General features: G+C 39.0%; 1 protein-coding gene across 3 annotated transcripts; it reads right to left on the reverse strand.

The window, feature by feature from the left end:
* Positions 1–12,535: 12,535 nt before the first annotated feature.
* LOC149795970 (uncharacterized) lies at positions 12,536–42,725 on the reverse strand. Of its 3 annotated transcripts, XM_089965891.1 has the most exons (6): positions 42,568–42,725; positions 40,227–40,418; positions 35,740–35,812; positions 29,208–29,510; positions 15,272–15,517; positions 12,536–13,292 (listed from the first exon to the last, which is right to left on the reverse strand). In XM_089965891.1, the coding sequence occupies exons 3-6, from the start codon at positions 35,795–35,797 to the stop codon at positions 13,120–13,122; spliced, it is 780 nt and encodes a 259-aa protein (XP_089822017.1). In that variant the 5' UTR covers positions 35,798–35,812; positions 40,227–40,418; positions 42,568–42,725; the 3' UTR covers positions 12,536–13,119. The 3 variants fall into 3 exon arrangements, with proteins under 3 accessions (XP_089822017.1, XP_089822015.1, XP_089822016.1); XM_089965889.1 differs by lacking the exon at positions 40,227–40,418 and having other exon boundaries at positions 42,568–42,724; XM_089965890.1 differs by lacking the exons at positions 40,227–40,418; positions 42,568–42,725 and adding an exon at positions 41,443–41,590.
* Between the last annotated feature and the right edge of the window lie 29,364 nt (positions 42,726–72,089).

Below are 72,089 nucleotides of genomic sequence, written 5' to 3' on the forward strand. Positions count from 1 at the left end.
AAAAGTTCAACGAAGCCCCAAGAAGAAAAAGACAAAGACCAGGTCCCCAAGAAGAATAACTTCTCCAGTGGCAGGACCCTCCTCTGACCAGACACCACCACCCCGGAAAAAAAAAGAAGCCCCCAGAAAAAGAAACAGAGAAAAAGTCCCCAGAAAAAGAAAAGTCCACAGAAGAAAACTAGTCGCAAGAGAGGCACTTCGGCCAGGACGCAACCTTACACTCGCAAACCACGACCTGCCACAGCGTCTCCGGCAGCCTCACGTTTGTCCACTTCTCCGTTGATGTCACCAGGAACTGAAGAGTACTTGGAGACGTTGATCACACCAAGAACATCTCCGTTGATAACCCCCAAAAGAACTTCCCCAGTGGCAGGACCCTCCAATTTAGCGGCAGTGGCTGCTGCTCACAAAGTACCTTCTCCCAAAATCAAAGTCCATGAAAGATCGGGCATGTTACAAAGTTTACTGGATTTGTCCAAGCAAGAACTGGCTCGATTTAGTCCGTTACGTACCCCTGCACGACGTGTCATGCCTGTCCTCAAACTGATAAAACGTAAAGACAATCAGTGGCGACGCGTTCCAGTATAAAAAAGGCCTGTGACCGAGTAGAGTATCAGTGTTTTTAGGTGCTCCTAAAGACTCAAAGATGTCACCCTCCAGAAAACCCCAAGGAAAGAAAAGGAAAGGACTACCACCACGTTTAGCCAAACATGGGGACCTGTTATCTGTCCTGTCCAAAGCTTCTCCACCCCTACGAAAAAAACTCATTCAAACGGCCTCCAAAGAGGTCATCGATACCGTGTGCGAATGTTGTTTGAACGTTTTGAAAGGCACGGTCCCTTTGTCCAAACACCAGAAACAATGCTTAGGCAAACATCGTCACGTTCTTCGGAAAATGGTTCAAAAGAAAGTTCCCATTCGTCAGAAAAAGAAGATGTTGGTCCAACGTGGAGGCATTTTGCCTCTCTTGTTAGGCCCCATACTGAAAGGAGTCTTGGGAACCATGTTGGGAGGACTGGTGGGAGCAAGATAAAAAGGCCTTCGGAAGTCCCAAGATCTCAGAATCGACCCCTGACAACCCCATGGAAGGACGAAAACTAGCTTTAGTGCCTTACAAACGATGGATGGAATACCATCGGTGGCAAGAACAACGCACCCCGCATTTACCTCCCAATCCCAATTTGAGCGAAATGTCCCAGTTACAACACGAATTGCAGTCCTTGATGGATCGCCAAGATTTGTCCGAAACAGAAAAATCGCAAAAGTACGGTCAACTCTTGCAACGATTGCAACTCTTTCACCAGAAAGCTTTAGACGAAACAGCTCTACCCACTTTGAAAGATTTTAAGACCTTGATGAAAAGTCCAGCACCATCACCAGTACCAGTACCAGTTCCACCACTACCCGTGACCAAGACAGAAAAAGGAAAAGAAGAAGAAGAAGAAGAAGGGTTTCAAACTCCACCCGAAAAAGTACGCAAGTTAACAACACCACCTACCTCCAGAATTGGATGGATTAAAAAGATGATGGCCACCCCTTCTTCCTCACAAGAGAAAAAGAAAGTGAAGACAGAAGTGAAGACAGAAGTGAAACAAGAACCGATATCCCCTGCTCAGACATCCTCCTCTTCGACACCTATTGCCGGTCGCACACGCAAAGCCTTGCAATCCAAGAAAATACCCCAAGAGAAAAAGAGTAGCCTCTTCCAAGAGTGGGTGCCTTATTAACACACAAACACAAAAAAATGGAAAAAGTCTTAGCTAGCATTTACTACGATCCATCGCATCCTGCAGGTTACGCAGGAGTTCAAAAATTGTATCGTGCTGCCAAAACGTGACTGAAAAGTCTCCGTTTACCTCAAGTGCAACGATGGTTACAAGAACAAGCTACCTACACTTTGCACAAACCCATTCGACGCAAGTTTTCCAGAAGTCGCACCCGAGTGGAAGGCATCGATCATCAATGGCAAGCCGATTTAGCCGATGTCTCTCATTTGGCCAGCTACAATCGTGGCTACAAATATTTGTTCTGTGTCATCGACGTCTTTTCCAAATTTGCCTGGGTCGTGCCCTTGACTTCCAAATCCAGCAGCGAGTTAGTGCGAGCCCTGCAACGAGTGTTGAAACAAAGTGGCCGTCACCCTCTTCGATGGCAAACGGACAAAGGCACCGAATTTCTGAACCAAGCTTTCCAAAAAGAATTAAAGAAACGTGACATTCATTTTTTTACCACCGAGAATCCCGAAACCAAAGCCAGCATCGTGGAGCGTTTTCAACGCACTTTGAAAGAACGCATGTGGAAATATTTTACGCATCACCACACTCTGAAGTACATCGACATCTTACCGCATCTGGTGCAAGCGTACAACCAATCTTACCATCGAAGCATCGGACGTGCCCCGCAAGACGTGACTCCCGACAACGAAGTGCTGGTGTTTGAGCGCCTGTTTGGTACGTCCCCGACGAGGGCTGTCCCCAAGAAAAGTGGAGAGTTGGCCGTAGGAGATTGGGTGCGCATTGGCAAAACCAAACGCACTTTCGACAAAGGTTACTTACCTAACTGGACGACCGAATTGTTTCGTGTCACTGGACGAGTGCATGGCCGTCATCCTGCCGTCTATAAATTGGAAGACATGAACGGAGAAGTACTCAAAGGAACGTTTTATTTGCCCGAGTTACAACGTGTCACCAAAAAAGAAGACGACGTGTACGACATCGAAAGCATTCTCGAACGCAGAACCCGTAAAGTGGGCAAACGACGTGTCAAAGAAGTCAAAGTACGTTGGAAAGGATATCCACCCAGTTTCGATTCTTGGATCGACGCTTCGCAAGTCATCGACTATAAAAAGAAGTGACCATCATGCCCTTTCACACATCAGACGCAGCTACGTCGACCACTCCTTCTTCACTCAGTTCTTCTGTGCAAGATTTACAAAAACAACCCTTGTGGGTGTGGTGTGGAGAACGTGTGCCTAAAACGCAAATCGTCTTTTTCTGCCAAATCTTCGTGGTGTATTGTGTCATCGGGGCAGCCATCGCCAATTTGAGTTTGCAACAAGGAGACAAACAATTGTGGACCATTTTATTGAGCAGTTGCATCGGTTACCTGCTTCCCAATCCCTCCCTGAAATTCTCCTCGAACGGGAACGTTGTGTCTAGTGCCAGTGCCAGTCACCACTCCAACAACAACCACAACCAGAACCCCATTTTGGGCGGAGACACGCCTCTGACGTCCAGTAATATCCCCTCGGACAGCCACAGAACTCTGGAATTATGAGTCACGAAAACCAATTTTACTTAACCTTACCCAGTGACAGTTCCATGGAGGTGTTTCCCCACAACACGTTGTGCTGTTACACGGCTAAATTACCTCAAGCCATCCCCTTAGATCACGAAGCCCATTGGGAAGTGGCTTTAGTAGAAATGATTCACCCTACACAGATCCAAAACATCACCGAAAAGCAAAACACTTTTGAGGTCGAAATCCTGAACCAACAATTACAAGAAGCCATGAATGACAACGGGTTTTCAGGGATCACAAGACCATCCACCAGCAATCCAGCCTTCAAAATCTACACCTTCAAAATTCCAGCAGGGTTTTATTTTAGTGGCCAACATTTGGTGGACACTATTGCGGACAGGTTCGAGTTCACCTTTGGCAAAGCCCTGAACAGAATCAAAAAAAGTGTCACCCTGGAGTACCATAAAGTGGCTCGTCGCATACTGATGAAATTTCAAGATACCCAAATATTGTCCATCAGTTTTAATCGTGACTTGTTTGATATTTTAGGTGGAGACACAAACATAGCTCCAAATTTTAATCCGAAGATCAACAGCAATACGGAATTTTACAAGTTTTTTCGATTCCCTGTAGAACTGAACCAAGGACTGAATTTAATGTTCGTGTACTCCGATGTGGTGGAGTATAACGTGGTGGGACACACCTCTGTGCCGTTACTGCGTGTCATTCCTTTCAAAGTGGATAGTACCACGACCAGTGACCAGGAAGGTGGAAACACCTATCACGTCCACCGGGAATTTGTGCATCCTCATTATTTGCCGGTCAGCAAGTCTTATTTGGACACGGTCAACATTGCTATGAAAGGAGATTTGGGACAAAATATTCCATTCACCAAAGGAAAAGTCACGGTGAAACTCCATTTTCGAAAACGGTTCTCTCACGATTCGTAAGTAAGTCATGTATCCAGTGTACCAAGGGGTTGCACGACAGCGAGGACACGGTTTAGGAGATATGTTAAAATCGGCCTTTCGTTCGGTGGCCCCAGTGTTGAAACCGATGGTGACACGCGGATTGCACGCCTTGAAAGATGCGGCACTGACGCAAGGCAAAGAATTTCTCCAAAATGTCATCATCGACAAACAAAACCCTAAAGAAGCCTTCATGAGGGCAGGCAAAAATGTCTTGCTGCAAACGGGTAAAGACATTTTGGGCCGACGAGACACACCTATAAATGCCCTGCACGCTACCGAGTCAGGCATTCAGCAAGGACAAGGCAGAAAGAGACGACGAAGAAAACACCCTTTCACCAGACTTCAAGCGAGAAAGGCTAAGAAAAGAAGAACCGTTCGAGACTTAGACGTTTTCGATTATTGAGACACAGCAACAACAAAAAATGATGCACCGAGAGTCTTGCGCTTGTTCCAAGACGGAACTGGATCTGTTTGCCATGCCCCCCACCATGATGACGATGCAAGAATCCCAATGGGTGGAATTTCATCCCGTCTCCTCATTGGCCGATTCCGCTCCCATCGAGTTTGAAATCAAGGGACAGCCAGAAGATTACATCGATCTGAACAGCAGTTACTTGTATTTGAAAGTCAAAGTTCTAGATAAGGATAATGGTGAAGTAACAGACACTGAGCCAATAGCTCCCGTCAACAATTTCATGCATTCCTTGTTCAGCTCAGTGGACTTGTACTTGAACAACAAACTGGTTAGCAGCAGCATGGATACTTACCCTTACCGTGCCTACCTGGAAAATCTCTTGACGTACGGAATAGATGCCAAGAATACTCATCTCAATGCCTGTGTGCTGTGGGAACCTGATGAAGCGAAGGCATTTGAGGAAACAGATAAAGACAATGACGGCTTTGTGGAAAGACGAAGCAAAATCCTAGGTGGAAAGAGTTTAGAACTGATGGATCGTTTGCATTTGGACATGTGGTTGCAAGAGAAATATTTGCTGAACGGGGTCAATGTCCGCTTGAGACTGAATCGTAGCAGTGCCGCTTTCCATTTGTTGGCTGATGCTGCTGCTGGCAATCCTAAAAGCCAAATTTTAGAGGCCAAACTCTACGTACGACGAGTGGAAGTGTTACCCAAAGTAGGTAACGACATCAGTCAAACGTTGAGCAGAACGACCGCCAAGTATCCCATACGACGTGTGGAAGTGAAAACGTTCACCATTCCCAAGGGACAACATTCTATGATCGAAGATCATCTGTTTCAAGGACAGTTACCCAAGCGTTTAATCCTTGGTATGGTCTCGAATTCAACCTTCAACGGAGCCTTCGCTGAAAATCCTTTCAACTTTAAACACTTCGACGTGAAGAAAATCGAAGTGAGTCGCGATGGCAAGACCTTGTGTACCCGACCTTTCGAACCTGACTTTGATCCCACAAAGATGAATTACTTGAGATCGTACTTGTCCCTGTACGAAGCCACCGGCCAGTTAGGAACCAACACCAGTCACGGCATTACGTACGACGATTACGCAGGAGGCTATGCTTTGTGGGCTTTCGATTTCACTCCAGACCAAGGCAGCGACGAGGGACATTTCCACCCTATAAAATCTGGCCAGATTCGTGTGGAACTTCAGTTTGCAAAAGAACTACCAGCAACAGTGAACGTCATCCTGTATGCAGAATTCGATAATACCATAGAAATCAACAGTTTGAGAGAAGTCATTCTAGATTATTAGAAACCATGGAAGACTGTTATCCCTCTTTACCTAGTGGAGAGACTTTGGAGATGAAATGTGAGGAGACCGTGGAAGGAGAAGAATCTCAAGACAAAGACGAAGAAGTTGTCATGATGAAATCGAGATGGCCAGAACAAGAAGCCCATTTAGTCTCCTGTTTTGCCAAACACTTGGTGGAAAAAATGACGGAATTGATCAAGAAAAATTGTTATGGATGTCAAAACGATCATCCCAGTCAAATTCAACACGATAAATGCCTGATGTTGAGCCAAGAAGAAAAATTGGACGAGTATCTGGACGAAGCTTGGAGTCTCATCTCGAACAAAGACGTGTTGCACCAGTGGTATAAAGACTTGCGTGAACATTCTTGTCCACCATTAACCACTCAAGAGATCCATCGTATCGAAGCTCTCCTGAATCAGAGTGAGGAAACAGAACGAATAACCGTTTATTCGTCAGACATTTTCAAGCAAAAAGTCAGGATCGAATTGACGACTTATTATTATTACCTGTGAAGAAGAAAACACAAAACAATGGATACCTGGGAACTTTATTACCTTTTGAACCACAGTTCGTATACGGCTTCTTGGAATCCTGTCGTCTGTGCTAAAGATGAACTCCCTCATCGCAAACCTAAAGACCATCAAGCTTACGTGATCAACACGGACGACAGTCATCTCCCAGGAACCCACTGGGTAGCCGTCTACTTTCCTCAAGAAGGATGTGTGGAATATTTCGATTCGTACGGATTGCCCCCTTTGGAAGACGATATCATCGACTTTATGAGAAGAAATGCTCAAACCACCCGATTCAATAACGTGAAATTACAAGGCACAGATTCCTTGGTGTGTGGACAGTACTGTGTGCATTTTCTGCATCATCGCAGCCTGGGCTATTCCTTAGAACATTTAGTGACTCATTTCGATCCTCGTTCTTCTGCTAGAAACGATGTGAAAGTAGATCGATGGTTTTGTGACCATTATGCTTATATTTTGTCTCAAGCTAGGAAACGTAGTGTCCATCAATGGCCTAATGATTTCCAACAGTGGAAATCACAATTTCATTCACAACGTTGTCAGCCCTGTTCAAAGTAGTTAGTAATTGAAGAAAAAAATGTTTGTCATTTGAAAAAAATTGTTTGATGTTATAATGTTGGATTATTGTTAAAAAATGTTAGAAATGTTGTTGTTTAGTGTTAAGTGATTTTTGAATAAAAAATGTTGTGTTTAGAAAAAAATGCCTTTGTCTTTTGTTTAGCTATAAGAATGTTGGATTGATGCTCTTTCATTTCTTACTATCCCTCTCATGAACGTTGCGGCTCGAAAACCGTGTGGGGGATGTTTTCCTTCACGTCCGCGCTTTAACTTTAAGAACCGGGTTGTTCCCAGTCTAGCCATCCATTGTCGACTCATCCTCCTAAGAAGATGTGCTCCAAACTAGCTAAGCTCAACGAAGCCTACGTGAATCTGCATAGGGTCAGACACAGTCTGATACCGAAACCAGAAGAAATAGAGAATGTGAGAATGTTAAAAATCACTGAAGACCTGATAGAAGAGCTCTTCAGAGAAGAAATGAACAGGGAGAAAGAAGAATGGACAGAGAAGTACAGACTTCAGAGACAGCAGCAACAGCAGCAACAACAGCAGCAGCAGCAACAACCTGAAGCTGACAGAGGCTTTGTCGATTGTCGTATCGACACCAAAGAATTCTTCTTCTCTTTCCGAAGAAGCAGACCTATCGCCAGAAAGTCTATCCTCAGAGGACATCGCATTCTTAGAAACTAAAAAAAAGAATGCCATAGCAAACAAAAAAACAGCCCTTTTCAGGGCTACCCAATACTCTAGAAAAGAAATAACTATTAATTTGCCAATTTGTGAAGGTAGAGTAGTGTGAAAATAAACACTAACTCTTTCTTAAAAATTTTGAGGGTATGTGTTTGTGTGATTGTGTTTGTAAGTGATAAAGTAGGTTGGTGTGGATAGTAGATTAAAATGATGTTTGTTTTTTGGGCTGTTTGAGGTGTATATTTTGGGTTAGATTGGATTGCTTTGCGTATGTGGATAGTCTATTGAAGTGATGGGTAGCATAAAAAAGTGAGCGAGTGTTTCTTTTAGGTCCGCGCGTTGTTGTTTTTTTGGTCATGATCTAGGTAAGATGAATTTTATGTTTTTAGGGGGATGTTTTCCTTCACGTCCGCTCTTTCAGTATAAATTGAAACTCGTTCGGCAGTCCAGCTACCCTTGTTGATTGATCAACACAGCCAGAAGAATGACTAGCAGAATAGTGAAACTGTTAGAACTCCAGATGCACCTGGAATATGCCAGGCGGATAGTAAACGAACTATCAGCGGAGGCTATAGTAGAAGAAGCAAGAATAAAGAAGGAAGAAGAGGAGAGAAGACAGAGGGAAGAGGAGGAAAAGAAAAGAGAAGAGATGATGTCGTTTAATATTCCTGAAACAGAGGATTGGGGTGCTGAAGCGAATCATCCTCCCTCTGCGCTCCCCAGAAGAAAGGTGAAAGAAGACTGGGGAAGAAGATGCGTGTGCGGCGCCAGGCCAGGAAGGTGCAACCATTAGATAGGTGCATCTGGAGTTTAAAAAAACAGCCCTTTTCAGGGCTACCCAATAGTCTAGAAAAGAAATAACGATTAATTTGCCAATGTGTGTGGGTAGAGTAGTGTGAAAATAAACACTAACTCTTTATGAATAGTGGAAGTGTATGTGTTTGTGTGTTTGTGTGTTTGTAAGAGCTCAGGTATGTTAGTGCGAATAGTAGATTATGGGTTTATTAGCAAAATGTGGAGAGTATAGTTAGGGTTATATTATATGAAATGAGAAAGTAGGGGGATGTTTTCCTTCACGTCCGCGCGATGTTTGGTCATCATCTAGGTAAGATCCATTTTATGTTTTAGGGGGATGTTTTCCTTCACGTACGCGCTTTCAGTATAAAACTAACAGTGTTGGCCATTGGAACCCATTCTACGGAATAAGCAAACAAGAAGATGCTAGCAGCTTCAGCTTTATATAACGATCTTATGGGAAGTTGGTATTGGATGGTAGATGGATTGAGTGTAGTAGAAAGGGTTGAACAGGAATGGAGGTATGCAGTGACAAAAGACTTCGTCTCAAGACAAGTAACCAGCCTCCACTTATCGGTAAATATTGTAAAAGAAATGATAGAGGATGAGGAGAAGAGAATCAGAGGTTTAATTAGCCCACCGTATGTGAAAGTGGGTAAGTTAAAAGAAGCGATAGATCATGTGACGAGTGCAAGGTGCTTTCTAGAAGACATTGTAGAATGGACAGATTGGTGTTTCGCGAAGTGGGGGTTAGAAAAACTTAAGAAAGCTGAAGAACTAATGAGGAATGTGCTGACCGAAGAGGTCAAGAAGATCAAAGAAAAGTGGTCAAAGGAAAGAAAAGAAGAAGAAAATAGGAAAAAAAGGGATGAATTCGAAAAACTGAACACAAACTGGATGAAAATCCAAGAGAAGTTCAGGGCCATGGGCCACCCGGACTGGTTGCCGGAAACAGAAAAGAAAAAGAAGAAAGGAATGATGGACAAAATAAGAGGATGGTGGAAGAAGTTAAGAAGTTAAAAGAAGAAGAAAAAACCCAAAGGCCCTTTTCAGGGCCCCCATATATCTCGAAAAGAGATAGCCTTTGAATTGCCTACCCCTTTTTTAAAAAAAAATTTTTTTTTAAATTTAAAAAAAAATCCCATGTTAAATTCCCTTTGTCCGTAGAGTGACCCACGATTTATTGCCATGTTAAATTCCCCTTGTCCGTAGATTGACCCACGATTTATTCCCATGTTAAATTCCCCTTGTCCGTAGATTGACCCACGATTTTTCGCCATGTTAAATTTCCATTGTCCGTAGATTGACCCAAGGGGTTCTGTAATGCTAATTCCCATTGTCCGTAGAGTGCCCCCCTTCACTACTCACGTTGATAAGAGAATTTTCCCATTGTGCTACTTTTTATTCTTGATTCTTTTAGTCCGTTTCCGCGTTTTGAGTTTAAAAAATGTTCTCAGACACGTTGAACCATGCAATTTAGCAATCCTGTTTTAATCGGAGCAAGAGCAGCTATTTTTGGTTCAATTAAACGATAAATTGCGTAAACAACAGCTGTAGCAGGTTAAGCTTTCTTGTAGTATGGTTTGTCGATTCCGGCGAAAATACCTGGTTTAGAATTTTTATCTATTATGACGACGTTGATATGTCACCGTGGTTCCTTTACATGGTCGAGTTTATCACAAATAATTCAAATCTTACCATCTTGGTAGTGGTCACATGATACATATCAGACTTGGCAGTACTGGCCAAAACCAATGCTTGATATGCGTAGTGGGGGTGAACGAAAGACAGTTTTGTATCGCTTGTGGGAGCCAAGAATATCGCGCGTTAAAAAAATATTTTGAGATAATGAATGCTGACGATTACGTAAAAATCAAAAACACAGGAGACTATATAGAGAAATACATTAAAAAATAATAATGTCGTATTAGAGAAAGCAGACTAATAAAATCAACAAAGCTGAAAAAAAAATATTGATCTCGATGAATATATGTCATCCAATATTCGTTAATTAAGAAGCAAGCAGAGTCAGTGTTATTTGACACTGCAAGAACGGAAAACCTATTGGCGTTGTCGAAAACACGGGCTACATGGGTTTCACTGTCGGGAAAGAAGTTATGTTTCTCTCAGATTTGTCTTTGAGTGTTTCAACAGCGTTAGCAATGGTTGGTTAGTTGTTGACCATGTGAACTCGAATAGAATAGATAGCCATTTGGAAAATTTACATGCCATCACACAAAGCAAAAACACAATATGAAGAAAGACAGGAAACAATAAAATGAGGCCAGTTACTTCAGTAAATTTAGAGACTGGAGAAAAAAAGAATTTTCATTGGTGGACACTGCTGGAAAATATTTCGATATTGAACCATACTCAGTACAGCTTGTTGCAAATTGTGGAACTTACTCAAGAGCATCAAAATTGTTTACTCAAATAATACAATTTTAGTAAATTCAGTAATGTAACTTATTTTTTTCCAACTACAGCGAATTGCCTGATCTCAAATATGCTCAGTTTCAACACTGCACTGGTCACGTGACTGCACTAAAAATACCTATGCCTTTTAACAATATGCAGGGTTTCCAAGTTATTTATACTTTGTCCCAGTCACGTAACTGACTTTGATAGTCAGTTTACTGGTAAAATTGATTATTAAACACTCTGTGGAGAAATATACCTGTTACATTAAATAAAAATAAATGTAGAATAAGTTATGGTCTATACTTGCGTGCTAATGTACACTACTGTATCATCCATAAATGTGTGTTAATGTACACTAATGTATGATCTATACATGTGTGTTAATGTACACTAATTTATGGTTCATAAATGTGTGCTAATGTACACTAATTTATGGTCCATAAATGTGTGCTAATCTACACTAATGTATGGTCTATAAATGAGTGTCATGTACACTAATTTATGGTCTATAAATGTGTGCTAATGTACACTAATTTATGGTCTATAAATGTGTGCTAATGTACACTAATTTATGGTCTATAAATGTGTGCTAATGTACACTAATTTATGTTTCAAAAATGTGTGCTAATGTACACTAATTTATGGTCTATACATTTGTGGTAATGTACACTAATTTATGGTCCATAAATGTGTGCTAATCTACACTAATGTATGGTTCATAAATGTGTGCTAATGTACACTAATTTATGGTTCATAAATGTGTGCTAATGTACACTAATTTATGGTTCATAAATGTGTACTAATGTACACTAATTTATGGTTCATAAATGTGTCCTAATGTACACTAATTGATGGTCCATAAATGTGAGCTAATGTACACTAATTTATGGTCTATACATTTGTGCTAATGTACACTAATTTATGGTCTATAAATGTGTGCTAATGTAAACTAATTTATGGTTCATAAATGTGTGCTAATCTACACTAATGTATGGTCTATAAATGTGAGCTAATGTACACTAATTTATGGTCCATACATCTGTGCTAACATGCACTAATTTATGGATTATTGGTGTGTGCTAATGTACACTAATATATGGTCTATACCTGTGTGCTAATGTACACTAATTTATGGTCTATAAATGAGTGCTAATGTACACTAATATATGGTCTATACCTGTGTGCTAATGTACACTAATTTATGGTCTATAAATGTGTGCTAATGTACACTAATATATGGTCTATACCTGTGTGCTAATGTACACTAATTTATGGTCTATACATGAATGCTAATGTACACTAATTTATGGTCTATAAATGAGTGCTAATGTACACTAATTGATGGTCTATAAATGTGTGCTAATGTACACTAATTGAAGGTCTATAAATGTGTGCTAATGTACGCTAATTTATGGTCTATAAAGGAGTGCTAATGTACGCTAATTTATGGTCTATAAATGTGTGCTAATGTGCTAAGGAATGGTCTAGAGATGCAAGGCTATAACATCAGTCTACGTCCAGCAGAGTTATAAAAAAATGAACAAGTTTTGATATAAAAAATAGATTTTATTCAATCATTGATCTAATTAAAACATGTAAAGTTGTATAAATGGCAGTTTTAAATTGCTTTCATTACATGCCATGTTTTGCTTAACATGAGATAGATTATCACTATGACAACAACACTGAAATAGAAAATAAAGTATTAAATGTATAGGAGTATTCTGTATAAAATAAAAAATTATCACAGTCATTAATACAAAAAGAGTAAATGCTCATATGACAAATCACAGACTAATATAACTCAAACAAACATTGCATGGAATAAATTAATATAAGATGCTTTTATCTATATAAATAACTTGTAATAAGACTGCAAGTGGCAGTAACAAGTGGCAATATATATACAAATAAATGTATATATACAAATAAGTTACTGATGTCAATACTGATTCAAAGCAAGGGCACATGATTGACTTAGTGCATTTCAGGTTACATTCTTCTGTTGAAAGTGACCCTCCTTTCTCTTTAGACCTCAATCATATTGTTTCAGGATGTGCTTGTTTGACTTGCAGCATAGGCACTGGATTCAATTGGTCAATTAGACAGTTGGATTTAGGGTTCTATATTGTATCTTTCTCTTTTTCTTCATTGCATCCTGGTTATCATTAACTGCCTCTACGTCCCAGACTTGTTCCGGCATTGGTATAAATAGCAGCATTGGCAATAGCAACAGATTATGATGCTTCCAAGAAAAATAAGCACAGAAATAGGAACAGTGATACCAATTATGAGAGGAAGCTGAGGTTGAGGCAATGTAGTTCCTGGTATTGGCATCACTGTTGTGAATGCTGAAAAGAAATATAAGGTCTGTGTACTATTTTAAAGATGCCCAAAAATGAATGGACTATAATTGCCTGTTTGGACATCAATGTTTTTGATGCTGAAAGAAACTGAAGATCAGATTTTAAAGATGTCCAGAGACAGGTGCATTTTAGTTACTAGTAATACCATCACTATGCTGAAAGAAACTGAAGGTCATCTTATTATTTTTAATATGCCCAGAGATGCAAACCTTGCATTTACAACATTTGTAAACCTGTAATCTTATGTATTTTGATAGGAATACCCCTCACTGTTATCAAAGAATAAATCCAATTCAGCCTACTGGAATGTCTCTACAAGAATCAATCTTAATAGTTTTTCTGCATATAAAATTAAGATGGTGAATACAGTACTACCTCACTATAAGAACCTTCATTGTAACACTGTTCCTTCTGTAAGTCAGAATGGTCATGGATCACTATTCACTAAGTAGTAGTATTATATACTTCATTTTAAGGCAGTCTCACCATAAGGCAGTACATTACTTGGCATCCATGAACTGTGTGATAATGTGGGATTACTGTTACAGTATTATATACTTCATTTTAAGGCAGTCTCACCATAAGGCAGTACATTACTTGGCATCCATGAACTGTGTGATAATGTGGGATTACTGTATTATATACTTCATTTTAAGGCAGTCTCACCATAAGGCAGTACATTACTTGGCATCCATGAACTATGTGATAATGTGGGATTACTGTATTATGTACTTCATTATAAGGCAGTGTCACCATAAGGCAGTACATTACTTGGCATCCATGAACTGTGTGATAATGTGGGATTACTGTATTATGCACTTCATTTTAAGGCAGTGTCACCATGAACAGTATACTACTTGGCATCCATGAACTGTGTGATAATGTGGGATTACTGTATTATATACTTCAATTTAAGGCAGTCTCACCATAAGGCAGTATTACTTGGCATCCATTAACTGTGTGATAATGTGGGATTACTGTATTATGTGCTTCAGTATAAGGCAGTCTCACCATAAGGCTGTCATCCTGACATGATCATATTTCCTGTTCCTGCACAATTTTGGTATAGGAAACAATTTATTGCCCTTATGATGGGGAGACATGAACATTTGTCCACCCAAAACAAGTCATGATCCACACGGGCATCATCTTTGTTAAACATGACTTGCCCTGGGTGAACAGATCTTGCCCTGGGTGAACATGACTTGCCCTGGGTGAACAGATCTTGCCCTGGGTGAACATGACTTGCCCTGGGTGAACATGACTTGCCCTGGGTGAACATGACTTGCCCTGGGTGAACAGATCTTGCCCTGGGTGAACAGATCTTGCCCTGGGTGAACATGACTTGCCCTGGGTGAACAGATCTTCCACGTATTGAAGACTATAAATGTATAATGCTCTGGTTTATGACAGGCAAACAGAAAAACAGGACAAGTCCAAAACTTTCAAAACTAAATCAATTTAAATATGCACACCAAATTTCAATTATCTACTTCACCTGACTGTACCTCAAATTCTGTTTACATCAAACAATATTCAAAAGCATGCTGACAAATTGAAAGATGTTTGAAAGGTCTAAAAATTTAATTAAATCATTTATATATTAAAGGCCTACATCATGTGATTTATAACTGAATTTATAAAGCAATTATCAAAATTAAGTCCAAAAATATCACAAATGTGTACACAATTGAAAATTAGGTCATTGGATCCACTCAGTGTATCAAACTAACACAATTTTGTCTCGTTTGTCTTTATAATTTTCCAATATCATGCTTACAAGTATGCATAATGGAGTGACAGATCAGTGAAAAACCCAAAATCAACGTCACCCATCCTTGGGGAGGTGGACAGACACACAAACTGGACAGAGATACAGACTGGACTGAACATAATGTCATTAGGTACTGACTAATCTTCTGAGAGAAGAAATAGAGAATATACATGTAGTAAAAATCACTTACCAGTTGAATTTGGAGTTGTTGTGACAGTTGTATTTGGAGTTGTGGTGACAGCTGAATTTTGAGTTGTGGTGACAGCTGTATTTGGAGTTGTGGTGACAGCTGTATTTGAAGTTGGGGTTATACCAGTATTTGGAGTTTGGGTGATAGCAGTATTTGGTGTTGTGGTTACAAATGTGCCTGGAGCTGTTGTAACAGTTGTGTTTGGAGTTGGGGTGATGTTTTCAGTCGGAGTTGTGTTGATCATAGCTGAAAATAAAGCGATAGAAATCATTAGACTTTTCCGAAAATTACAAGCAACCCACAAAAGAGTGTAACATGTATGTCCACTTGCATCAAACCATACTTAGGTCAATAAAGCAACTAAATGATGGTCACTGTGACCTACCTGACATAGATCTATGATTATGATGGTCACTGTGACCTACCTAACATGGATATATGATTATGATTGTCACTGTGACCTACCTGACATGGATATATGATTATATTCCTTTTTAAATAAATGAAACCCACAAAATTTATCACTGCAAAGTACTTTAAATTGGAGCTGAGTGCATACAGTTTGGATGTAAACTAGAAGAAAAAAAAGCAAAATCTCTAATATGAAGTAGTATTCTCATTGTGAAAAGCATTTAACTGATACCTTACTGTTGATAGATGTCATGGAGTACAGTGTACAAGTGATGTCTTACTGTTGATAGATGTTATGGAGTACAGTGTACAAGTGATACCTTACTGTTGATAGATGTCAAGAAGTACAGTGTACAACTGATACCTTACCGTTGATAGATGTCATGGAGTACAGTGTACAACTGATGCTTTACTGTTGATAGATGTCATTGTGTACAGTGTACAACTGATACCTTACTGTTGACAGATGTTTTGATGTACAGTGTATACAACTGATACCTTTCTGTTGACAGATGTTTTGATGTACAGTGTACAACTGATGCCTTACTGTTGACAGATGTCATGGTGTAGAGTGTACAAGTGATACCTTACTGTTGATAGATGTCATGGAGTACAGTGTACAACTGATACCTTACTGATGATAGATGTGATGGTGTACATTCTATTACCTTCCTGTTGATAGATGTCATGGTGTATAGTGTACAACTGATACCTTACTGTTGATAGATGACATGGTTTACAGTGTACAACTAATACCTAACTGTTGATAGCTGTCATGGTGTACTGTGTACAACTAATACCTAACTGTTGATAGATGTCATGGTGTATAGCATACAACTAATACCTAACTGTTGATAGATTGGTATACAGTATGCAACTAATACCTAACTGTTGATAGATGTCATGGTGTACTGTGTACAACTAATACCTTACTGTTGATAGATGACATGGTTTACAGTGTCCAGCTAATACCTTACTGTTGATAGATGTCATGGTGTACAGTGTACAACTGATACCTTGCTGTTGATAGATGCCATGGTGTACAGTGGGCAACTAATACCTAACTGTTGAAAGATGTTATGGTATACAGTGTACAACTGATACCTTGCTGTTGATAGATGTCATGGTGTACAGTGGGCAACTAATACCTAACTGTTGAAAGATGTCATGGTGTACAGTGTACAACTGATACCTTGCTGTTGATAGATGTCATGGTGTGCAGTGTACAACTGATACCTTGCTGTTGATAGATGCCATGGTGTACAGTGGGCAACTAATACCTAACTGTTGAAAGAGGTCATGGTGTACAGTGTACAACTGATAACTTGCTGTTGATAGATGTCATGGTGTACTGTGTACAACTAATACCTAACTGCTGAGAGCTGGCATGGTGTACAGTGTAAACTTGATACCTAACTGCTGAGAGCTGGCAGGGTGAACAGTGTACAAGTGATACCAAACTGTTGATAGATGTAATGGTGTACTGTGTACAATACCTTACTGTTGATAGGTGGCATGGTGTACAGACTACAACTAATACCTTGCTGTTAATAGATGGCATGGTGTACAGTGAACAACTAATACCTAACTGTTGATAGATGTCATGGTGTATAGCATACAACTAATACCTAACTGTTGATAGATGTAATGGTGTACAGTGTACAACTAATACCTGTTGATAGATGTCATGGTATACTGTGTACAACTAATACCTAACTGCTGAGAACTGGCATGGTATACAGTGTACAACTAATACCTAACTGCTGATAGGTGTCATGGTATGCAGCAGACAACTAGTACCTTACTGTTGATAGACATAATGGTGTACAGTGTACAACTGATACCTAACTGTTGATAGATGTCATGGTGTAAAGTGTGCAACTATTACCTAACTGTTGGTAGGCATCATGGTGTACTGTGTGCAAATAAAACCTAACTGTTGATAGATGTCATGGTGTACAGTGTACAACTAATACCTGTTAATAGATGTCATGGTGTACTGTGTACAACTGATACCTAACTGTTGAGAGCTGGCATGGTGTACAGTGTACAACTGATACCTGACTGCTGAGAGCTGGCATGGCATATTGTACAATTGATATCGAACTGTTGATATATGTAATGGTGCACTGTGTACAATACCTTACTGTTGATAGGTGGCATGGTGTACAGTGTACAACTAATACCTTACTGTTGATAGATGTCATGGTGTACAGTGTGCAACTAATACCTAACTGTTGATAGATGACATGGTGTACAGTGTACAACTAATACCTAACAGGAGATAGATGTCATGGCGTACAGTGTGCAACTAATACCTAACTGTTGATAGGTATCATGGTGTACAGTGTACAACTAATACCTAACTGCTGAAAGCCGCCATGGTGTACAGTGTACACTTGATAACTAACTGCTGAGAGCTGGCATGGTGAACAGTGTACAAGTGATACCAAACTGTTGACAGATGTAATGGTGTACAGTGTACAACTAATACCTAACTGTTGATAGATGTTATGGTGTACTGTGTACAACTAATACCTAACTGCTGAGAGCTGCCAAGGTGTACAGTGTACACTTGATAACTAACTGCTGAGAGCTGGCATGGTGAACAGTGTACAAGTGATACCAAACTGTTGATAGATGTAATGGTGTACTGTGTACAACTAATACCTGTGTATAGATGTCATGGTATATAGCGTACAATACCTAACTGTTGATAGATGTAATGGTATACAGTGTACAACTAATACCTAACTGTTGATAGATGTCATGGTGTACTGTGTACAACTAATATCTAACTGCTGAGAACTGGCATGATATACAGTGTACAACTAATACCTAACTGTTCATAGATGGCATGGTGTATAGCGTACAACAAATGCCTAACTGCTGACAGATGTCATGGTGTACAGCGTACAACTAATACCTAACTGTTGATAGATGTCATGGTGTACTGTGTACAACTAATATCTAACTGTTGATAGATGTCATCGTGTACTGTGTACAACTAATACCTAACTGTTCATAGATGGCATGGTGTATAGCGTACAACAAATACCTAACTGTTGATAGATGTCATGGTGTACAGTGTACAACTAATACCTAACTGTTGATAGATGGCATGGTGTACAGTGTACAACTAATAACTAACTGTTGATAGATGTCATGGTGTATAGCGTACAACTAATACCTAACTGTTGATAGATGTAATGGTATACAGTGTACAACTAATACCTAACTGTTGATAGATGTCATGGTGTACTGTGTACAACTAATATCTAACTGCTGAGAACTGGCATATTGTACAGTGTACAACTAATACCTAACTGTTGATAGGTGTCATGGTGTACAGCAGACAACTAACACCATACTGTTGATAGACGTAATGGTGTACAGTGTACAACAGATACCTAACTGTTGATAGATGCCATGGTGTACAGTGTACAACTAATACGTAACTGTTGAGAGCTGCCATGATGTATAGTGACAGCTGTCATGGACTATATTGGCCTGGTGGGTTTAAGAAAGAAGTTTAAAATAACATTCTTAATATTCACATGACAAAGATTAATGTCCAACCCTAAGGTCACAGTATGCTCCCTAATAGAACCGTAAGTGATGTATCAATAATTACCTCAATTAGTTCCTACCTCTAAGGTACCATATGAGATGCATACAGTCTGCTCATCTACCGGTAAGTCATAGATCAGTGCATGTCTAACGTACTTAACCTGTACAGGTTTACCTTTTCAAAATATAAAATGTATACAAATGGGATATGGAAATTTGACATTATTTTTCCGCAAGTTTTATATAACACCTTATTTCCTTATTCCTCAAACTGAAAGACATTTAACATTCTTTACTAAACTTATTGATTCTGAATATTTTTTGTTGAGTGCACACAAGCTACATGATATTTTTCTTCATTTCTTCTTTTCATTTACTGATAGTAATTACCATTTGTATATACAGTGAGGCTAGTATCCATAGTGCAGTAATGCCAGGTGTTCACTCGCATTAAGTTTCTTTGGTGGGAATGTATATGCTACAGCATTTACAGTGATCATTCTTGGGATTGGAACTAATTGCTGACAATTTTATTATTGTGGTTTATTTTTTGGTTTTAGTATTGTAGGGTTATAAAACATTCATAAACTGACATGAATAATGCTTAAACTTAAAGTTCTATTTACTGAAGAAAAACATTATTTTTAGAGTGATAACAATTATTTCATTACAATAATATTTACAGGTGATACAACAGAACATGGACTCCGTGGACTGAAAAAGATTTAGCTATTTATGCGGATTTTTTTGTGGGAGAAATGAAGATTGACCAACATAATGTCATAATTGGGTGTTCTCTGCAAAATAATCAGGAGATATTATGAAAATGGGAGAAAGGCATAGAACTACCCCAAAATTTGAGACTTTTTTTCCCTTGGCATAAGAGTTGAGATGTACGTGCTGCTACATAATGTTTTGTAATAAATAATAATAGCTATCCAATTTGTAATAAATAATAATAGCTATCCAATTTGTAATGAATAATAATAGCTATCCAATTTGTAATAAAAATAACCAATGGTGGTTTTGGGGGGATGTGTACATAATCAGACATACCTTCATCCCAATATGTGCTCATTAAGTCATCATTTGTAACCTTTAATGGCACTTAAATTTTACATATAGAGGGCATGTGTTTCATTTCTAAACAAATGAGTCTAGTTCATTCACATTTTTTGCCTGCAGTTGTGGTTATCCCACCCAGAGCTCTGCACATGCTTAGTAATGATATCAGAGGTGGATTATCTCATTATCCCTATATTTAGCTGGGGGTACCTTTGTCAAGGAATAAGGCAAGAAAATAATTTGGGATTCCTTATGAACTAATTGGCTAATTAAATTTGAAGAAGCATCCAGTGTTACCTAGGTTGGTTCATTTGTTTTTGTTTTGTGTGACTGAACCATAGATGCATCTCATTGCAGGTCACTTGTGGTGAGATCCTCGTATAACACGGTATGCATGGATACTTTACCCCTGGTCATTGCAATTTTTTTCCTCTGCATTAATAGGAGGCTTGCTGTTCTATGCAATATAGTGATCACTTGGATCTTGTCAATGAGTGTCAACACTCTTACTTCAAACTACAGCCATAGGGGTAAGTATTCAATTTTATACAGGTCCAGTTTGTAAGTGTAATTTTATAGTTTAAATGCTTTTCTTCAATTTACTGCCTTTATTTGTCATTCTGCAGGTTTAATACACTAGAAGAAAAGTTGGTATGTTACATTATTTTGCTAAGATCTTTATTTGACATAAAACAATTCAGTAAAATATATTAATGGATTTTTCCTCTGTATTTTGTTTATTCCGTGTTATGACCAGCTAGATTTAGTTATAGCTGTCTGTATATGTGGATGAATAGATGGACATATCAGCTAGAAGAACCAAGATGGTGTCGAGGCTAGTATCCATAGTGCAGAAATGAAAAAATTTCAACCGACAGTGTATATGTTTCATGGTGGAAACTATTGAATATGGATGCATAATTATAGAGAAGGATGAGGAATTGTGATGTAAATTACCAACTCATGGATAAGGACCGGAGTGACCGAGTTGTCTAAAGCGCTCTCCATTATGGATCACTGCCATCTCACCCCTGTCTGCGTGGATTCAAGTCTAGGATTCGGCCAATGTGGGTACGTGAGAAAGCTTGCCAGTAGCTTCTTGTGGGTCGGTGGTTCTTCCTGGGGTTTTCCCGGGTTCTTCCTCCACCATTAACACCAGCCACCATGCATAGCCTATTGTGTGTAAAAAAAATTTTTTGTTTGTTTCATAAACTTTCATACCCTCACTTATTATTGTGTTGCATTATCATGCAATCCTTAGCATCCATTCAGTTTCAATCTTGTTACAATGGTGTCAGAAGTGGGATGCTTCGGATTAAGTGAGTTACCGACAAATTGTGTGTGAATGTATGCGCTGTTAGCATGCTGTAGATTGTGGCATTTTTGATAAGTCAATGTTCATTACGTGTGCGGGTCCCTACATGTTTACATTTGTTTTGCTTATGTTGACCTGACAGCAAAGATAATGTTGATAACTGTTGTTTGACGTACGTTAATACTTATATTCAAATTTATATAGATTAGTTGACCTTATCAACTAACAATCCTTTCATACTTAAGGACTTAGTTGATTTGGGCAAACAATTCAGATATGAGGGAGAAAGTCTGAGAAAATTTATTCATGAAGAATAAGCCCAGGAAAGGGAATGATCGGGGAAAGCAAACGGAATTAGAGAAGGAAAGATTGGCATTAGACAGGGATGATCGGGGAAAGCAAAGGGAAGTAGAGAAGGAAAGATTGGCATTAGACAGGAAACCTGAAGAAAATAAATTAGAAATGGCAAAACAACTCAAAAGGGAAAGAAAGGAAAGATTTGCATTAGACAGGGATGATTGGGGAAAGCAAAGGGAATTAGAGATGGAAAGATTGGCATTAGACAGGGATGATCGGGGAAAGAAAAGGGAATTAGAGATGGAAAGATTGGCATTAGACAGGGATGATTGGGGAAAGCAAACGGAATTAGAGAAGGGAAGATTGGCATTAGACAGGGATGATCGGGGAAAGCAAAGGGAATTAGAGAAGGAAAGATTGGCATTAGTCAGGAAACCTGAAGAAAATAAATTAGAAATGGCAAAACAACTCAAAAGGGAAAGAAAGGAATTAGAGAAGGAAAGATTTGCATTAGACAGGGATGATCGGGGAAAGCAAAGGGAATTAGAGAAGGGAAGATTAGCATTAGACAGGGATGATCAGGGAAAGCAAAGGGAATTAGAGAAGGAAAAATTGGCATTAGACAGGAAACCTGAAGAAAATAAATTAGAAATGGCAAAACAACTCGAAAGGGAAAGAAAGGAATGATTTGCATTAGAAAGGGAAGCCAAAGAAAGAAAATCAGAAATGGCAAAACTCGAAAGGGAAAAAAGGGAATCAGATAAGGAAAGATTTGCATTAGAAAAACAGGCAAGATTAGAGATTATAGAGCTAAAGTGTGAGCGAGATGATTGGTCTGTACATTTCAGTGCTTTATTAAAAAGCAGAGTGCTTGATGTATACTCGCGACTCCCCTGAAGCAATATCTTGAATTATGATTCTCTGAAGGAAGCACTTCTGAAAAGGTATGAGATGACTGAACAGGGTTTTTGTAAAAGTTAAGGTACAGTAAACCTGAGAGTTGGAGAAACCTTTGGTCAGTTTATCATTACAATATCTAATTACTTCCAACAATGGACTGAGTGTGGTAAAGTGCTGGAAAAGACTGATGGTTTAACTGACTTCTTGCTCAGAGATCAGTTAATGAGAATAGTAGAGAGGGAATTAAAACAATTTCTGAAAGATAAAGCATTTACAAATGTTCAATACATGGCTAGGTAGGCAGATTAATTTGCTGAAGCTCATGGGGGTACTCAGAATTATGGTTTCAACGATAAGTCTGGAAATCAGTCTAGGGATCACTGTCTGGAGAGCCCATGAAATCGACTGAGATAAGTAGGTCTGGTAAGAATACAGGTCATCAGGGTATACAGTGGTATGCAGGTAACAAATGGGATGATGTACATGCAAAATGTCCTAAAAGGAAGAGTCCTATAAACAAGGTTAAGCTGTTACAATTGAGAGCCAAAACTGCTCCACTAGGCCTATTCAGGTCAAGTACGGTATCCCATCATTTGGTATGTGTCTTTTTCTGGAATCGCGGGTACCAACAGTGTGAGGTACCATTACCGGTCAAGAGGTTGCAGTTTTACATGACACTGGTTGCACATGTGTGGTTCTCATGCATAGTCTCATGGATGATAGCACATGTGTGGTTCTCAAGCATAGTCTCATGGATGATATCACATGTGTGGTTCTCAAGCATAGTCTCATGGATGATAGCACATGTGTGGTTCTCAAGCATAGTCTCATGGATGATAGCACATGTGTGGTTCTCAAGCATAGTCTCATGGATGATAGCACATGTGTGGTTCTCAAGCATAGTCTCATGGATGATAGAACATGTGTGGTTCTCAAGCATAGTCTCATGGATGATAGCACATGTGTGGTTCTCAAGCATAGCCTCATGGATGATAGCACATGTGTGGTTCTCAAGCATAACCTCATGGATGATAGCACATATGTGGTTCTCAAGCATAGTCTCATGGATGATAGCACATGTGTGGTTCTCAAGCATAGTCTCATGGATGATAGCCAATGCCAGACCCATTACAAGAATTAAGATTGAAACTTCATTCTTAACCAGAGCAGTTGATTACAATCTGGTGATCGGCAATGTTGAGGGATCACATCTTCCAACTATAGAAGATTTTAGAATGTCTTTAGCACAGGCAGTTAAAATGGAAATGTAAGTCTGGCAAGAGAAAAATGTGTTACAGAAATTAGGAGTTCCTGAATCTATCGATGAAATTTTGCATGATGAATTCATACAAGAGCAAAAGTGCGACAAATACATGAAATCGATTGCAAGAAAAATTGTGTCAGACACCATTAAATGTTGTATGGGTGGGGGTAGCTCAAAGTTTGTACGGAAGAGTGGGTTAATCCACAGGGATTTTTACCACACAAGATGGTAGGAAATATTGGCAGTTAGTTGTGCACCAGAAATACAGATCCTGTGTACTGAGGGTTGCGCATGAGTTTAGCATGGTGGGCCATCTCAGTAAGGGGGAGACAACCATCAGAGTGCAGGCTGAATTCTACTGGCCTGGTGTTAACAGTGATGTCAGTTGGTTTTGTCAGTCTTGTGACATATGCCAGAAAACTGTAGCTAATGGAAGGGTTTCACAAGTAGCCCTGGGACATGCCTTTAATAGACAACCCTTTCAAAAGAGTGGCAGTGGATTTTGTTGGGCCAATACACCCTGTGATCGATAGGAAAAACAGGTATATCCTTATGGAAGTGGATCATGCAACCTGGTATCCTGAAGCCATAGTGTTGTCTATGGTTGAAATGGAGTGGGTGGTCAAAGCACTGGTTGATATATTTAGAAGGGATGGGGTGTCAGAAAAAATCCTCATGGATTGTGAAGCCCAATTAACATCCCGAACTCACAAGTGAAATTAGATGGTTGTTGTTGTTGTTGTGGGGTTTAACGCCATTTTTCAGCACATGATAGGCTATACATGGTGGCTAGTATTAATGGTGAAGGAAGAACCCGGAAAGAACCACCGAGCCACGAGAAGCTACTGGTAAGCTTTCTCACATACCCATGTGGCTGAATTCGAGACTCGAAACTACACAGATACAGGTGAGATGACAGTGATCCATAACGGAGAGCACTTTAGACCACTCGGCCACTTGGGGCACCAAATTAATAGGTTGTTGTCCATCAAACAACTGAACATGACACTGTACCATCCCATGTGTAACAATCTGGTGGAAAAATTTAATGGCACCGTGTATGTTATGAAGAATGTGCACAGAGTGTCAACAAGAGCGGGATCATTACTTGAATGCTGTTTTGTTCATGTATCATAAGTTTCCGCAAGAAAGTTTGGCATTCTCACCCTCTGAATTGCTATATGGGAGAATGATTCAAGGCCCTTTGCAAATCCTGCATTAACTTTGGACAGGTGATGTTACCAACGTTGAAGTAAAATCTACTTACCAGTACGTGCTTGACTTGTGCAAAAAGCTTGAAAAAACTTGTCAAATAGCACATGAAGAGCTTACATGATTGAGTTGTAAGTATTCCAAGTACTACTATCATAAGGTGAGTTACTGCAAATTTGTTATATGTCTAGAGATGCAAAGACATGTTGGAAATGGGAATATTAAACATAGTTTGTTCAGAAGTTGTTGAAGATGACACGGTGGGAGAACTCGAGATAGAAACTCCACCGGAATACCATTTGAGTAGCAAAATAGAAGGGATAGACCAGGTAAATGTGAGCACAGAGCTGTCCAGAGGCCAGCATCAACAGATGAGCGAGCTCATGGGAAAGTACTAAGATGTTTTCACCGACAGACCAGGATGTATAACTTAAATAGAAGCAGTTAGAAACTCACCTAAACCAATAAACAAATCTCAGGTTCATTCACTTTTTGGGTTTAGTGGAGTTTTATAGAAAATTCATTCCAAATTTTGCTGCAATTTCTAGCCCTTTGTCTGACTTGACAAGGAAGGGGCAACCTAAAAAAATATTATGGGGTCCATTGCAGGAAAGAGATTTTAATACACTAAAGGAGAAGCCTTATTCCATGACAAAATTAACTGCTGATATGCTATATTTAGCTGGGAATAACCAGATTGCTGACGTGCTATATTTAGCTGGGAATAACCAGATTGCTGACGTGCTATATTTAGCAGGGGATAAATTAATTGCTGACATGCTATATTCAGCTGGAGATAAACTTAATTGTTGACATGCTAAATTTAGCTGGGGATACCTTGACTGCTGACATGCTATATTTAGTTGGGTATAATAGCTGGGGATACCTTGACTGCTGACATGTTATATTTAGCTGGGGATACCTTGACTGCTGACATGCTATATTTAGCTGGGGATACCTTGACTGCTGACATGCTATATTTAGCTGAGGATAACTTGATTGATGACATGCTATATTTAGCTGGGGATAACTTAATTGCTGATGTGCTATATTTAGTTAGGGGATAACTTGATTGTGGACATGCTATATTTAGTTGGGGGAAAATTTGATTGTGGACATGCTATATTTAGTTGTGGGATAACTTGATTGCTGACATGCTATATTTAGTTGGGGATAACTTGATTGCTGACATACTATATTTAGTTGTGGGATAACTTGATTGCTGACATGCTATATTTAGTTGGGGATAACTTGATTGCTGACATGCTATATTTAGTTGGGGGATAACTTGATTGTGGACATGCTATATTTAGCTGGGAATAACTTAATTTGTGATAAGGCTCAACTCTGAATGTGTTGATGTGCCTGTAGTGGTATCTGATATGGAGATGTGTCAACAGAATTTTTGATGAATCACAATAATATAATCCAAGATGTCCTTTTCTGAATTTCCTATAATTCCAGGTTAATGTCTCTGTCCAAGAATATTAGTGAGCAATTTGTAACTGCCATGCATAATAATTTGTATAAATAAATCCACCCAAATCAAATACTGAAAACAAGAATTGTTCTGCTTCAGGGTGTCAGAGTAAGAATAAATAATCCCAATCTCAAGATGATTAATATAGCCCTCTACTTGACCTTGTGCGCAATTACCATTATCTAAAACATTGTCACTAAATGGAATTTTCCATTTTAGAAAAATTCTCAGGTCAAAATCAAGACTTTTATATTTTTAACTCAAATTCAAATAAACATATTTACATTATTTAATCTAAATAGTTAATCCACAATAATATAGAAAATGTTAGCTATGTATTCTGTTATTTACAAAATAAAGAAATTAATTTTGGGCAAGGTCAAGACCATAATGCAATTACACATAACATATAATCATTGAGAGAAAAAAACTAACAAAAAATAGAAATTAAATATACATAACACTATATTTAGCTGAGGATAACGTAACTGATGACGTACTATATCTAGGTTGATTGCTGACATGCTATATTTAGCTGACGATAACGTAACTGATGATGTGCTATGTCTAGGTTGATTGCTGACATGCTATATTTAGCTGAGGATAATGTAACTGATGACGTGCTATATCTAGGTTGATTGCTGACATGCTATATTTAGCTGAGGATAACGTAACTGATGACGTGCTATATCTAGGTTGATTGCTGACATGCTATATCTAGGTTGATTGCTGACATGCTATATTTAGCTGGATGATGTATCCACTGGGAAATATGGGCAGCTTTCTTCTTGAGTCTGGCTTATAGCCCTATTATAGACTGCATATTTCATCTTATCCATTGATGTTGTAGTAGTCATTGGTAATGTTACAATGATTGGGAACCATTCTATGCAGTCAGTCAGTTATTTTAATACTTAAAATCACGCACAATGTAAACAAATAGCTGTCAACCACAGAAATTGATCACTCTTGAATTAATGTGCAAGCAGGCATCTGGACAGCACACTTGTGTGTTTGAGCAATGTTTTAAATAAGGGTACATCAAAGTAATGCACAACAGTGTTTGAACAATGTCTTAAAAAAGCATACATCAAAATAATGCACAAGAGTGTTTGAACAATGTCTTAAATAAGCATACATCAAAGTAATGCACAACAGTGTTTGAACAATGTATTAAATAAGCATACATCAAAGTAATGCACAACAGTGTTTGAACAATGTCTTAAATAAGCATACATCAAAATAATGCACAACAGTGTTTGAACAATGTCTTAAAAAAGCATACATCAAAGTAATGCACAACAGTGTTTGAACAATGTCTTAAAAAAGCATACATCAAAATAATGCACAACAGTGTTTGAACAATGTCTTAAAAAAGCATACATCAAAATAATGCACAACAGTGTTTGGAATATGTTTGAGACAAGCAGGCATCAGGACAGCACACTAGTCTGGACTATGTCATAGGGATGCAGATGTCAAGATAGCACACTAGAGTGTTTAGACCATTTCTTCTGTAAGCAGGCAACAGAATAGCACACTTAAGAGTGTGTGGACCTTATCTAAGGCAAGGAAGCATCAGAATAGAACACTAGTGTGGACCAAGTCTAGGTAAGCATACATCAAGATAGCACTCTTAAGTGTTTGAATCATATTTTATGTAAGCAGGCATCAGGTTACCATACTAGAGTGTGGACCAAGTCTTAGGTAAGCATACATCAAGATAACACACTCGAGTTTGAATCACACCCTATATAAGCAGGCATCAGGTTACCACACTAGAGTGTGTACCAAGTCTTAGGTAAGCATACATCAAGATAACACACTTGAGTTTAAATCATATCTTATGTAAGCAGGCATCATGTTACCATACTAGAGTGTGGACCAAGTCTTAGGTAAGCATACATCAAGATAACACACTCGAGTTTGAATCACACCCTATATAAGCAGGCATCATGTTACCATACTAGAGTGTGGACCAAGTCTTAGGTAAGCATACATCAAGATAACACACTCGAGTTTGAATCACACCCTATATAAGCAGGCATCAGGTTACCACACTAGAGTGTGTACCAAGTCTTAGGTAAGCATACATCAAGATAACACACTAGAGTTTGAATTACACCTTATATAAGCAGGCATCAGTTTACCACACTAGAGTGTGGACCAAGTCTTAGCTATGCATGCATCAAGAATATTTGGACATTGTCTCAAGTAAGAAGGCATCAAGATAACATGCTAGAGTGTTGTAAGTAACGGTGGTCATATTTGATACTGGAATGTCAGATCTGTGTGAATGTGAAAGCTACCATTCATGTCAGGATGTTGTCTGCTATGTCTGGACAAATTATGTTTCATGTATAGATTTGGTCAAGTAACTATATATAAAGAGAACAGGTTGGTAACTAATTTATTTACTTACTTGAAGCCGTCATAGAATAAACAGCTACAGTTCCACCATGTTCACATTTCCATGTAAAGGTGTCTGCGGTAGAACTGAAGCTTGATATTGTAACAATGATGGAGGAAGAAGTCGCACTAAAGTTATATCGGACTCCATCACTTGATGGTGAACATGTACCACCTTTGAAACATGTAGTAATGGTAGCTCTGTTATCATTGTTTTTCCATGTTGCTGGCAATGTAAATGGCGATATAATGCAGGTTAAATTTACTATATCACCATTTCGTGGATGTGTGACAGCAGGTATGCTTACTTGTGCACCTGAAATGAAAGGTCTGATAAATTATGGCGTAGATGCATTTTAATGTACTGGTACTGGATACATGATACCTGAAATGAAAGGCCTGATAAATTATGAAGTCTATGCATTTTAATGTACTGGTTGGATACAAAATATGTGAAACAAAAGCTTTGATAAATTATGACAGCGATGCAGTTTAATGTACTGGTACTGGATACCTGATACTTGAAATTAAAGGTCTGATAAATTATGATGTCAATGCTTTTTAATGTACTGGTACTGGATACATGATACGTGAAATGAAAGATTTGATAAATTATGACGGCGATGCATTTTAATGTACTGGTACTGGATACATGATACATGAAATGAAAGATTTGATAAATTATGACGTATATGCATTTTAATGTGTTGGTACTGGATACATGATACATGAAATGAAAGATTTGATAAATTATGACGTAGATGCATTTTAATGTACTGGTACTGGATACATGATAGATGAAATGAAAGGTCTGATAAATTATGACATAGATGCATTTTAATGTACTGGTACTGGATACATGATACGTAAAATGAAAGGTCTGATAAATTATGAAGTAGATGCAGTTTAATGTACTGGAACTGGATACATGCGCATGACAACTGAATTTATAAGCAACATCAGCCACAAGGCCATAGAGTGTGTGATACTTAATCTTAGACATCAAGGCCATAGAGTGTGTGATGTGTCTTAGATATTAAGGACATAGAGTGTGTAATGCAGTGTCTTAGATATCTTGACCATAGAGTGTGTGATGCAGTATGTTAGATAACAAAACCATAGAGTGTGTGATGCAGTGTCTTAGTTATCAAGGTCACAGAGTGTATGATACAATGTCTTAGATATCAAGGCCATAGAGTGTGTGATGTAGTGTCTTAAATATCAAGGACATAGAGTGTGTGATGCAGTCTTAGATATCAAGGCCATAGAGTGTGTAATGCAGTGTCTTAGATATCAAGACCATAGAGTCTGTGATGCAGTGTCTTAGATATTAAGACAATATAGTTTGTGATGCAGTGTCTTAGACATCAAGGTTATAGAGTGTGGGATGCAGTCTTAGATATCAAGACCATAGAGTGTGTGATGCAATATCTTACATAACAATACCACAGAGTGTGGGATGCAGTGTCTTAGATATCAAGGTCACATAGCGTGTGATACAGTGTCTCAGATATCAAGGCTAGAGAGTGTATGATGCAGTGTCTCAGATATCAAGGCCACAGAGTATGGAATACAGTCTTATATATCAAGGCATAGAGTGTGGGATGCAGTGTCTTAGATATTAAAGCCATACAGTCAGGGGCGGATTAAGGCTCACTGGTGCCCTAAGCACTGACAAATCTTGGTGACCCCTCCTTTCCACTTACATCTGGGAAGATAACCCTTTGGTGCACCATGATCAAGAAACAGAACATACTGATCAATTTGCACTAGTTTTATCAATTTTTTTTTTACAAATCTTCATTCATTTTTTTTTCTTTTCACCCTTTTTCTCAACTTTGTGGTGCCCCCTTTGGTCCTGGTGCCCTAAGCACGTGCTTAGTCTGTTTAATGGTTAATACACCCCTGCATATAGAGTGTGATGCAGTGTCTTAGATATCAAAGTCATATAGTTTGTGATTCAGTGTCTTAGATATCAAGGCCATAGAGTGTGGGATGCAGTTTTAGATATCAAGACCAAAGAGTGTGTGATGCATTGTCTTAGATATCAATACCACAGAGTGTGGGATGCAGTCTTAAATATCAAGGCCATATAATGTGGGATGCTGTCTTAAATATCCATAGAATGTGGGATGCTGTCTTAAATATCAAGGCCATAGAGTGTGGGATGCAGTGTCTTAAATATCAAGGCCATAGAGTGTGAGATGCAATCTTAAATATCAAGGCCATATAGTGTGGGATGCAGTCTGAAATATCAAGGCCATATAGTGTGGGATGCAGTCTTAAATATCAAGGCCATATAGTGTGGGATGCAGTGTCTTAAATATCAAGGCCATAGAGTGTGAGATGCAGTCTTAAATATCAAGGCCATAGAGTGTGGGATGCAGTCTTAAATATCAAGGCCATATAGTGTGGGATGCAGTGTCTTAGATATCAAGACCATAGAGTGTGTGATGCAATGTCTTAGATATCAATACCATAGAGTGTGAGATGCAGTGTCTTTAATATCAATACCATAGAGTGTGAGATGCAGTGTCTTTGATATCAAGACCACAGAGTGTGTGATGCAGTGTCTTAGATATCAAGACCATAGAGTGTGTAATGCAATTTCTTAGATATCAATACCATAGAGTGTGAGATGCAGTGTCTTTGATATCAATACCATAGAGTATGAGATGCATTGTCTTTGATATCAAGACCACAGAGTGTGTGATGCAGTTTCTTAGATATCCAAAAGATGTGTATTTTCCTCTGAATGAAATATTAGGTCTGCAGTAGTTAGAAATGTAGTATTGGAATACAATCCTCTGTGTGTGTCAGTGTTCAATAATTTTATAAAATCTGCTTTTGAAAATGTTGCATAAAGCTACAAATTCTGTATCATAAACAGCACATAGCTGCCTATATGCAGATACACTGTGTACACATATTTTGACAAGAAAAATAAATAATGATTTCAAACCAATTATTCTAATTATATGCTACTACTGCAATCAACCTTGATCTGAGAAAAATCATTCCATGATTTCATGATCAGTGTTTACTTTGAATATACACAACCCCCTTCTACAAACGTCCCGTCTTGTAGCAATGCAATAAGGGGAATGCCATCATCATTCTATACTTGCATATGACAAAACATGGTCTTGTTACATGCCTGATTAACAAAGATGTTTTTAATTTTCCTGAATACAATATATACAAAGGGTAATGAACTCTCTGTAAATGAGTAAAGTTTACAGAGTGTACTGGAGTGTACTGACCATGTATTTCATATTCCTTTCAGCTCTAGTACTGAGTGTACTGGAGTGTACTGACCATGGATCACTTTTGTCTCTGTACCAGTCTCCAGGTTAAACATATTAGACATATGTGAAAAATGCACATCATTGTTAGTCAACCTGTTCAATGAAACCAGGTTGCCTCTACAGCAAGGAAACTATACAAATCACCAATTGCAATGGATGTACAGCCAACAAACTAGATAAATCACCACTTGCAACAGAGGTACAGACCACAAACTATATGAATCACCACTTGAAACAGATGTACAGCCAAAACTCTAGATGAATCACCACTTGCAACAGAGGTACAGACCACAAACTATATGAATCACCACTTGCAACAGAGGTACAGACCAGAAACCATATGAATCACCAGTTGCAACAGAGGTACAGACCAGAATCTAGATGAATCACCACTTGCAACAGAGGTACAGACCACAAACTATATGAATCACCACTTGAAATAGATGTACAGCCAAAAATCTAGATGAATCACCACTTGCAACAGATGTATGACCAAACAAACTAGATGAATCACCACTTGCAACAGAGGTACAGACCACAAACTATATGAATCACCACTTGAAACAGATGTACAGCCAAAAATCTAGATGAATCACCACTTGCAACAGAGGTACAGACCAGAAACTATATGAAACACCACTTGCAACAGATGTACAGCATGAAGTACACACATGTTTTGTATCTTTAATCTATACTGTACTTAAATTTTGTCCACAATTGTAAGTTGTAAACAGAATACTTACACAGCATTTGAGTTCATGGACAATCATGTTTGCAATTAGATTAGATTTTTCCATTGGATTGCTTCACAATTTTTAATGTTATAGGTCGTGAAAATGTGAATAAATAGGGATAAGCAAATAAATGTATTCCACTCTTACATCAGTCTGTAGGAATTCATTGGTGATCAGAGTTTGCATTTGTGTTTTTGATATCAGATATAATCCAAGAGGAATTATTTAAATATTCAGTATAATTGCTAAACTGCTAATAGACTTTTGGATTAATACACAACTTTGTATTTTTGTGAACTCATTCAAACTTCAAGTACATTCTGGATTGCATAATTGTGTCATATCAGAACCTTCATGACTATAGGAATACATTTGGAACATTCTATATTTTTGGACTTGTGACATTTTGGATTATTTGGAATTTAATTTACAATATTGTACCTGCTGAATTTTCACTTTGTACTGCAGGCAAATAAAATGCATGTTATTTTACTTAAAATGTTGGCTTCACTTTCTTTCGGTTACATATTTAAAAACCTAGAGTCATAACACATGCCAGCCTGAGCTTAAAAAAATACAAAGTTTTGCCATGTAAATATTTGCTTTCAGATAGCATCTGAATTATTTATCAATGTTTATCAATTTAGATCCATCCTATGTATTTGTTCACCCAACCCCCAGTCAAGCTACCCTGAAATGTTGTGAAATACATTAAATAGAAATAAAATTACATTTACGAGTTCTTCTGCAAGTTTTGGGGGGTCTTGGGTAAGTTTTTTGGGGGGTCTTGGATAAGTTTTGGTGGGCACTGAGATGAATGCAGGTGTTACTTTTCAGCTACATTGTCAAACTCAGTACAACCATATGATGTTCTTATCATGGTTCTCTAAAAAAAAAAAAAACATTTTGAAATCTGTATTGTGTTGTCTTGGCCATTAGTCTTTCTTTATAGATAGTTTGAAATCTCTATTGTGTTGTCTTGGCCATTAGTCTTTCTTTATAAAAAACTTTAAAAGCAGCACTCAAAATCAAATTGCCAATGTATTTTTCAAAAAACACAGCTAAATCATAATAAATTCAGTTTGTTAACATTACATGCACAGCTGCACACAAGGAATTTGGTGCATGTGCAATATGGAGGCAATAAATGAAATAATTGCAAGCCATTGTGTTAACACCATTAATTATCATGGAAGGCTTTAAAAGAATCTCTGCATTTAAAGATTTAAAAAGAGCACTGCACCTAGGACCCCAAGGGCATGGACATTGTTTCCTCCATCATTTAAATTTGCGGGACAGTGTTTCCTCCATCATTTAAATTTGGGGGACACTGTTTCCTCAACCATTTAAATTTGGGTGACACTGTTTCCTCCACCATTCAAATTTTGAGGAAACTGTTTCCTCCACCATTCACATTTGGGGAAAACAGCAATATTAAAGTGACAAGGGAAAATGTACTTGTAATGCAGGAAAAAGAAAGAAAGAAATAATATTATTTGCTTTGATAGTTTCGCCACTGTACTTTTTGTCATCTGCACTTGGCAATACTTTCCTTTGATAATTAGTAATAAACTTCATGTCATTTTTACAAGTCAGTCCCAAAAATATTAATATGTTGGAATATCTCCTTAACCTGAAATTACCTGCACTGTGCAATAATCCATCCCAGATCCTGTTCTCATTTAACTTTAGTACTGACTCATTACTACCAGCATTTATCATAATCCCAAGTTAGTCCCTTTTAGTCTGTTCTGTCTTGAAATAAAATGATATTTTTGATGACATATGTGTGATTTCAACCTAAATATTACATTACAATATACACTTTACATTGCAATATTGCCAACTAACACAAACCTTGAATTCCTCTAATGCCAGTTTGAGATTGATTCCCATCACAACTTTTATCATTTTATTCACATGTGACATTGCTAGCACAACCTAGATATGGATTGAAGTTCACTAAAGAAAAGGCATATTGTAAAAAAATTCCTGAAGAAAGAGCATGTCTGGAGGTGCACAGGGGTCTTGTTTTGGAGACAAATGTTGAAGATTTACAAGAAACCTGTGACTTCACACTTCATGTACAACAATGGTTATAATAGTTATAAATTATGCATATAAGCTGCATTTATACAATGGTTAACATTCTTTCAAGAACCACCTGTATTGGAAAATTTGGACAGCCACTGATGAAATTTGCTGGATGAATGGTGCAAAACCAATCATTTAAAAAATATATTACACTTTAAAAATAAATGGAGAAAAAGTAAGTGTAAATCAGACTTGTTACAACATCCATACATTTAATATTTTAAGAGGAACTAGAATTAAAGAACAAAATATATGTTCAGTAATTAAGGGTATTTTTTCCCTCTAAAGTACACTTGATTTTTGAAAACTCTTTCCTCCTGTTATAAGAGACCACCTGTCTTTAGCAACCAATTTTTGTTGGCAGAACAGGTGGCCTCTCCAAAAACATTTTACTGTATATATTACTCACCAACTTTTTCCCTGAGGAAAACTATACAAATGGACAGTTTGATAATAAAATGCATCATTCAAGACTGGATCATCTGAAAATAGATATTCAAATTCATTACAAGAAATTCTTGTAACCATGTTTCAGGTATATGTTAAATGGTCACATCACTGTTACATGACCATACACTGCCTAAAATCCATCACTGTTACTTGACCATACACTATATAAAATCCATCATTGTTACTTGACCATACACTATATAAAATCTATCATTGTTACTTGACCATACACTGCCTAAAATCGATCTTTCTTATATAACCATACACTGCCTAAATCCATCATTATGGCATGACTATACACTCAGTCACTGCCTATAATCCATCACTGTCACATGACCATACACTGCCTAAATCCATCACTGTCACATGACTATACACTGCCTAACATCTATCATTGTTACTTGACCATACACTGCATAACATCTCTCATTGTTACTTGACCATACACTGCATAACATCTATCATTGTTACTTGACCATGCACTGCATAAAATCAATCACTGTCACATGACCATACACTGCCTAAATCCATCAATGTCACATGACCATACACTGCTTAAAATCTATCATTGTTACATGACCATACACTATACATAATCCATTATTGTTACTTAAAATGACAGTGCAGTCAGTACACTTCTACATCAGTGAATGGTCAGCTGGTTCTAGAATGATGTCACACATAACAGTAAACAAAGCCTTAGTAAAAAGAGACAATACAGTCAATACAGTCAGTACAGTCATCATTAATTGGACTGGTTAATTCTGTAAACGAGACAATACAGTCAGTAACTCCTCATTAATTGGACTGGTTGATTCTGTAAAAGAGACAATACAGTCAGTAACTCCTCATTAATTGGACTGGTTGATTCTGTCAAGGAGACAATACAGTCAGTAACTCATCATTAATTGGATTGGTTGATTATGTAAATGAGACAATACAGTCAGTAACTCTTCATTAATTGGATTGGTTGATTATGTAAATGAGACAATACAGTCAGTAACTCTTCATTAATTGGATTGGTTGATTATGTAAAGGAGACAGTACAGTCAGTAACTCATTAATTGGATTGTTTGATTCTGTATAGGAGACAGTACAGTCAGTTACTCAGTAACTGGAAAGGTTGATCCTGTAAAAGAGACAATACAGTCAGTAACTCCTCATTAATTGGATTGGTTGACTCTGTAAAGGAGACAGTACAGTCAATAACTCCTCATTAATTGGACTGGTTGATTCTGTAAAAGAGACAATACAGTGAGTAACTCCTCATTAATTGGATTGGTTGATTCTGTAAAGGAGACAGTACAGTCAGTAACTCCTCATTAATTGGATTGGTTGATTCTGTAAAGGAGACAATACAGTCAGTAACTCCTCATTAATTGGATTGGTTGATTCTGTAAAAGAGACAGTACAGTCAGTAACTCCTCATTAATTGGATTGGTTGATTCTGTAAAGTAGACATTACAGTCAGTAACTCCTCATTAATTGGACTGGTTGATTCTGTAAAGGAGACAATACAGTCAGCAACTCCTCATTAATTGGATTGGTTGATTCTGTAAAGTAGACATTACAGTCAGTAACTCCTCATTAATTGGACTGGTTGATTCTGTAAAGGAGACAATACAGTCAGCAACTCCTCATTAATTGGATTGGTTGATTCTGTAAAGTAGACAATACAGTCAGTAACTCCTCATTAATTGGACTGGTTGATTCTGTAAAGTAGACAATACAGTCAGTAACTCCTCATTAACTGGATTGGTTGATTCTAAATCAGGTTGAGTAAATTGTCCTTTTAAATATGGATTTTTAAATTGTACATAATGTTCTCCAAAAATGAAAAATATGATTTTCCCATCAATTGTCCTTCTTTATATTGATATATTCACAGATTACAAGACTTTAACTTCAAGCTATAATTAAGTTTTCTATTGGTCAATGCAACTTATGGTGCTACTACACTTCCTAACAAAGAGTGTCATATATGTCCCATACCACCATATGTACACCCTTCAGACAGCCTAACTTTAGGGGGATCATATTCATGCCATACTATATGTACATCCTACAGACAATCTGACTATATAAGAAACATATATGTCCCATACCATATGTACTCCCTACAAACAGCCAGACAGTATGGAGATCATATATGTCCCATGCCATATGTACACCTTTCAGACAGCCTAACTTTATGGGGATCATATTCATGCCATACCATATGTACAACCTTCAGACAGCCTAACTTTATGGGGATATGTCCCATGCCATATATATATATATATATATATATATATATATATATATATATATATATATATACACAGGCAGTCATACTGTGTAAGGATATGTCCCATGCCATATTTACACTAGACAGACAGCACTGACTGTATGGGGATATGTTCAATACAATATGTACACCCTACAGACAGTCTGACTGTAGGGGGGATATGTCTAATGCTACATTTACACTATACAGACAATATGGGGATATGTCCCATGCCACATTTACACTATACAGGCAGTATGGGGATATTTCCCATGCAATTTACACTATACAGACAGCATTGACTGTATGGCGAATATGTTCCATACCATATGTACTCCCTACAAACAGCCCGACTATATGGAGATCATATATGTCCCATGCCATATGTACACCCTACAGACAGCCTGACTGTATGGGTATTTGTCCCATACCATACGTACACTGTACAGACAGCTTGACTGTATGGGGATCATGTATGTCCCATACCATATGTAAAACCTACAGACAGCCTGACTGTATTGGGATGATATATGTTCAATACCATATGTACACTGTATAGATAGACTGACTGTATGGGGATCATACCGGTATATGTCCCATGCCATATGTACACCCTACAGAAGCTTGACTGTATGGGGATCATGCGTGTACCATGCCATATGTACACTGTACAGATAGCCTGACTGTATGGGACTTGATTTAGCCTGACTATATCATTATAATTTTTTGTCCACTTGAAATTTCCTACTTCCTACCTAACGCAGACCACTAGTTATCTCTGAGTACTATGGTACATATGTGACACCCTGTCATAAAACAGCTGAGTACTATGGTACATATGTAACACCCTGTCATAAAACAGCTGCTTTAATAGCAAGGCAGATATTTATAGAAACTGACCTTGATATGACTGGAGATTTGACATCTTACCTTGTATAATTAATTAATTACCCACATATGAGTAAATATTTAATTGCTCTGTAAGCCTCAGCTTGAAACTTAGTAATAATCAAAATTTAACAAATTCAAAATTATCTTCATTTCATTTTTGTAAAATAATTACATAAAAATAATGTAAATTATATTTTCTGAATTGCTGCATGACTATAAACTTTGCTAAAATCAAAATATCACATTCTTTTAAGGAACAATTTAATTGTTATTTTTCATACTTATCCTTTGACTTGCACTAAAATAAACAAAAAGCCATGCATATCTATGAATTCACATAATGAATAACTTTTATGAGCTTTTTTCTTTGCTGAAATTTGTTTACCACCCATAACTGTTGACAAAGTATGCAGTATTCAATGGATATTGTGATAAAATATGCAATATATCAATGGATATTGTGCAAAATAAGAATAAAACATCTTTTATATAAAAATGCATCAATGATTTTTAACCATGCTCAAAACCATGAATATAAGCAGTGTGAAAAGAATCTAGAGGAAGACCTTAAGATAATTATTCCTACAAATTTGACCCTGATGTCAGCCATATTTGATGCTGATGTATTTCCCCCATTCACTACAACTCACTTGCATACGCTCTCTAAAGTTTACAAAAAACATCACAGGGCTGCTATTAAGCATTATAGCCAAGTTGAATATGGTTGTTCAATCAATAGTTTTACAATCACAAAGTTTGAAGAAGCAAGCAACATACCAAGTCAAAAATGAAATTTAACTCCATCACTGATTGATCAGGATCAACTGAATGCAAACTTATGATTCCTCATTTAGACATGCATGCAATGGATGCAGACCTATAGTTCCTCATTTAGGCATGCATGCAATGAATGTAGACCTATAATTCCTCACTTAGACATGCATGCAATGAATGTAGACCTATAGTTCCTCATTATGGTTCCTCATTTAGACAGGCATGTAATGCATTCAGACCTATAGTTCCAAAATTAGACACGCATGCTATGAATGCAGACACATTGTTCCCCACTTACACATGCATGCAATGTATTCAGACCTATAGTTCCTTAGACAGGCATGAAATGAATGCAGACCTTTAGTTCCTCTTTAGAAATACATAAAATCAATCAGCACCTGACACAACATCATTTAATTGCACTGAGGTACAAGCCTAGGGTTTGCTTATATATTTTCATGCATTGATACAATGTTTAAATTTGGACTAAAAGATCACATCCAATAAACACTCACCAGTTTTTAATTAAAGTTTGACGCTGAATATGCCTTCTTTACCCATCAAGCTATGCCTAAAAGATTATGAAGATGATGCCATATTGACCAATTAAGCTATGTCTACAAGACATTAAAGAGATGCCATATTCACCAGTCAAGCTATGTCTAAAAGATCATGAAGGGGATGCTTGTTGACCCATCAAGCTGTGTCTAAAAGAAAAGATAATGAAGAGGATGTCTTGCTGACCATCAAGCTTATGCCGAAAAGATCATGAAGGGGATGCAATGTTGACCATCAAGCTGTGTCGAAAAGATTATGAAACTCCATAATATATATGGATTCGCACAGTTAATAATAATGAACAGATACATTTGATTAGGCCTAATATGTATGGAACTGTACATTTAATACTTACGGACAGATACATTTGTCTAGGCCTAATATATATGGATTCGTACAGTTAATAATGATGGACAGAATTACATTTGATTAGGCCTAATATATATGGATTTGTACAGTTAATACTTATGGACAGATACATTTGACTAGGCTTACTATGTATGGACTTGTACAGTTAATACTTATGGACAGATACATTTGACTAGGCCTAATATGTATGGACTCGTACAGTTAAATATGGACTCGTACATTTAAGTATGGACTGCTATATTAAATGCAGTATTATGCAAATATAAGAACAGTCTATGTATGATCATCTCATACAGTCGTTTTATTTTTTAACTTACATTTTGCTGCCTATAAATATAGTAGTTCAGAGTGCAGTATATTTATTTTGCTATGTTGCAATTCTATGTGCAATATTTTTCGAACCAAAAACACGGAAAACATCACGATTTTATGTGAGATAAGTAAGTTTGATACTGTAAAACCTCTAACCTGATATTTTGTTTAGGAAGTCCTATCACTGATATTATCAGGGTCGAGCTCTAGCAATGTAGGATTAGTTTTACACCAGTAACTTAGAGCGCACGTTTGTCATCAAAACTAACTACACAACTTGTCCTACCTAATGCATCTACATGTATAAGCCCAACTTACTCAATAGGCGTAGTTGCTAGTTACTTAGTACTAATATTAGTACCCTTACTCGTACCTCAACCACAACAAATCAAGTTGAGGCTACGACATCGTAGCTACTAGTTACTGTACTTGGTTGGAGAAGCCGGTTTATAAAACACGAAAACAGGTTTTTAGAAAATGAAATAAAGTTACCCGCGAGTTTTGGACAGAGAAGAATATGCTGAGTCAATTTCAATCCATCCAAGAAAACATGAAATCTTCTTCGTTCTTTTGCATAATATAGCAACTCATGATCAGACATCCTTTGCTTTGGTAACTGAGATTCTACTTTGGATACATGATTGTGTAGATTCGGAAAGCGTATTAAGACCTTGCTAAGGATTGGTAGGAATCTTACATCAGCGACCATTGGTTGAAATGCTTCAACGAGGGAAAATCCCATTGTGATATAAATAGCTCCGCCGTAAGAACCCAATACAAAATTTTCATGCACCGAACGAAGACTAAAACAAAAATATTAAAATTACAAGCCAGATGAAAATCCAACAGTGAATAAAGCTAACGTATATTAAAACAATTCATCTTATAGATTGTAAATAATGTTCGAGGCAATTCCAGTAAAGATTCTTTTTTTAGAGTTCGAGATCGGAGATGCATCACACGACAAGAATTTATAACCGGCAAATAATTGAATACAAGCAAAATTATAGAAAACATACAACTGAAATAATGATCAAAAGCTGTAAGATAATAGAATTCACAGTTAGAGAAGTTAAGTTCCTACCCTCCCTCCAATGTTTAACGCAGCATAAACTGTGTGTTGCCTGTAGAGAGTTCTCGAATTGAAGTATTCAGCAGCCATATTTTGTGGTATGCTGGCAGATTTATATCGTGTTTGGAAGTTGTAATACATCCGTTGAATATCAAGATACTGTTACAAAACATAAATAGAACGCAGATCAGACTTTCTGTTAGTATCCATGTAAGTTATAAGTTGATTTTGCTTTAGTGTCCGTTGTTCAAGATGGTTCATTTTGGTGGTCGCTATAGAACAAGCTGACAGGTTGCCCATCGTCCGAGTAAAATGGACAGAATATCGTCTGCTAGTGACCTTATCAGGAAGTACCTATAGCACCACTAAATTATAGCAATGTACCCTGCCCCCACCCCCACCCCCACACCTTTAAATCACATGGGCTGGTATTGTAACTTACAATTTACTTTGCTATACATTCACTATATAATAATTGTTATGACTGATTGTAAAATTGAAATCAACGATATGAAACCCTGTGCTTTAAATCAACGATCTCATACCTCTGCACCGTCAGCTAGTCCAAAATGCCCAGTAGAGGTTGTTTTACAGACTAATAACTTTACTTAGCCCAGGAATTTGCATGGGGATTTTTTTTTCTTTCTTTTTTTAGCTCATAAAGAGGAATAACTCTGGACAAGTTTTCGAAAGTAGCTTTGATTAAGTTTAATACTTAATTGGGCTCTACTGCATAAATTTAAAATAAAAAAGAGAAAACTTTGCCTTCATTTTTCTCTGATTCAAGATGTCGAAGAATTCTGAAATTAAGCTCATTTTCAGTCTGATAAGGCTGAAAATCGCATTTAAAGATGGCCAAATTACGACCTCATAGTAGGGGGTTTCCTCGTCTAAAAATAGATCTTGACACTTAATATGAATACGTGACAAATCAAAATTGTAATCTACGGCGTGAGATAAGATAAGATTTATTTAACGTTGGCATAGTTTAAAACAACAGTTCAACATAGGCTCTAATGAGCTTTTTACTGACATTAAACAAAACAAATAAGGCATTATAACAAGCATGAGTAGCAAGACATCGAAAGACAATCATTATACATAACACAGAACTGGTAAAAACGCACAACGCGTGATTTAAGACACGAGCAAGAAAAAAATAATTTAAAAGTCAGCAAGAAAAAGCGAATTCAGTATCTATGATAAAAAAATAAATTAAAAACCCAAAAATCAGAATTATTAAAAAGATATTGGTAAGAATTGAAATTTAAAAAATATGCAGAATCGCCTTATAATTAGGACTGAAAAAAGGAAATAATGCCCCGATGCAGTTTACGCCTTACTTGAAAAAAAAATTAAAGGAGCTTGCATGGCACTTGATTCGAGCATAATACATTGACAGATAAACAACAAGCGCCAACACAATCATTAGCTGTCATGATGGGGGACATGGCTATTATTTACAGACATTACATTTGTCTTTACCATTCAGGAAAGAATTAAAGGTGACGATGCTAAAATGCTATGTATTGATAAACTTCCTTCAAAATTTCACCAAGAAAAACAATGTTAAGATTAACCTTGGTATGCCATTCCACCTGTATAAAATTTGATTTTGTTTCAGTCAACGGCTTATATTCCATTTATAAAGTAGACAAAAAGCTGCAATTAATTTCGACAGCTATACTTTAAGAAGTGTAATGCACTCTAATATAGTGATCTTTTTGCATGTATTGTTGGGCAGTAGCCTAAATTGCTTAAAATAAAGAATATAAATTTATTAGATTTGCGCTTGTATAGAAATTACATTGTAAATATCCTTCCAGATGTACAACAATCACTTTCTATCCGGCTGTACGGAAATTTGGCAACGGGAATATCGTCTTCAATTAATTCTACATATTGAAACTTACCAGCTATACGATAAGAAGGCACATGAATTTAGCATCTTTTGGGGTATAACTTTAGCAGTGGGTCGACATACTTGACCTGTGCGGAACATGACCAGTGTGCGTAATGACCATTTACGTTGTAGCATCTCTCTCTTTCTCTCTCTCTCTCTCTCTCTCTCAAATAAAATAAAAATAATAAAATGATAAGCTCTCTGTGTTTGTTTATAGGGTTCACGCAAATAATCATCCCACATTCAGATCCAGTGCAAAAGTTTAGTGTTAAAAAAAAAAAAAAAAGATTTAGAGGGATTTTATCATGGATAAATTATACAGATGGATCCACCGACATAGTTGTGACCCAGGGGAAACATACCCACAGGGACCATCCCTAGCCAAGACCAGAGAGTGTGACCCAAAAGCCCAATGGATATGTCATAGATCTGGCAGTGAAGATGGCACAAGCCAACTTTTAGATTTCCACCTAAAATACTTCAAATATTTAATTTTTTGGAAGTATTAACTATCCATTATTTTCCTACAATACAGATGAAAATTCAAATGGAACTTACAGTATTGTGAATTAAATCCCAATTAATCATACATGTTATATCACAAGCCCAAACATGTAGAGTGTTCCGAATGAAATCCAGTCGTGCTCCGACTTATAATATTCTTTATATATTACAATTGTATAATCATGGATGTCTTTGAATGAATTCACACTACTCCCAAAAAATTGTATTAGTGAAAACGCCAATGATCACTTTGTAATTCCTATGAATAATATAAATAAATCATCTCAAATTAAAAATGAACACAACTGAAATATTGATTCCATCAGGCAGATGTTAAAATATGGATGAATAATTTTGATGTAAACAGTCTTTTATAGACAACTAAGACAATAAAATAACAACAATGTGGGTCATTTTTCCTACAAAATTATTAAACAGCTTCTTTCCTAGAACGTTCTGGATTTCTAAAAAAAAGAAATTTAAATACCTCAAGAGCTTGAACCAAACAAAAGTGAACATCTTATTTATTACTTAAAAACAAGACCAAGAGCAAATACTCCTTCTAGAACCTTCAGAAGTAAAAAGGCTTTGTCAGCATATTTACATCATCTTAAACTTACATTAAACTTAATAACTGCACTCTTACATCTTACAGTACATTGAAAATGTAATATTAATAAATACATGGTACATGTCCCATATATGCAAATGCCCATCCGTGTTTACAAGTGTTTGGGACCAGAGTTTCATATTTGGTTGATGATAGCCTCGAATGGTAACCATGGTTAATCATTTATTTTCATAATACGAAGTATTCACTTAAAATCTTCAAACGTGTTACTTCCGTCATCAATTAGTTTACTTACTGTAATATGTTTTAATTTAGCACATTCTCACTTAACTTCCCTGCAGGGCCTGCCTTAAGCAGATTGGACCGATTTGGCCTAATCGGGCTTCGTGCCTAAGTAATTTTGAAAAAAAATATATATATAAAGAGAAAGTAATATTAAAGCAATGGAAGAAAATGTTAAGTTCAATATTATATAATACTTGTTTAAAAGTTTATTTCTAAATCCTGTGCTCCCGGAGGGCCGCGTGTAAATCCAGTGGGCCCGGCCAAAATGATCCAAATCGGGCCCCGTGTTTGCTAAGGCCGGTTTTTCTTTCATATATACTCACATACACTAAATGTTTCTTAAATTATTACGCCTCGTCATCCCCACAATCTTTGATCATCCCGACATTGCCTCATCATCCCGACATTGCCTCACCATCCCCACATTACCTCATCATCTCGACATTGCCTCATCATCCCCACATTGCCTCACCATCACCGCATTGCCTTAAACGAAATGTTCAAGCCTCACCATCCCCACGTTGCCTTAAACCAAATGATCAAGCCTCACCATCCCCACATTGCCTTAAAACAAATGATCAAGCCTCACCATCCCGACATTGCCGTAAGCTAAATGATCAAGCCTCACCATCCCCACATTGCCGTAAACCAAATGAAAAAGCCTCACCATCGCCACGTTGCCTTAAACCAAATGATCAAGCCTCACCACCCCCACATTGCCTTAAGCCAAATGATCAAGCCTCACCATCCCGACATTGCCGTAAACTAAATGATCAAGCCTCACCATCCCCACATTGCCGTATACCAAATGAACAAGCCTCACCATCCCCACGTTGCCTTAAACCAAATGATCAAGCCTCACCACCCCCACATTGCCTTAAACCAAATGATCAAGCCTCACCACTCCCACATTTCCTCACCATCCCCACATTGCCTTAAACCAAATGATCAAGCCTCACCATCCCTATATTGTCTTAAATATTATGATAGGTAGTGTACCTTTTCAATTTAGTTAGCCTGTAAAATGCTGAACATAGCCTGGTAAGCATACTTCTAGAAATCTCATATTTTGGGGATGAATAGTCAATTCAATAACTGCCCACTGCTTAAAATTTCTGAATGTCACTGTTACGTTAGGCTCTTACACAACGCAACAAGAAAAGAGTGAAGAAAATAAGCTTTGTAAAATTTAACAAATAATTATGTCCCTTGAAAATCAAGATAAAAATGAGACAAATTTTAAGAATCTAATCCAAACATATCCAAAAATAATCAAAGAATTAAAAAATAGAAGTCCTAGTAATACAATGTCCTAATGAATCTGAGTCCGAATCCCGATGAAATCCAAAATGGAAGACGATGACGTATGCTGTAGTCAGCGTCATCCTGATGTATTAACAGTTCTTTGTTAATCACAGAAAATAGTATTACAGTGTTAGAATTCTTTGTAAATTTCGATAACTCTCCTTGTCCAAGAATTAATTTAGAGCACAAGTGTTTCCAGGAAAAATTAATCTCTTGGAATTAGAATAATTTGAAGAAAAATTAAAATATTCCACTCAAACTGGTCACAACATAAAACACTTTGACGTCTCAAGTGTTAAGGCAAAAATAACTATTAGTTCTCTATACATCAATATTAAGTCTTAGTAAGACTCAAAACAGATGCCCGGATATGGGTCACATGACAATGTTTCTAGAACAAGAGATACGTTTTTTAAATGCCTAATATCACGTACTCCCAGTATTGCCTCAATTTCATTTTATGAGTCTTACACTAATAAAGAATAATAATACAAAAGTCGCTTATTTCAGCTCTTACTGATTCAAAGTCAGGAACTAGGTCAGCATTAGATACAAAGTTTATATTATTAGGTGTTTACGAAAAACAGTCAGGTCAAACAGAATTTCTGGAAAATGTAAAATCAAGTAAATAAAAGTACGTTACAATAGCATGTAATGGAATTTAAAAAAATGAAAAATAACAAACAATTAAATTAAATTAAATATAAATTACATCAAGTTGCACAATAGTCACTACGTCAAGTTTTAAGTGTTTTCCCCGTGCCTAGACCCTTAATGCCATTTTGAAATCTCCATATCTAACACGTTTATCTTAATTTCCCTTACAACTTACTCATCTGTGAGATGACATGAAATATGTTTTATCTTTTCAGGTCTAGCCTATTATCTGGAACAAGGTGGAAGAGTTAAATTGGTTTGGAAGCTCTCCAATAGTCAGGTGGTGATACCATGGTCTCATTACGAAATTTCAAATTAACCAACCGTAAGTTACAAGGACTGGTTCATATTGCCACACTGATATATAGTTCCTCAAAGACATGTCTTAGGTCCTCACGTGAGAGATCAGTCTCCCTGGAACTGTATATTCATATTACATTGTCGTTCTTTGTGGTTATTAACATTGAAACACAATGCATTTTTACAATAATACATGAGTAGTAAATGGGGCCACATTAGGGACAATGGGACTTAGCATTAAAAACACCCCTGGGCCACTTTAGGGACAATGGAAATTTAACATGGAGAAAAACGCTGGGCCACTTTAGGGACAATGGGAATTTAACATAGAGTTTGGGTCTGTCTAGGGACAAGGGAAATTAACATGGGAATAGAGTTTGGGTTTGTCTAGGGACAAGGGGAATTGAATATGGGATTTTTTTTTTTTTTTTTAAAGTTTTTTTAACTTTAAATTTAAATTTAAATTTAAAAAGGGTAGGCAATGGAAAGGCTATCTCTTTTCGAGAAATATGGCTGGTCCTGAAAAGGGCCTTTGGGTTTATGTTAATATTAATATTAACATAGATGGCATCTGTCACATCTCCTTCTTCTTCTTCTTAAACTCCTTCGAACTGCCGGTCCATACACAAGTACCCTCTTGAGACATCCTTGTCTTTCTATGCAAACTCTCCTCATCCATTGACTAGTATCTGTCCTATCAACAACAGTCCACTTGGATCTGACATACATGAGCATGTCCGTCCTAAACATCATGGAAGACACAAGGGTGGATGACTCAACTGTGGTCCACATCTTGAAGCGACGAGAATAGGTGAATCAATGCAGTGAACTGCGCTTATTTATAGGTACAGGAAGGATTGAAACGGATTGAATTCATTCACCAATCCGAACACGCGTTACAAAATTCAGTCAGCTCGCATCCAATCCGAAAAAATAGTCTGTGACGTCACGTGGTCTATATAGATTCGTTGGCGCTTGTGTGCAGTCAATCTATGCGACAGTGATTCAACATGACTAAAACTCAGAAAACGATCCATTGGGGTGCACCAGCAGGGGAGACTGCCCAAGGGAACCCGGACTTACTTTCAGAAGAGGTACATTGGGATTTTGTGGATTTTCTTACCTCGCAAGAATTTGTTCCGGAACCTTCGTTACCTTCTTCATTACCGCAAGTGGAGAATTTTAGACAGAGACAGAAAGAAGAATTAGAGAAATTTATGCAACAACAAAAGGAAGCGGAACAAGCTTTTCTCCTACAGCAACAGCAACAGCAACAAGAAGAGGTAAGAAAAAAACAACAGCAACAACAGCAAGAAGAAGTAGCAGCAAAGAAACAAGAGGGTGAAAATCAAACGGCTACGGTACTGTTGGACATTTTAGCGGAGTTAAGAAGTCTGAAACAAATGTATCAGACTTCTTTATCACGACCGAAGAGAATACGACCTTCCCGAGCTAAACACGCCAACCCTGTGACTAAGCCTATCGTACCACCCTTAGTGATTTCAACCCAATCATCAGAAGTAGGCCTCGGCCGTGGCAAAGGCTTAAGGCAGTTAAAGTTGATTGGTTAAACTCACCCCTACACCAAAATAAAAAGGCCCTTTTCAGGGCCACCCACATTTCTCGAAAAGAAATACAATTTCAATTGCCAATAACTCAAAAAAACAAACAAATCAACAACCCATTTTTACCCTTATAGTACGTGTCTGTGTATGAGTGCGTGAGTGTAGCTTCTTATTTTAAAATCAAAACTCAAAGACACTTACCTTATATCATTCATGTATTCTTTTATCCATTTTTTACAATCCAATTCACAATTCACCACAGAACACTTTAATTAAAAGTTCATTGACTTCTTCTTTCTCCTTGTTTAGTCTCTCTGTTTTTTGAATTTCTTCACCGTTTTTTCCTCATTTTCTTCCCTTCTTCTTTTCTTCTCCTGTTTCTTTGCTTCTTTTAAATAGAATTGTCTTCTTTCTTCCTCTGAAGAATCCCTCTCTTCTTCCGAAGAATCCCTCTCTTCTTCTGAAGAATCCTTCTTTTCTTCTGACTCCTCTTGTTTCTTTTTTGGGCAATCTGGAGACCAATGTCCTTTTTCTTTACAATAATAACAGGTATCTTGACTTTTGTCTTTTTTAGCCCCTGTTTTTTTTTTTTTTTTGACGGTCTGGACACTCTGAAGACCAATGCCCTTTCTTCTTACAGATATAGCAAGTATCTTGACTTTTATCTCGAAAGGAATGAGAGTAGTCCGTCGGCTGGTCTGAAGAGAATTTTCTAATGACCCCTCGCAAAGCTCTGACGAAACGTTCGATTTGGTTAGTCTCTTCCATCGTTGTGCTCGGCTTGAGAGTGAAATGAATAGTGAAAGGACAAGACACACACCCTTTTATATACGCTGGTTTGTCATGACTATAAATTAGTCTATAGTGTTTAAACTTGAGTCATTTGACGTTTTGCACTCAAGATGAAACGATCCTATTCATTCGAGAAGAAAGAAGAAGAAGAATAAGGTAAGAGGCAGAAACGTGATCTATCGCCTCGTACCAGGGCTGAAATCTTGGCACAAATTCATGCCAGTGACTTTGAAGAGGACATGAGTGAACCAGAATCCGAACCCTCTAAACCAATTTCACCACCCTTAGTCAACCCTGAAAAGTACTATTCCATTCGAGAGACGGAAAAGCGCTCCTCTAGAAAATTTAGAACCACGGCTTACACCTACACGGTGAAGTTTAAAGATTTCAAGGCCGACGTACCCTTGGAGAAAGCAGATGGGTTTATCACCGAGATGTGGGATTCTTTGCTCACCTCACTCAAGCGACAATGTCAACCCAAAGAAGACGATCGCTTGACACTATCCATAGATCACGACGGGTTGAAATCCCCTGTTTGGATCGAGTTTAGCAGACCCGCAGAACTGACCCCTTCCAAAGTCATGGACAAGATTCAACACGTACAACAATCTAATGACCAGTTTGACATCACCGATGGTAAAGCCACACTGAAAATGGCTCACGTCTCTCTTCCTCAAGGGACAGGACGCAAAAAGATGTTATTGGTGGACGACCTTCGCAACACCAAAAAGAGTCTCGTCCGAATTAACAACCCTCAAGACCAGATGTGCTTAGCCCGTGCCATCGTGGTGGGACGAATCTATGCCAACAAGAACGACACGGTAGAATGGAAAAGAACCTGGGAGAACATTCGAAAATCGAACCGAACCAAACAACGAAACGAAGCAGAACTCCTGTTGCAACAAGCTGGCCTGTCCAAAGACACACCCTGTGGCATTCCTGAGATGCAAAAATTGCAAGATGCCCTAGCTCCACGCTACACCTTGAAAGTGCACCCTCAAGAAATGCGCGGACCTCTGTTGTTTCGAGGCCAAGACTTTAAGGACGGAAAATACATTCATGTTTATTATCACGATGACCATTTCGATACCATTACCACTATCACCGGATTCCTGGGATACAGATATTACTGTGAGAAATGTGATTATGGTTATAACAATCGAGAGCAACACAAGCATTGTGGATGGAAATGCCCAGGATGTTTGGCCTCTCCACCCTGTCTGAGCGAAGAACCAGTGCCTTGTTCGACTTGTCTGCGCACGTTTGTCAGCCCTACCTGTTACCAACAACATTTGAAAACACAAGGTTCACAGAAGAAATGTGCTTGTCAACTCCTGAGATTGTGCCCTACGTGTAGACAAGGCGCACGTACCAATAATGCCAAGGCACACGTATGTCGAGGAAAGAAAAAATGTCACATTTGTCACCACATCGTGGACCTGGAACACCAATGCTACGTGCAAAAATACCAACCCCCACCAGAGAAAGAGGACGGTCAGAAGAAGAAAAGCAATTTCATCTTTTTCGATTTCGAATGCATGCAAGAGACCGGCATTCACATTCCTAATTTCTGCGTGGCTCATCAAGCGTGCGAGAAGTGCATTCAAGAACCTATCTTCAGTCATTGCCCTCACTGCAGCAAGATTCCTGAAGGACGTGAAAAAATCTTTCGGGGACCGAACACGTTAGCCGATTTTGCCCAATGGGTCTTAGATCCCATCGACAAGACGTGGAGCCAAGAGGACATCGAACGTTACGGAGATTGTCATCGTCATGCCACGGTGATGGAACACAATTTCTCCGGATACGATGGACAGTTTCTTCTCAGATACTATACGGAACAAGGCACCGAACGTCCTAAAGTCACTTTGAACGGAGCCAAAATCATTTTCATGCAAGTGGGACAAGTGCAGTTTAAAGATTAGATGAGTTACTTGGCCATGCCTTTGAGCCGAATGCCTAAAACGTTTGGAATGACAGAAATGGCTAAAGGGTACTTTCCTCACTTTTTCAATACGGAAGCCAATCAACATGCCGTTCTACCCCATTTGCCTGAGGCTCACTATTACGACCCCGACAACATGCGTACCGAACAACGAGAAGCTTTCTACGCTTGGTACCAAGCTCACGCCTCGGACCCCTTCCACTTTCAGGAAGAAATGCTAAAGTATTGTCGTTCCGACGTGGACATTTTACGGCGTTGCTGTGGAAAATTTCGAGAACTGTTCATGGAACACGGAGGGGTCGATCCTTTGAAAGAAGCTTGCACCATTGCCAAAGCGTGTTCCTTAGTGTATCGACAACGATTCATGCCTGAAAACACCGTGGCTGTCATCAGTCCTCAAACGACCCACTTTGTCAAACGTCAATACTCGGTCAAAGCCCTACGTTGGTTACATTACTTGTGCGACAAGGAAGACAAGTGGATTCAGCATGCCCGCAACGGAGGAGGCGAAAAGACCATCGGAACGCATTCGGTCGATGGCTGGGACTTAGGAAACCCCAAGATCGTGTACGAGTTTAACGGTTGCTTATTTCACGGATGTCCCGTCTGTTACCCTGACCGTGGCACCAAAAATCAGTTTTTGCAACGAACCATGGAAGACTTGTACCAGGACACTTGTCAGCGACGCCTAAAGTTAGAACAGCAAGGATACCAAGTGGTGGAAATGTGGGAACACGAGTACGATCACCGTTTGAAAACCGATCCCGAGTTTAAACGCCTCGTGGAAAGTTACCAGTTCATGGACCCGCTGAACCCGAGGGATAGTTTGTACGGAGGAAGGACCAATGCCACCTGTTTGCTGTACCAAGCGGACGAAGAGAAAGGAGAAGAAATCAAATAATTAGACGTGTGTTCGCTGTATCCCTACGTGTGCAAATATTGTCGCTTTCCCGTAGGGCACCCGCAATTGCTGACGGAACACATCGACCTGAAAAACATTCGACAATACGAAGGCTTGATCAAGTGTAAAGTTTTGCCTCCCACGAACCTATACCATCCCGTCTTACCTCACCATTGTCAAGGCAAACTGATGTTTCCCTTGTGCCGTACTTGTGCCGAAACGTGTAACCAAGATCAGCCTTGCCATCACACTCAGGAAGAACGGGCCTTGACGGGATCCTGGGTCAGCATAGAATTGTTCAAAGCTCTGGACATGGGATACCAACTGTTAGAAGTGTACGAAATTTGCCACTTTCCCAAGACACAACAGTACCACAAGGGTGACCCTACTCAGAAAGGCATTTTCGCCGACTACGTGGATGCCTTTTTGAAACTGAAACAAGAAGCTAGCGGCTATCCTTCCTGGTGTCACACTCCCGAAGACCAAATATAATTCAAAGAGAAATACTACGAACAAGAAGGCATCTCTTTAGACCACATCGAAAAAAACGAAGGCAGGCGATCGTTTGCCAAAGTGATGTCAAATTGCTTGTGGGGTAAAATGGCACAACGACCGTGTTTACCCAAGACGGAATATTTGACAGAACCTTCCCGCTACTTCCAAATGATTCACGACAAAACCAAATACATGAAACACGTGGACGTCGTTCGAGAGGATTTGATCTTGGTCAATTACGAAGAAGATCTGGACTTTGTACAAGACGACCCTTTTGGAAATGTCATCATTGCGGCTTACGTGACAGCTCATGCTCGCTTAAAATTGTACGAAGCTTTAGAACTGTTAGAAGAACGCGTCCTGTACTTTGACACGGACAGTTGCATTTACATCCATCACCCGAGTCAACAGCACCCTGACATCGAAGGAGACCGTTTAGGAGCCTGGACAGACGAGCATCCCGACGACAAGATTCTAAGTTTCGTCAGTGTCGGCCCCAAAAATTACGGCTACGAATACCGGGACAAACAAGGAGAAGTGCACACGACGTGCAAAGTGAAAGGACTGACTCTGAATTATCGTACCAGTCGAGTGGTCAACTTTGGGGTATTGAAAGAAGCCTTGCAATCGGGAGAGGATGGAAACTTTAAAGTGACCACCTATCAACCGAACAAGATTGTACGTTTACCCACTCACCACATCGTCAGTCGACCCTTGGAAAAAGTCTATCAAATTGTATACCAGAAGCGAGTGCGACTTCCCAATCACTTTACGTTGCCGTACGGTCACGTCGGTATTGGTCTGTATATAAAAAGGAACCCTAGGCAAGATCGATAGTTCATTGTTCATTGAAGTAACTTACCATGTCGTTGACGAGGAAGATTGGTTAGGAGTCAAATGTTGGACATCACCGAGACCAGGGTTTTGAGGCTTGGACACAAGAGGTAGCCCAGTATGCACGAGAGTTATTCAAGGAAAAAAGTTACTTTTCAACCTGTGTTAGTGATGGTGCCAGAAGAACCCGTCACCCAGGACAGGACTGTCGTGGACAGGCCTGAAAGACATTTCGGGAGGACACTTGTGTGACCTTACCCCCTACTATAGAACTGGTTAGAACTTTACCCAAAACATGTGGTTGTTGCACAGACACTTGTTTTTATTCCACGTTCATGGTTATCATGTGCCTTTTATTCTTGTACTTAAGCCTTTGGCTTTTATGTATTTTTGTCTTTCGTATTCATGTTTGAAAAAAAAACATTCAATAAACGTGTTCTGAAAAAAAGTGTATAAACTCTTGTCTTGTTTGTTTTCGTGTCACAAGTGACATTTCTCACACTATGGCTACCTCTGCTGTCTCTGCTCCCTCTTCCTCTACTGTCAAAGTCATCGACGAACACTTAGATCGTGCCAGTTGGGAGGCTTTGTATCTTCGCCATCCCTTTAACATGCTCATTGCTGGACCTAGCGGTTCAGGCAAAACCGAATTCGTCAAACGTTTGATCGAACATAAACATCATTTGATCGATCGACCCCCTCAACGAATCGTGTGGTGTTACCAAGAGTGGCAATCGGCGTACAGCCTCTTGCGAGAAAGTCAAGGCGATTCCATCGTGTTTGTGGAAGGCATTCCTAAAGAAGACGACGGCATCGTCTCTGACTCCCGTCTAACCCATTTGGTCATTTTCGACGACATGTTAGGAGAAGACGAAGAAGAAATTAAACTGTGGTTCACGCGCAAAGGGCATCACCGTAATGCCAGTGTCGTTTACATCACCCAAAATTTGTTTCAACAAAGTAAAGCCCATCGCACCATCAGTCTCAATGCGCATTACGTGGTCTTGTTTAAAAGCCCTCGAGATAAATCGCAAGTGCAAGTCTTAGCCAAACAAACGCCTTGGTTGACTCAGGCGTACGACGATGCCACTCAAACTCCACACGCCTATTTACTCGTCGATTTGAAACCTACGACTCCCGAGGATTTGCGATTTCGTACCCACTTGTTTCACCACTGGTGCCAAGACGGAGGGCCTGTCCTGTACACGTCTCCGTCCTCGACTTCATTTCACTCCGCATAAAAAAATCTATAAAAACCTCAGACCCTTTTTCGTCTGTCTCACTCTCAGTGCGAACATGACGTCCCTTCAGTCGCATCTTCCCGTCAAATTGATTCGTGCCTTGTATGGCATCAGTTGAGAAAAAGATCCACAAACACGAGCTCGTGTCTTAGAAGCTAGTCTCAAAGAAGTCTTACGATGGTTCATGGTGACAGCACGTCAATTACTCCAAGGAATCATTCAGATTCCTCATCAAACCAAACGCTTTTTCGATCGAAACAAAGTCGCTTTGGTCCAACTGGCCGATCCCCGCATCGACACTCAAACCAAAAAACAAATCATTTTGAAACCTGGAGGGAGCGGTACTCTAGGAGGGGTCATCATTCGCTCACTCTTAAGATGGGATCCTAATGCCCCCAAAGTTATACCCAAGACAAAAGTCCAACGAAACCCCAAGAAGAAAAAGACCAGGTCCCCAAGGAGAACTTCTCCAGTGGCAGGACCAACCTCTGACCAGACACCACCACCCCGGAAAAAGAAAAGAAGCCCCCAGAAAAAGGAACAGAGAAAAAGTCCCCAGAAAAAGAAAAGTCCACAGAAGAAAACTAGTCGCAAGAGAGGCACTTCGGCCAGGACGCAACCTTACACTCGCAAACCACGATCTGCCACGGCAGTGACTGAGTCTCCGGCATCCTCACGTTTGTCCACTTCTCCGTTGATGACACCAGGAACTGAAGAGTACTTGGAGACGTTGATTACACCAAGAACTTCTCCGTTGATGACCCCCAAAAGAACTTCCCCAGTGGCAGGACCCTCCAATTAGTGGCAGTGGCTGCTGCTCACAAAGTACCTTCTCCCAAAATCAAAGTCCATGAAAGATCGGGCATGTTACAAAGTTTACTGGATTTGTCCAAGCAAGAACTGGCTCGATTTAGTCCGTTGCGTACCCCTGCACGACGTGTCATGCCTGTCCTCAAACTGATACGACGTAAAGACAATCAGTGGCGACACGTTCCAGTATAAAAAAGGCCTGTGACCAAGTAGGGTATCAGTGTTTTTTTGGTGTTCCTGAGAGACTCAAAGATGTCACCCTCCAGAAAACCCCAAGGAAAGAAAAGGAAAGGACTGCCACCTAGTTTAGCCAAACATGGGGACATGTTATCTGTCCTGTCCAAAGCTTCTCCACCCCTACGAAAAAAACTCACTCAAACAGCCTCCAAAGAGGTCATCGAGACCGTGTGCGAATGTTGTTTGAACGTTTTGAAAGGCACGATCCCTTTGTCCAAACACCAGAAACAATGCTTAAGCAAGCATCGTCACGTTCGTCGCCAAATGGTTCGAAAGAAAATTCCCATTCGTCAAAAAAAGAAGATGTTGGTCCAACGTGGAGGCATTTTGCCTCTCTTGTTAGGTCCCATACTGAAAGGAGTCTTGGGAACCATGTTGGGAGGACTGGTGGGAGCAAGATAAAAAGGCCCTCGGAAGTTCCAAGATCTCAGAATCGACCCCTGACAACCCCATGGAAGGACGAAAACTAGCTTTAGTGCCTTACAAACGATGGATGGAATACCATCGGTGGCAAGAACAACGCACCCCGCATTTACCTCCCAATCCCAATTTGAGCGAGATGTCCCAGTTACAACACGAATTGCAGTCCTTGATGGATCGCCAAGATTTGTTCGAAACAGAAAAATCGCAAAAGTACGGTCAACTCTTGCAACGACTGCAACTCTTTCACCAGAAAACTTTAGACGAAACAGCTCTACCCGCTCTGAAAGATTTTAAGACCTTGATGAAAATTCCAGCACCATCACCAGTACCAGTACCAGTACCAGTACCACCAGTACCAGTGACCAAGACAGAAAAAGGAGAAGAAGAAGAGGAAGGGTTTCAAACTCCACCAGAAAAAGTACGCAAGTCAACAACACCACCTACCTCCAGAATTGGATGGATTAAAAAGATGATGGCCACCCCGTCTTCATCACAAGAGAAAAAGAAAGTGAAGACAGAAGTGAAACAAGAACCGATATCCCCCGCTCAGACATCCTCCTCTTCGACACCTATTGCCGGCCGCACACGCAAAGCATTGCAATCCAAGAAAGTACCCCAAGAGAAAAAGAGTAGCATCCTCCAAGAGTGGGTGTCTTATTAACACAAAAAAATAAAAATGGAAAAAGTCTTAGCCAGCATTTACTACGATCCCTCCCATTCTGCAGGTCACGCAGGAGTTCAAAAATTGTATCGTGCTGCCAAAACGCGACTGAAAAGTCTCCGTTTACCTCAAGTGCAACGATGGTTACAAGAACAAGCTACCTACACTTTACACAAACCCATTCGACGCAAGTTTGCCAGAAGTCGCACCCGAGTGGAAGGCATCGATCATCAATGGCAAGCCGATTTAGCCGATGTCTCTCATTTGGCCAGCTACAATCGTGGCTACAAATATTTGTTTTGTGTCATCGATGTCTTTTCCAAATTTGCCTGGGTCGTGCCCTTGACTTCCAAATCGAGCAGCGAGTTAGTGCGAGCCCTGCAACGGGTGTTGAAACAAAGCGGTCGTCACCCTCTTCGATGGCAAACGGACAAAGGCACCGAATTTCTGAACCAAGCTTTCCAAAAAGAATTAAAGAAACGTGACATTCATTTTTTTACCACCGAGAATCCCGAAACCAAAGCCAGCATCGTGGAACGTTTTCAACGCACTTTGAAAGAACGCATGTGGAAATATTTTACGCATCACCACACTCTGAAGTACATCGACATCTTACCGCACCTGGTGCAAGCGTACAACCAATCTTACCATCGAAGCATCGGACGTGCCCCGCAAGACGTGACTCCCGACAACGAAGTGTTGGTGTTTGAGCGCCTGTTTGGTACGTCCCCGACGAGGGCTGTCCCCGAGAAAAGTGGAATGTTGACCGTAGGAGATTGGGTGCGCATTGGCAAAACCAAACGCACTTTCGACAAAGGTTACTTACCTAACTGGACGACCGAATTGTTTCGCGTCACTGGACGAGTGCATGGCCGTCATCCTGCCGTCTATAAATTGGAAGACATGAACGGAGAAGTGCTCAAAGGAAGGTTTTATTTGCCCGAGTTACAACGTGTCACCAAAAAAGAAGACGACGTGTACGACATCGAAAGCATTCTCGAACGCAGAACCCGTAAAGTGGGCAAACGATGTGTCAAAGAAGTGAAAGTACGTTGGAAAGGATATCCACCCAGTTTTGATTCTTGGATCGACGCTTCGCAAGTCATCGACTATAAAAAGAAGTGACCATCATGCCTTTTCACACAGACGCAGCTACGTCGACCACTCCTCCTTCACCTAGTTCTTCTGTGCAAGATTTACAAAAACAACCCTTGTGGGTGTGGTGTGGAGAACGTGTGCCTAAAACGCAAATCGTCTTTTTCTGCCATATCTTCGTGGTGTATTGTGTCATCGGGGCAGCCATCGCCAATTTGAGTTTGCAACAAGGAGACAAACAATTGTGGACCATTTTATTGAGCAGTTGCATCGGTTACCTGCTTCCTAATCCCTCCCTGAAATTCACCTCGAACGGGAACCCCGGGAACCTTGTGTCCAGTGCCAGTGCCAGTCACCACTTCAACCACAACCAGAACCCCATTTTAGACGGAGACACGCCTCTGACGTCCACTAACCCCTCGGACAGCCACAGAACTCTGGAATTATGAGTCACCAAAGCCAATTTTACTTAACTTTACCCAGTGACAGTTCCATGGAGGTGTTTCCCAAGAACACGTTGTGCTGTTACACGGCCAAATTACCTCAGGCCATCCAGTTAGATCACGAAGCCCATTGGGAAGTGGCTTTAGTAGAAATGATTCACCCGACCCAAGTCCTCAATGTCCTTCCCAATCAAAATTTTTTTGATGTGGAAGTTCATGACGAGCAAATGCAACAGTGGATGGATAGCAATGTCAAATATGACAAGAAAACCCGTACACAAAATCAAAAGTACACCACCTATCACTTGTTCATTCCCCCAGGCTATTATTTTAGTGGTCAACATTTGGTCAGCACCATAACCTCCAGGTTTAATGTCGTGTTTCTGAAAGCTTTGGAGCATGTCAACAAAAGTGTCACCATGGAGTACCACAAAGCAGCTCGTCGCTTCTTGATGAAATTTGAACGAAGTAAAATCGTGTCCATTTTATTTTGTCCTGAATTGTATGACATGTTGGGCGGAGACATGGACATGAGAAAGGCCATGCTCAAGAAAAACGAATTACCCATCGTTTACGACAACGAGTCTTTTAGCAAGTTATTTCGTGCTCCGGTAGAACTGAACCAAGGACTGAATTTGATGTTCGTGTATTCCGATGTGGTGGAGTACAACGTGGTGGGACACACCTCCGTACCGTTACTGCGTGTCATTCCTTTCAAAGTAGATTCTGCCACGGGCGCTGACCAGGAAGGTGGAAACACTTACCACGTCCACCGCGAATTTGTCCATCCTCACTATTTGCCTGTCAGCAAGTCGTATTTGGACACGGTCAACATTGCTATAAAAGGAGATCTGGGACAAAATATTCCATTCACCAAAGGAAAAGTCACGGTGAAACTCCATTTTCGAAAACGGTTCTCTCACGACTCGTAAGTAAGTCATGTATCCAGTGTACCGAGGGGTTGCTCGACAGCGAGGACACGGCTTAGGAGACATGTTAAAATCGGCCTTTCGTTCGGTGGCCCCAGTGTTGAAGCCGATGGTGACACGCGGATTGCACGCCTTGAAAGATGCGGCACTGACGCAAGGCAAAGAATTTCTCCAAAATGTCATCGTCGACAAACAAAACCCTAAAGAAGCCTTCATGAGGGCAGGCAAAAATGTCTTGCTGCAAACGGGCAAAGACATTTTAGGCCAACGAGAGACCCCTGTAAATGCCCTGCACGCTACCGAGTCAGGCATTCAGCAAGGACAAGGCAGAAAGAGACGACGAAGAAAACACCCTTTCACCAGACTTCAAGCGAGAAAGGCCAAGAAAAGAAGAACCATTCGAGACTTAGACGTTTTCGATTATTGAGAAAAGAGACAAAAAAATGATGCACCGAGAATCTTGCGCTTGTTCCAAGACGGAACTGGACCTGTTTGCCATGCCCCCCACGATGATGACCATGCAAGAATCCCAGTGGGTGGAATTTCACCCCGTCTCCTCACTGACCGATTCCGCTCCCATCGATTTTGAAATCAAAGGACAGCCCGAAGATTACATCGATCTGAATAGCAGTTACTTGTACCTGAAAGTCAAAATTCTAGATAAGACTGGAGGTGCTATAGACGATGAAGCAGTAGCTCCCGTCAACAATTTCATGCATTCCTTGTTCAGTGGAGTGGACTTGTACTTGAATAACAAACTGGTCAGTAGCAGCATGGATACTTACCCTTATCGTGCCTACCTGGAAAATCTCTTGACGTACGGAATAGATGCCAAGAACACTCATCTCAATGCCTATGTGGTATGGGAAGCTGACGAACCTACCAAGTTTGAAATATTGGAAACTGATGAAAAGAAAGACAACAATGATGGATTTGTAGAACGAAGAAAGAGAATCACGGGAGCCGATACAAGTTTAGAACTGATGGATCGTTTGCATTTGGACATGTGGTTGCAAGAAAAGTATTTGCTGAACGGGGTGGATGTCCGCCTGAGACTGAATCGTAGCAGTGCCGCTTTCCATTTGATGGCTGATAGTGACGGTTACAAAACCAAAATCCTAGAAGCCAGACTCTACGTACGCCGTGTGGAAGTGTTACCTAAAGTGGGAAACGAAATCAGTCAGACGTTGAGCAGAACGACCGCCAAGTATCCCATACGACGCGTGGAAGTGAAAACCTTCACCATTCCCAAGGGACAGCGATCCATGATCGAAGATCATCTGTTCCAAGGACAGTTACCCAAACGTTTGATCGTTGGTATCGTCGAGAATACAGCCTTCAACGGAGCTGCCGAAAAAAATCCTTTCTACTTTCAACACTTTGGCGTGTCCAAAATCGAAGTCAGTCGCGATGGCAAGACCTTGTGTACCCGACCTTTCGAACCTGACTTTACCAAGAAGAATTACTTGAGATCGTACTTGTCCCTGTACGAAGCCACCGGACAGTTAGGAACCAATACCAGTCACGGTATTACGTACGAGGATTATGCAGGAGGCTACGCTTTGTGGGCTTTCGATTTCACTCCAGACCAAGGCAGCGACGAGGGACATTTCCACCCTATAAAATCCGGCCAGATTCGTGTGGAAATTCAGTTTAAAGACCGAGACCCTGATGAAACGGTGAACGTCATCCTGTATGCAGAATTCGATAATACCATAGAAATCAACAGTTTGAGAGAAGTCATCCTAGATTACTGGAAACCATGGAAGACTTGTTATCCCTCTTTACCTAGTGGAGAAACTTTTAGTGTTGGATTATTGTTAAAAAATGTTAGAGTTGTTGTTGTTTAGTGTTAAGTGATTTTTGAATAAAAAATGTTGTGTTTTGAAAAAATTCTTTGATGTTATATTGTTGGATTATTGTTAAAAATGTTAGAGTTGTTGTTTAGTGTTAAGTGATTTTTGAATAAAAAATGTTGTGTTTTGAAAAAATGCCTTTGTCTTTTGTTTAGCTATAAGAATGTTGGATTGATGCTCTTTCATTTCTTACTATCCCTCTCATGACACTCACTAAACGTTGCGACTCAAAAACCGTGTGGGGGATGTTTTCCTTCACGTCCGCGCTTTGATTTTAAGAACCGGGGTTGTTTCCAGTCTAATCATCCATTGTCGACTCATCCTCCTACGAAGATGTGCTCCAAACTAGCTAAGCTCAACGAAGCCTACGTGAATTTGCATAGGGTCAGACACAGTCTGATACCGAAGCCAGAAGAAATAGAGAATGTGAGAATGTTAAAAATCACTGAAGACCTGATAGAAGAGCTCTTCAGAGAAGAAATGAACAGGGAAAAAGAAGAATGGACAGAGAAGTACAGACTTCAGAGACAGCAGCAACAGCAGCAACAACAACAACAGCAGCAGCAACCTGAAGCTGACAGAGGCTTTGTCGATTGTCGTATCGACACCAAAGAGTTCTTCTTCTCTTTTCGAAGAAGCAGACCTATCGCCAGAAAGTCTATCCTCAGAGGACATCGCATTCTTAGAAACTAAAAAAGAATGCCATAGCAAACAAAAAAACAGCCCTTTTCAGGGCTACCCAATACTCTAGAAAAGAAATAACAATCCATTTGCCAATGTGTGTAGGTAGAGTAGTGTGAATATAAACACTAACTCTTTTTTAAAAAAATGTGAGGGTATGTGTTTGTGTGTTTGTGTTTGTAAGTGGTTAAGTAAATTGGTATGGATAGTAGATTAAAATGATGTCTTTTTTTTTTTGGTGTTTGAGGTGTAAATTTGGGGTTAGATTGGATTGCTTTGCGTATGTGGATAGTCTATTGAAGTGATTTATAAAAAAAATTTAAAATAGTGATGGGTAGCATAAAAAAGTGAGTGAGTGTTTCTTTTAGGTCCGCGCGTTGTTGTTTTTTGGTTATGATCTAGGTAAGATCAATATTATGTTTTAGGGGGATGTTTTCCATCACGTCCCCGCTTTCACTATAAATTGAAACTCGCTGGGCAGTCTAGCTACCCTTGTTGATTGATCAACACAAGAATGAATAGCAGAATAAGCAAACTTCTTGAACTCCAGATACATCTGGAATATGTCAGGCGCCTGTTAAATGAACTGGCCGCGGAGGCTATAGTAGAAGAGGAAAGAATGAAGAACGAAGAGGAGGAGAGAAGACAGAGGGAAGAGGAGGAAAAGAAACTAGAAGAGAGGATGTCGTACAATATTCCCGAGACAGAGGATTGGGGTGTTGAAGCGAATCATCCTCCCTCTGCGCTCCCCAGAAGAAAGGTGAAAGGAGACTGGGGAAGAAGATGCGTGTGTGGCGCCAGGCCAGGAAGGTGCAACCATTAGATAGGTGCATCTGGAGTTAAAAAAACAGCCCTTTTAAGGGCTACCCAATACTCTAGAAAAGAAATAACTATCGATTTGCCAATGTGTGTGTGTGTGTGTGTGTGTGTAGGTAGAGTAGTGTGATTATAAACACTAACTCTTTTTTCATAGTGCGAGGGTATGTGTTTGTGTGTTTGTGTTTGTAACTGCTCACGTACGATTGTGTGGATAGTAGATTATGGATTTTGTTTATTGTTTCTTAGCGTATGTGGAGAGTATAGTTTGGGTTTTGTAACCGCTCACGTACGATTGTGTGGATAGTAGATTATGGATTTTGTTTATTGTTTCTTAGCGTATGTGGAGAGTATAGTTTGGGTTTTGTAACAGCTCACGTACGATTGTGTGGATAGTAGATTATGGATTTTGTTTATTGTTTCTTAGCGTATGTGGAGAGTATAGTTTGGGTTTTGTAACCGCTCACGTACAATTGTGTGGATAGTAGATTATGGATTTTGTTTATTGTTTCTTAGCGTATGTGGAGAGTATAGTTTGGGTTTTGTAACCGCTCACGTACGATTGTGTGGATAGTAGATTATGGATTTTGTTTATTGTTTGTTAGCGTATGTGGAGAGTATAGTTTGGGTTTTGTAACCGCTCACGTACGATTGTGTAGATAGTAGATTATGGATTTTGTTTATTGTTTCTTAGCGTATGTGGAGAGTATAGTTTGGGTTTTATTATATGAAATGAGAAAAGTAGGGGGATGTTTTCCTTCACGTCCGCGCGTTGCTGTTTCTTTGGTCATGATCCAGGTAAGATCAATTTTATGTTTTAGGGGATGTTTTCCTTCACGTCCGCGCTTTCACTATAAGAACCCACAGTATTCGTCGTTCAAACCATTCTACAAAGAAGATGGCTTCTAACCAAATGGACAAAATACAAACGTTGCAAGACGTTTTAGACAACTTAGGAATGATGGAACAGATGTTAATAAGACTCGTTGAAGACCATTATTCCTATAGTCCCCATCGTGTAAAGATGGAAATTAATAACTTAAAAAAGGTAAAGGACAAGATTAGTGGTGTCATGAAAGAGATAAAGGAGGAGAAGTAGGATGAAGAGGAAAGAATAAGAATAAGCAAATGGAACGAAAAAATTGAAAAAGAAGAAGAAAATGAGAAGAGGAAGAAAGAAGAGGAGGAAGAGAAGAAGAAAGAAGAGCAGGAGAAAAAAGAAAGAGAAGAAGAGAAAGAGTGTAGGAGATAAAATAAGAACTTGGTGGAGAAAAAGAAGAAATTAGAAGCAGAAGAAGAAGAAGAAAACCCAAAGGCCCTTTTCAGGGCCAGCCATATTTCTCGAAAAGAGATAGCCTTTCCATTGCCTACCCTTTTTTAAATTTAAATTTAAATTTAAATTTAAAAAAAACTTTTTAAAAAAAAAAAAAATCCCATATTCAATTCCCCTTGTCCCTAGACAAACCCAAACTCTATTCCCATGTTAATTTCCCTTGTCCCTAGACAGACCCAAACTCTATGTTAAATTCCCATTGTCCCTAAAGTGGCCCAGCGTTTTTCTCCATGTTAAATTTCCATTGTCCCTAAAGTGGCCCAGGGGTGTTTTTAATGCTAAGTCCCATTGTCCCTAATGTGGCCCCATTTACTACTTACATGGTGCTAGTCCCATCGAAATGAGAAACTTGAATATATTAATATTTATACTAACCAGTGGGTGACTATCTGATGCAATAAACATGGAACTTATTATTGATTTGAACAGACATCTTGCAATATGGTACAAAAATAACTGTGAGCTAACTTGCTTCAATACCTTTGAGCAAGATGTTATAAGTTATAGAGACCAAAGTTATCACTTGTTTTAAATGTCATTCATTAATCAACTTTGCTTACTAAACTTTGTTTGAATTTTAAAATTTGTATGAAAATTTAATTTTATGTTCAAACTTTGTTTGTTTTCTAAATTTAAATGTTTATATAAATTCTATTAGACTTTTTCAAAATTTATTATATGTCAAAGATATTTGTAGATATAATTTATATTGCATTACAATTAAGTTTTGACTACATTGAGAAAGTCGTATAATTATGGTCGATGTAGCAAAGTTAGTGTTGATTTGTCAGCAACACTTGGCTCAAAACTTGCACCCTATGCAACACAATCATTACACTATTCATGTTTGCAAGAAAATTAAAAAATACTTCATGTATACAGTTGAAATAGATGTTGCATGCAAATATAAAGTGTTCACAGAATGGCATGCAAATATAACGTTGAAATAGGTGTGTCATGCAAAAATAAAGTTGAAATAGGTATAAAACTGAAATAGGTGTGGCATGCAAATATCAAATTGAAATAGGTGTGGCATTCCAATCTAACATTGAAATAGGTGTCGCATGCAAAGATAAAGTTGAAATAGGTGTGACATGTAAATATAAAGTTGAAATAGGTGTGCCATGCAAATATAAAGTTGAAATAGGTGTTCAAGCAAATATAAAGTTGAAATATGCGTGTCATGCAAATATAAAGTTGAAATAGGTGTGTCATGCAAATATAAAATTGAAATAGGTGTGTCATGCAAATATAAAGTTGAAATAGGTGTGGCATGCAAATATAAAGTTGAAGTAGGTGTGGCATGCAAATATAAAGTTTGACTAAAACTGGCTATATATAATGTGGCCTAATACGATTGAGGTATCATTAATTATTTTCGGTTGGTGGTGATACCATTATTATTTACGCTTGGTGGTGATACAATATTTAGGCATTCTTGATACTGATTTGTAAAATCCCTTGACTTAATTTGCATTTTTGTTTCTCTCTCGTTGCATTGAATTAATGCTCTGCTTAGCGGTTGTAAAGTGATCATATTATAGCGGAATACTCCCTACACTGCCCAGAGTCTCGCTATCTCGGATTCTTTAGGATAGGTCTTGTATTTGGAGTGATACCCCCGCTGAATCTGTCTGAGGGCTGGCGCTCCAGAATGTGACAGATTTCAGCCTCAGCTGGATACGGTCTTATTACTGGCTTCTTGTTGCCGACTATGTAGCCGACTTGGTCTCAGTCGCCGAATGTGTCGCAGCGTCGCGTTGTTATCCGATCGAGATCGACTAAGAAAGAAAGAAGAGTTATCCTCAGTCAAAATGTGTACTACCGCAAGACCTCTGTGTTTCTTAGACGAGTTTTTCTTCGATGAAAAACCCTGTCCCTACTCTCTTCCGATTCCCCGGCCTGGCTCGATCCTGTCCAACGAATGCGACCAAATGTGCTTGCTCTAGCGGGGTGGCTATACTGCTATGCTGCAAACGACGTCCTCACTCAATACCGCTTCCTATCACACCACCATAGCAGCCGCAGTTGGTCCATATATATACCCAGGCGGAGTCGCGTGACCCAAAAATAAAGACGCTAGATGGCACCTCAAAGCCCGCTAAACATTTAAAATGTGAACATAAACTTTAACGAAACTAAAATTAAAGTCCATGGGGTTTCCTCGTTATAATATAATTAGCAGGAAACCTCTTTTTCAAAGTGAATAACATCAATTTAAACGCATTGAATAGATATTACTTGTATTAACCCTTCTCGTGCACCATACTGTTGTTCTTCACAAACTTCCTGGTTGACTTGGGAGGCGCTTGGAGTAATGATCTAAATATAAAGGTATGTATTTTTTAAAATATATGTACATGTTATATCAGTATGAGTCGATGTAATCTAATACAGATGTGTCAGTCATATTTTTCCTTATGAAACTGAACTAGAATTAGCACTCGTGCACTCGTCCTATACAGTGTAACTTCTGCGTGCGTTACACGTATCGGTAAACTGTCAGAAATTAGTAAATCAACACAGCTATATCAAGTAGATATAATGTTGAACACTGCATATATGGTGCAAATTCTCATTACAAAATCATAGAGACATCTAGACTAAAGTATTATGCTGCAATCTCGGTAAGGAAATTAGTCATATTTAGTTGTAAATACTTGACCTTTTAAATATTATATCCCGGGCATGCCTTATATATACACAACAGTGTAAAGACTGCAGCATATAATAATTGTGTATTGACCGCATTCCCACTCAGTGCGTGACATGCTAGAACAGTTTTACTGGTTAGTGCGGATCAACACTCCACCCTACCTGAAAATTGAATATAGTATGTTCGTTGTGTACGAAAAAGCTGCCAAAGATCAATTTGATAAGGAACGAAATAGCTCACAAGTGGTCTATTCGTCGTGGGATGGGGTGGGGTGCATATAAATAATGTAACCAACATGTATACTTCACTATATTGCCAAAATACATGATGGTCGACATTGAGTTATGTATACGTGTATCAACACGACTGAGGTTAAATATACATGGTGTTCTGTCTCTTATCCCTTTAATGAAGTAAAGTAAAACTTTCTTCTTGAAAACAAAGTTGAGCAGTTCTAAGATTTTCGTCGATTGATTGTGGAATATTATTTACCTGAGGCAAAATCTGTATTTATAATTCTGTAATATATGTGCATTTTTGAGATGAGCGAGCCTAATATTTGTTTGCATATTAACTTTTATTGAAGGCTAGATGATTTGGGTAGTCAATGTTTGATTCGTGCTTTAAACTGGCATTAAAATTGTCAGAGTCAAGTTGGAGATCATATTATTCGTGTACATTCCACCATACCATTTTGTCCTTCAGTTAAGTATCATCACGAAGAATACACTGCATAACATAAGTCGAGAAAACTAAAACAAAATTGTAATTAAATAAGTGTACCTCGTCAAGGAATTTTCTTTCTTCAATCACAGCTCTACTGAATAATACGAAAAAAATATAAAATTACAGGAAACTCAAAATGAATTTGTTGTCATTAAAAAAAAAATCCGACACATAAAGTACATATCAAACATTTGGACCGGCATAAATAATCCAAGTCAAACTTCCAGGTTTCAAATTTTCAACCTTATTAGACTGAATATAGGCTTAGGTTGTTTTTTGTTCGACATTTCGAATCAAACAGAGACTACAAAAGCAAAGTTAGTGGTTTTGTTTTTAAATTTACGCAGTGGGCCCCTTTTTAGGGAAAGCTGATTATGCAGTAGACCCCTTTTTAGGGAAATTGATTATGCAGTGGATCCCTTTTTAGGGAAAGTTGATTCTTCAAACAACTGCATATTTCCGTGATCAGCCACTAAAAACGCAAAATTTTTGACTGTGTGAGTCTTTGATGCTGGTGACTATGGATAGCTCTATACGTTAATATATAAATATAAGTGGGAAAATTCATTTTCCGGCGATCTCGGAATGTGAAAGTATAGATAAACATCGGAAGCTTTGTTTTATAAACGTCCAGGTGATAAATATTGAGAATTCATTAGAACAAATCGAATTTTAATATGGAAAAGGACTATATAGTCACCAGTGGGAATTTAAAATGTGTTCCGATATAGGGACAAATGGAAATGCAATGCTACACACATCAATGGGACTGATATTGTGTGCCGGTATGGGGACAAATGCAAAGTTAGCATGGAGTATGACTGTATGGGGACAAATGCAAAGTTAGCATGGAGTATGAATGTATGGGGACAAATGCAAAGTTAGCATGGAGTATGAATGTATGGGGACAAATGCAAAGTTAGCATGGAGTATGACTGTATGGGGACAAATGCAAAGTTAGCATGGAATATGACTGTACGGGGACAAATGCAAAGTTAGCATGGAGTATGACTGTATGGGGACAAATGCAAAGTTAGCATGGAGTATGACTGTATGGGGACAAATGCAAAGTTAGCATGGAATATGACTGTATGGGGACAAATGCAAAGTTAGCATGGAGTATGACTGTATGGGGACAAATGCAAAGTTAGCATGGAATATGACTGTATGGGGACAAATGCAAAGTTAGCATGGAGTATGACTGTATGGGGACAAATGCAAAGTTAGCATGGAATATGACTGTATGGGGACAAATGCAAAGTTAGCATGGAGTATGACTGTATGGGGCAAATGCAAAGTTAGCATGGAATATGACTGTATGGGGACATACAGACCTTTACTATGCAACATTACTGTATAGGGACAAATATTCATTTAATATGAATATAACATTTAAAATGTAAAGAGGATTAATATTGATGGTAATTAAAGGGACAAAAGTAGTTAAGTGGGGCACCCTAGGGACAATGGGACTTAGCATTAAAAAGACCCTTGGGCAACTCTAGGGACAATGGAAATTTAACATGGAGAAAAATCGTGGGCAACTCTAGGGACAATGGGAATTTAACACAGAGTTTGGGTCTGTCTAGGGACAAGGGGAAATTAACATGGGAATAGAGTTTGGGCTTGTCTAGGGAAAAGGGGAATTGAATATGGGATTTTTTTTTTTTAAAAAAAAAATTTTAAATTTAAATTTAAATTTAGGCAATGGAAAGGCTATCTCTTTTCGAGAAATATGGCTGGCCCTGAAAAGGGCCTTTGGGTTTATGTTAATGTATTCATTAACATAAAGGGTACCGCATTGGTCTTCTTCTTGTCCTTAGGCTACGTCTCACTGTTGGTCCGTAAATCAGCACTCTTTTCAGGCATCCTTGTCTTTCAACATAGATCCTACGTATCCACAGGCTGGTGTTTGTCCTGTGGACAATGGTCCACTTGGATCGGACATACATGGGTATGTCCGTCCGGAACATCATGGAAGACACAAGCGTAGAAGATTGCACATCGGTCCACATCTTGAAGCGACGAGAACAAGTGAATCAATGCACTGAACTGCGCTTATTTATAGGTAGAGGTAGGATTGAAACGGATTGAGTTCATTCACCAATCCAAACACGCGTTACAAAATTCAGTCAGCCCGCATCCAATCCGAAGAGAGTAGTCTGTGACGTCAGTTGGTCTATATAGATTCGCTAGCGCTTGTGTGCAGTCAGTCTATGCGACAGTGATTCAACATGACGGAAACTCAGAAAACGATCCATTGGGGTGCACCAGCAGGGGAGACTGCCCAAGGGAACCCGGACTTACTTTCAGAAGAGGTACACTGGGATTTTGTGGATTTTCTTACCTCGCAAGAATTTGTTCCGCAACCTTCGTTACCTTCTTCATTACCGCAAGTGGAGAATTTTAGACAGAGACAGAATGAAGAATTGGAGAAATTTATGCAACGACAAAAGGAAGCGGAACAAGCTTTTCTCCTACAGCAACAGCAACAGCAACAAGAAGAGGTAAGAAAAAAACAACAGCAACAACAGCAAGAAGAAGTAGCAGCAAAGAAACAAGAGGGTGAAAATCAAACGGCTACGGTACTGTTGGACATTTTAGCGGAGTTAAGAAGTCTGAAACAAATGTATCAGACTTCTTTATCACGACCGAAGAGAATACGACCTTCCCGAGCTAAACACGCCAACCCTGTGACTAAGCCTGTCGTACCACCCTTAGTGATTTCAACCCAATCATCAGAAGTAGGCCTTGGCCGTGGCAAAGGCTTAAGGCAGTTAAAGTTGATTGGTTAAACTCACCCCTACACCAAAATAAAAGGTCCTTTTCAGGGCCACCCACATTTCTCGAAAAGAAATACAATTTCAATTTGCCAATAACTCAAAAATAAACCCCACCCATTTTACCCTTATAGTACGTGTCTGTGTATGAGTGCGAGCAGCAGGGGGGGCGAATCGGACATTTTGTCCAATCGTTATTTTGCTTAATTATTACTTTCTGCACTCAGCGGATCCGGTGTCGTCAGCGCCTGGTAAAAAAAAAACGACGACGTCGTTGGGGGATCGTCCAAACGTCATTTGGTTTAATTAACACCTTCTGCGCGCTGATCCCCAGCGTCGTCAGCGTCCGGTAAGCACATCGACGACCGCGTCGATGTCATCGCCCCCCCTGCTGCTAAGAAGTTATTTACAATGAAAATTATTTACAACTAACCGAATATTTGGTCAAGTCCGATACGATATCGTGTGCGAGGATCATGTAAATTTATCGTTACGAATCCATGTGGGGTCGACTGAGCATGACTAAAAAAGTTTCGAAAAACATTAAAGTCCATGTCACCGCCGCACCATGTCTGCCAAATATTTCGTAGCGTGTGTGTATCAACGCCGTTGAACACAGCAAGAATATTACAGTTGTCTCTAATTACTTTTGGAATCTGAGTGTATCGTTGAGTGACATATATCACGTCAGTGTTTTTATGCCTGCCTCTGGAAAATATCCTAGCTGGGTTTTTTTGATTATCTAACATAACATCATCGTACACGACTAGATTGTTAACGTCGCCATCAATATCATCAATACCCGGTGCATCATTGATATCCGTAATAAACTCAATAACATTTTTTTTAGCGATCGCTGATGCATTCTCGTTGAAATCTTTCAACACCTCGTAGCATCGTTGATCATCCACGCTAGGAGCAACCAAATACAACTTATCCCACTTCATCCATCTCATTATTAAATTGAGTAACAATTGCGTCTTGCCTGATCCAGATGGTCCGATGATAATCATCCGGATCGAGTTTGGTAACGCTGCAACATGCTTAACTGGTTCTCTTGTTTTAGTCGCCGAAAAATCAATTATATTCATATCTCTATACATAAATTATGGATCTATATTGTGTGAAGTGTAGAGTACGTACTGGCACAAATGATATGACAACCGTTACAACAAGAAATAACAGATCGGCCCTTACTGGCAAGTGTGTACAATGCGGTACAAAGAAATTTAGATTTATTTCTATTAGACCCGGAGATGTTTTAAAAAAAAGCGAGGAGGTGACATCGCAGCCAAATTGGCAAAACTCCCCGGAACACCGTGG

Source organism: Sinohyriopsis cumingii, chromosome 7 (assembly GCF_028554795.1).
Source record: "Sinohyriopsis cumingii isolate HCF-2022 chromosome 7, ASM2855479v2, whole genome shotgun sequence".
NCBI classification, from domain to species: Eukaryota; Metazoa; Mollusca; class Bivalvia; order Unionida; family Unionidae; genus Sinohyriopsis; species Sinohyriopsis cumingii.

What these genes read in the sequence shown, in the direction of transcription:
- LOC149795970 (XM_089965891.1), bottom strand. Translation starts at nt 35,797, where the DNA reads ATGATGCATTTTATTATCAAACTGTCCATTTGTATAGTTTTCCTCAGG. An exon ending in TTATTCTATGACGGCTTCAA is followed by an intron (nt 15,518 to 29,207) that starts GTAAGTAAATAA and finishes CTTTATTTTCAG; the next exon opens with CTATGATCAACACAACTCCG. An exon ending in AACAACTCCAAATTCAACTG is followed by an intron (nt 13,293 to 15,271) that starts GTAAGTGATTTT and finishes ATTTCTTTTCAG; the next exon opens with CATTCACAACAGTGATGCCA.